Source organism: Photinus pyralis, unplaced genomic scaffold (assembly GCF_008802855.1).
Source record: "Photinus pyralis isolate 1611_PpyrPB1 unplaced genomic scaffold, Ppyr1.3 Ppyr1.4_unclustered_Scaffold3517, whole genome shotgun sequence".
NCBI classification, from domain to species: Eukaryota; Metazoa; Arthropoda; class Insecta; order Coleoptera; family Lampyridae; genus Photinus; species Photinus pyralis.
The window spans coordinates 1-52051 of record NW_022171415.1 but is presented as its reverse complement, the minus strand read 5'-3'; the positions used below and the strand labels follow the sequence as shown (position 1 = coordinate 52051).

General features: G+C 35.7%; 5 protein-coding genes across 5 annotated transcripts; 2 read left to right on the top strand and 3 right to left on the bottom strand.

Annotated features, from left to right (window-relative positions):
* Positions 1-4586: 4586 nt before the first annotated feature.
* LOC116182095 (uncharacterized protein F54H12.2-like) lies at positions 4587-5900 on the top strand. The gene has a single exon (XM_031502598.1). The coding sequence runs from the start codon at positions 4587-4589 to the stop codon at positions 5898-5900; it is 1314 nt and encodes a 437-aa protein (XP_031358458.1).
* Positions 5901-24246: 18346 nt separating this feature from the next.
* On the bottom strand, positions 24247-25007 carry LOC116182094. The gene is made up of 2 exons (XM_031502597.1): positions 24542-25007; positions 24247-24473 (listed from the first exon to the last, which is right to left on the bottom strand). Exons 1-2 carry the CDS (start codon positions 25005-25007, stop codon positions 24247-24249), a joined length of 693 nt encoding a protein of 230 aa, XP_031358457.1.
* A 405-nt stretch (positions 25008-25412) lies between these two features.
* On the top strand, positions 25413-27397 carry LOC116182092. The gene is made up of 3 exons (XM_031502595.1): positions 25413-25703; positions 25765-25851; positions 25913-27397. Exon 3 carries the CDS (start codon positions 26000-26002, stop codon positions 27395-27397), a length of 1398 nt encoding a protein of 465 aa, XP_031358455.1. The 5' UTR covers positions 25413-25703; positions 25765-25851; positions 25913-25999.
* An 800-nt stretch (positions 27398-28197) lies between these two features.
* On the bottom strand, positions 28198-30540 carry LOC116182096 (zinc finger MYM-type protein 1-like). The gene is made up of 2 exons (XM_031502599.1): positions 28620-30540; positions 28198-28572 (listed from the first exon to the last, which is right to left on the bottom strand). The coding sequence occupies exons 1-2, from the start codon at positions 29813-29815 to the stop codon at positions 28563-28565; spliced, it is 1206 nt and encodes a 401-aa protein (XP_031358459.1). The 5' UTR covers positions 29816-30540; the 3' UTR covers positions 28198-28562.
* Positions 30541-39943: 9403 nt separating this feature from the next.
* On the bottom strand, positions 39944-40782 carry LOC116182093. Its single transcript, XM_031502596.1, has 2 exons — positions 40404-40782; positions 39944-40270 (listed from the first exon to the last, which is right to left on the bottom strand). Exons 1-2 carry the CDS (start codon positions 40705-40707, stop codon positions 40254-40256), a joined length of 321 nt encoding a protein of 106 aa, XP_031358456.1. The 5' UTR covers positions 40708-40782; the 3' UTR covers positions 39944-40253.
* Positions 40783-52051: the final 11269 nt, after the last annotated feature.

Below are 52051 nucleotides of genomic sequence, written 5' to 3'. Positions count from 1 at the left end.
ATCGGAGCATATATTTTTCAAAGAGTGCCTTCGAGAGTTTTTTAACCGAATTAGAAGACATCGTCGGAGCAGTAAAGCGCGAGGAAGAAGATGAAACTTTCGATCTAGAAGATTTTCATGTACGGTGCTGCAGAAAATATAAAGCTTCGCGTATCATTTCGAAGAAAGAAATCCACTGTGAACTGTACTTGGGACTCGTCACCCTGGAAAAAGTGATCGCTATGGCAGACTACTTACGTCAGAAGCTTAATTATTTGGGTAATTATTTGGAAGGTAATGATTGTCCTTTCAAAAACTTTGTAGAAAAAGTTGTGGACATTCTGGATAGACGTCAGCAAAAAGATGTGAGTTATAACGATTTGCTAACAAATTTAACTACTGAACCTTTAGTTATACATGAGTTAGTCCATAAGTATCCGTATTTTGTGATTGATAAGATAGAGGATTATATGCAAACTTATGATGATAGGTTCTTGTACAAATAAATGTAAATAAATATAAATGTAAGTTCTACATTCTTTTAATCAGTTTGGTGTTATACTTCGAGGCATTAAAATGGAAAATAAATTTCTTCATCCATTTTCCGCTCTTGTAAGTGGCCCCAGTGGATCGGGAAAGAGTTATTTTATTGTAAACTTTCTAAAAAATATAACAAACATCTGCTCTGTAGTGTTTGAAAAAATAGTTTGGCATTACGGGGAATGGCAGTCATTGTACGAAGATCTAAAAGGTGTTGAATTCCATCAAGGCTTACCCGATATGTCCAGTTTCGACGGCTTAAAACCTGTACTGATAATTATTGATGATTTAATGCGTGAATCAAATGGAGCTATTGTTGACATTTTTACAAAAGGATGTCATCATCGTAACCTCAGTGTTTTCTTTCTAACCCAAAACATATTTCATCAAGGAAAAGGACAGAGAGATATATCTTTAAATGCACACTACATTATTTTATTCAAAAATCCCCGCGATCGGGCACAAATAAAACATTTAACGCGACAAATTTGTCCTGAAAATTCCAAATTTTTAGAAGAAGCGTATAATGATGCAACGTCTAAACCCCACGGATATCTGTTATTCGATTTAAAACAAAGTACACCGGATGTTTTCCGCTATAGAACATCGATATTTGAAGAAGATGGCGCTTGTGTGGTATATATACCGAAAAAGTGTATTAAAGGTTTGAATCTTGAGCAATTGGTACATTCATAATGGTTTCAAAGTTGACGAAACATTCCGAGTTGCTTCGTGCTCTCTCAAAATTGGGACCAAAGGAACCGTTAGCGTTGATAAAATGTTTGGACGACAATCAAATTGAATGCATATGTGAGTGTATTTACAACACTTTAAAAGGACAAGTCGATTTGACCGCTGATCAGAAGCGAAGTCTCGCTCGTCATAAAACCATCTTACGGCGTATGGTAACGCCCCGTGAAAAGATAAAAAAGAAGAAACAGATACTAATTCAAAACGGAGGTGCATTCTTGCCATTTGTGCTAGGGCCGTTACTTGGCGGCTTACTCGGAAGTCTTTTTCAATAATCATGGAACACGCAAAGAAAATGTTACTCGTACCGCAGGAATTTATGCAGCGAATTAAAGCAAATGAAACTAGGAAAGACGATGTTTTATCGCAAATTGATGACGAAATGTCACAAGTATTAAATTCTAAGTTGTCTTCATATGAAAAGTGGCAACAGTATTCTCAAGTTTTACAGAAATATTTACATTTTTCGGAACAAATGCGAAAACCTGTAAGCATAGCAATTGAATCGAAGCCTACAGGAATATCAGAAGATGAAATAATAGCCTCAATTCCACAAACTTTTAAGAAAAAAGCCGAAAGTTTTCTAATACTCAACGCTTCGGGTGATATTTTATGGGACAATAGAGGAATTGTCACAATAAAAGGCGAAGTAATCCCGTCATCGAATATTATTGACTTAATACACGACACAGTAAGACCGCGCCAATCAACGAATCCAGAGGGCGGTTTGAAGTTTGCAGAATTCGTCAAAGAAATTAATGTACCTCAAGAATTTATTGGTAGAAGACAAAGTGTTGTAAAATCCGAAGACATTATTTCGAAACGTCCAAAAATTACTGTGAACCCTGTTCAAGACGTTACCGCAAAACGGACGAGAAGTGCACTTAAGCAACCGGATACGAGAAAACGTTCCAAAAGTTCTGGTGGGCTACAGCGAGGTGGATGGAATACTTCTAAACGATTGCATATTCCCGGATGGAAAACCTTTAAACTTTAAGTAGATGGAAAGCATATATTATGATCCTCACATCCTGCCGGATTCGGTGGAGTTTCCTCCTTGTCTTCAGCGTTAAAAAATAGATATTCAACTGAGGATGTAAAAGCATGGTTACAAAAACAAGAAGCATATACTGTGCACAAGCCCGTTAAAAGAAAATTTCAACGCAACAAATACATAGTTAACAACATGTTTGAATTATGGCAAGCCGATCTTTGTGATATGAGAAGCCTAGCGAAAAACAACAGAGGCTATAATTACATATTAACGGTCATTGACGTATTCAGTAAGAAAGCATGGGCAAGACCTCTCAAGCAAAAAAGCGCAAATTCTATAATTGAGGCGTTTTCGTCCATTTTTGAAGAATGTGACAATACACCTGAAAATATACAAACTGATAAAGGAAAAGAGTTTGTGGCAGCAAGCGTACAACAATTTTTAAAAAAATACAATATAAATTATTATGTAACCCATAATCCCGACGTAAAAGCTTGCATAATCGAACGGCTGAATCGCACATTAAAGACGAAAATGCACCGCTACTTTACATATAAGAACACATTCAAATACGTGGACGTTCTACAAGATTTGGTGTCTGCATATAACAAATCCTATCATTCTTCGATCAAGATGGCGCCTGATGATGTGAACGAAGAAAACATTTTGAAAGTTTGGCAGAACCTCTACGCGAAGGGTTTTGGTAAAGAAACTCGACCTATATATAAAGTGGGACAACACGTGAGAATCACCAGAACCAAATATCATTTTGAAAAGGGATATGAGAGTAACTTTAGTCAAGAGGTGTTTAAAATTATTAAAGTTATAAAGAGACGTCCGCCTGTGTACAGAATAGTGGATTTAAGCGGTGAAGATATAGAAGGGACTTTTTATGAGGAAGAACTGCAGGCTGTTACGATAGACGAAGATACAGTATTTAAAATTGACGAGATTTTGGAAGAAAAAGGAAGAGGAAAAAACAAAAAATATTTAGTGAAGTGGCGAGGTTATAGTGACAAATTCAATTCTTGGATTTCTGCGGCAGAACTCAAAAACATATAAAAATGGAAGAAGAATTCTACATTACCCTGTTAAGCAATAGTTCGCTCGATTATTTTCCCAACAATACAACTTCACACTTTGTTACACAGTTGCCAAAGCGTATAAGATTAAGTGGTAATTGGTCCGTCGGGATAGCCGAAATACAATATCCTTGTGCGTTTGCGTCAATGAAACTGACAATTTAATTTACTACAGAGATGCGCCAATAACAGATTTTCCGTTAAATAAAGTTTTAGAAAGTGCAGCGACATTTTTCCGTAATAATCTCGGAACGTCTATGTATAAAAACGGCGGTTGGTACGTGATCAAACTTGATGCTGGTAATTATGAAAACATTGAAGATATTCTTAAAGAAATAAACAATCACGAAAATTTAGGAAAGTTAATCACAATCAAATATTACAAGATCACAAAACGTGTGGCGATCGCATTTAGGACGCCTCTCTCCGTACTGGGATTTTCCCAAAGGTTAGCTTTACAGCTTGGGTATCGTCCAGAACAGAATGTAGTACGCGATTCCATACCCCCGCATCCTGCAAGTATTTGGTCAGGCGTGCCCTCACAGATGTTCATTTATTGTGATATTGTGGAGCCGCAAATCGTAGGAGATGTGTTATCACCACTAATGAGAATAGTTAACATTACCGCCGAAAATTACATTTATGGAAGTCATAAAGATGTAGTGTTTTCACCGTCACACTATATGCCCGTGATGACGAAAGAGTTTGAAAATATCGAAATACATATAAGGACGGATACAGGCGCTCCTATGCCATTCGAGTTTGGAACATTGAGTTTAAAGCTTCATTTTAAGAAATGGACTACCCATATCAACAATAGTACGTAAATCAAGCGGGCTCGGGTATCGGTACGATTTATAGAGGTTCGCCGTACCAAAGAGGTCATGGAATAGGAAGCTGGCTGGGCGGAGTGTTTCGTTCCATATTACCTTTGTTTAAATCGGTAATGCGAGCTGTGGGAAAAGAAGCTTTAAGAACTGGTGCAAATGTACTAGGTGACATAATTGAGGAGAAACCAATTAAAGCAGCGTTTCAAGAACGAGTTCAGGAAGCAGGAAGAAACCTTAAACGAAAAGCCGATGACAAAATTGATACATTAATGCGCGGATCTGGTTATAAAAGACCACACATGATCGATTACGGTCAGTTCAAAAGTGCTACGGAGAAGAAAACTACACGTCCGAAAAAAGCTCCTAAACGCAAAGTTGTCAAACCAACATTCAGTGACATTTTCTCAAAGAATGGCATTCCTTCACGCACAGTCATGTGAATGCATCAAATCTGAGTTGGATCTGTTTGCACTTCCTGCAACACAAACCAGTATCGAAGGTGGGGAATGGATGTTTTACAAACCTTTATCCTCATTATCAGATGACGCACCGATTGAATTCGTAGTCCCCGGAAATGGAAATGATTACCTCGATCTAAGTCACACAATGCTCTACGTTACGGCGAAAATTGTAAAACAAGATGACACGCACTTGGGTGCTGACGATGTGGTAGCTCCTGTTAACAATTGGCTGCATACATTGTATAGTCAAGTGGAAGTATGCTTGAATCAGAAATTAGTGTCACCACCAAGCAATACTTATGCGTATCGTGCATACATTGAAACTCTGTTAAATTATGGCTCTGAAGCTAAAACAACTCATCTGGGGTGTTCCTTATGGCATAACGATACTCCAAAGCAAATGGATACATTAACAGCTGATAACAAAGGTTTCGCTATTCGTCAAAATACCACAAAGCTCGGTAAAATGGTGGAAATGGTTGGTCATGTGCACGCGGACTTATTTAATCAAGAAAAGTTTCTCATGAATGGAGTTGAAATGAAAGTAAAATTTGTTCGAACAAGAGACACCTTTAGTTTAATGGCTGCTACTGGTTCAACATACAAAGTGAAAATTGTGGATGCCAGTTTACTGGTTAGAAGAATGAAGATTAATCCTGTAGTTCTTCTTGCGCACACAAAAGCATTAGAAACCACTGCAGCCAAATACCCTATTACTAGATCGGATGTGAAGGTGCTAACGATTCCCGCAGGTGTGCAACGCAAATCATTGGATAATGTCTTCCTTGGACAACTACCAAAACGCTGCATAATTGGTTTTGTGTCCAATAAAGCGTTTAACGGAGAATACGCTTCCAATCCCTTCAACTTTCATCATTACAAGATTAATTATATGTCTCTGTACATTGATGGGCAGCAAATTCCATCAAAACCGTTACAACCAGATTTCACTCAAGAAGGATTATACGTAAGGGCCTACCACACTTTATTTTCTGGAACTGGAATACATTTTTTGAACGAAGGAAATAACGTATCACGTTTAGACTATCCGCACGGATACTGCCTAATGACTTTCGATTTAACGCCGGATTTATCCGCAAACGCCACAACTCATTGGAACTTGGTAAAGAACGGTTCTCTTCGTATCGAAGTTGGTTTCCAAGACGCTCTGACTGAGACGGTGAATTGTCTCGTGTACGCAGAATTTGACAACGTTATTGAAATTGATAAACATCGAAATGTCATCGCAGACTTTAACATTTAAAAAAGTTTCTTTTGACGAGTCCCGGAATACAGTGCGTCACATAATTGCATGGCCACATGCTCATCATCAAGCTAGAAAAGGACCTTGGATGCAGTACGCAAGAGATGCCGCACGTTTCCAAAGACGCATTCATCAACTTGATTACATCATTTCCCCTGTGTTGGAAAAAAAGCTACTGCGCAGCGCATGACAGAAGGGATAAAATTATAATACTTTATTACGGATCCTCAGTTTATTAGAAAATGTTTCATGTGATGGATGCCTACGTTGATTTTCAAGGATTCCGCGGAAGCTTAAAGGAATTCATTCCGAAAGAAATATCTATCGTTTCGTCGGAGGGGCCCAGTTGCACAACTTTACTTATGAAGCCGCCCGCCAATTATACTGTAACCTCATCGATGAAAAAAGAAATCAAATTCTTAGAAGACTGTTATCATGGCTTGAAATGGAATTCCGGGTACATTAGATACGAGGACCTTGAAGAAGAACTACGTACGTTACTTCAGCCCTTCAATAGAATATACGTAAAAGGAGTGGAGAAGCAATACCTACTGAATTTCCTTGACAAGTTTGTAATTAATTTAGAAGACGTGGGTTGCCCTTCGCTAAAGAAGTTAAAGAAAAGTCATAGCGGTGTAAGGTGCCTCAATCATGCGGAGAACACGCTTATGTGCGCTCAAGAAAATGCCTTAATATTACACGAGTGGGCACAAATTGATTCAACAAATGAATACCCTAGAACTTCAACGAGCGTTGAATCTGATTCAGAAGAAGGCTGCGCGTGCTGTTTTCGCATCAGATGAACTTATACGAGCAAGTGTACGTCGGCCATTTGCTGCAATTGTCAATACAGATGTTTCAACACGCACAGGGCAACACTGGAACGGAATTTACATAGATGAAGATGGAAATGGAGAATATTTCGATTCATTCGGACGACCACCTACCGGATTACATTTAAAATTTTTGAAAAAACACGCCCGGAAATTCACCTTTAATTCGCGAGTGCTGCAGCATCCTTTATCAACTTATTGTGGACAATATTGTTTAATGTATTTAGTTTTTAAGTTTAATAATTTATCACTTAAGGAATTTGTAGATATGTTTAATAATGATTTAGAATGTAACGATGATATAATTGATTTATTGTATAATATGACTTTTTATAAGGTGAATCTAATTGATTAATAAAAGTCTAAATGTATTTCCGCATTTTCATTTAACGGCATTAAAAATATGAGAAACAATTAAAAGAGACTGCGGTAAGTAAACAATACTGAACGGGCGCCGTTGTCATCTTTAACAAAAGGGTAGCAGAAACAATTAACCCAGAACCTGTACCGCATTCATAGAAAACAGGTAATCCTAGCGTCCCAAAATGGTTTGCTTATTTTTCATTAATTTTGTATTCAAAAATTGTACGATTTAAGAAAAAGTAAACAAACTGTACAATATAGGGCCGTTAATGTACATGACTCTCATTTGCATTTCCCGAAATTATGTCTGGCTAAACCCTTATAAACCACGAAAAATAAAAATTTGTTGCTTATTTTCGTGCGTTCGCCATGGAGGTTCTTCGTGACGCAATTGTACAGAATCTGTCCAGTATGTACCGCGAAATCGACGTGACGGGATGTTTAGTGTTCCTGGCTAAGTTGAGTGCTTTTAACCCCACACCGGAAGGCTCAACATTACGCAACTTGTGTGAGTTAGTGGTACTCCGTGACAATATAGCTCTAACGGAGCTACCACGCACAGTGGAAACCGTTATAGTGCAGAAAAGGCTTGTGTACCACGAGCTGAGGACGAGAATTTATACACTCTCGGAAGACCTGTGCAATTATATTAGGCTGTGCGAGACCGCTATGAGTTGTATAACGGACGCTATAAACGTCCTGAGTGAGCTGGACGTGTCCTCATCATCTACGGCGGAAGAATCGATTGACTTTATGCACAACAACTTAAACAATTCAGTGCAGCAGTTCACGGCAGTGATGGATATGTGGCCGGAGCTCAGTGGCTCACGCGTGGAGCACATAGTTCAATTATTTAATAAACTTTTTTAATTTAACCTTTATGTAAATATTTAGTTTTAGTTTGTAAATACGTTCCGTGGATTAGGCCTACATGGGAACACCACGTTAAAAAAAACGCACCTCAACTCTACCTCCTGGGTGGTGTGGAAACGGGTTTGTATTGTATATTTTAAATTGTAATTTGCGCTTAATTTTTGATTGTAATGTTTTTTGTTAATTGTTGCACCATAATAAACATAATTAAAACTTGTTCATTTTCTATCTTCTATTTCAGAATAGGTAAAAGATAAACGCAATGAGTAAGAGAGATAGACGCAGTGAGTAAGAGAGAAAGATAGAAAAAATTTCAAATTTCCGCCTTTGGCGGCCATTTTGTTTTCAATTAGAGTATAATTACCTGTGTGTAATTATTACATATGTGTAATTATTCTTGATTATACGATCAATTTAAATTAATCGATAAATTAATTAGATCAATCAAACCGCGAATTAAATTAATCGGACCGCGGATTAAATTAAATAAGCCGCGAATCAAATTAATTAGAGGAAATTCCGAGAAATCAAACCGCTAATTAAATTGATTAAGCCGCGAATCAAAGTAATCAAACAGAAATTCCGGGAAATCAAACCGCTAATTAAATTAATTAGATCAATCAAACCGCCGATTAAATTAATCAAGCCGCGAATTAAATTAATCGATGACGTCATCGCTCTTATCAAATGTCAATAAAGACCAAAATCGCAATTAATTAATCAAATCAAACTCCAAATTTCCCCCCTCCACCCTCGAAAACACCCCTCGTCCACGTGGGCGACCCCGCGAATCAATTTAATTGACCTTGATTGACCCCGCGAATAAAATCCAAGATGGCGGCAAAGTGTCGGGGTTCTACTCTCGTTGATTGTTGAGTGAGAAATAGCAAAGAGGCGCAACTATAATGTAAAATTGCGATACATATTCCCGAAGCTTCCCGTGCCCACAGTCCACAGTGGGAGGGGTGTGAGTGTGTTAGACGTGCGACTCTGATGCTTAAAGGCCACCCAACAACACAAACCGATTGAAAACCAATGAAAGAGCGTTGGACTATAATTCCGGAGGTCGGGTGTTCGAACCTGGATTGAGGTGAATTTTTCATCTGTGGCAGATACCTTAGACCAGTTGCGAGCATTCTGCCGGCTACTCTGAATGACGTTTTTCTGCAGTTTTCCTAATTCGTAAGGTAAATACCGGAGTAGTATAAAACAACTTAATACCTTCTCTGCAGAGGCACCTCTAAAAAGCACTATGCGGGTCACTCTGTAATTGGGCGTAAGCCTGTTGAGGGCCCAGAACAAGAGAGGAATAGTAAATAAATAAATAAACGCTGCTACATCTGCGGAAATCGATTATTCTTTACCAAATTGCCGATGTACTGAAGCATCTTGCAATAAGCCTCATCTAAATTAATCGAGTTGCACCTCTCTATATTTCTCACCCCATCTAGGTATTCCCTCTGTAAACCCGTTTAGTTTAGATGCCAGTCATTTCTATAGTATATTTGTTATTACCATAGTTCTTTGGTTCGCCACTAGAGGTCGTGATCTTCTTTTTTTTCTACATACGCATGTCCTATATTTCTCCCTTTCAGAGACGATCTGGATCTGGGTTAATTGCGTGCAAATTTTTCTCGATACGCCATTACTTTTTACTTGACTTTGTGTCAATCTGTTTTGGCTGTGAACATATTTCTATTGAGTGTTTTTTCTCTATTTCTGATGTGCTGTGGCTGTGCTCCATTGAATACGCTTTGCAAGTAATTAGTGTGAGGTATATACTTCAGCATTTTTCTTAATACGTTTTTTAGGGTTTTATCTTCCCTCAAGGTTCGCTCAAACTTCTCTCTTAACTTCTTATCATTTTCTCTTCTGGATTACTTTTACGTTATTCTCTACCTGGATATTTCTTACGCAGAACGTGGATGACATCGCAATTTTACCCATAGAACAACAATTTACCTGGACCCGCCATCTTAGCGAAATTGACATTGACAACGTCACGTGAGACGACATTGCATAACCTACTTCGAAAATTTACACCTGGAGATGTACCTAATTGTTCATTACTAACTGCAAGTATTTGCGAAACCTTTTGGAGAATATTAGCTTTCTATCTTTACACCATCATATTCTTTTTCTATGAATATCTTTACAATTCTTTCGGTGTCTAGAATATTATGGGTTTCCAACTTAGACAATACAGTACATGGACTGCTAATTAGCAGTACAAATTAGCACAAAATGAGCACAAAATTATAGTAAAAAAAATTTTTGAAAATATCGATGTTGACACTCAAGCGTGAAGTTGGAGTGTCGTCAGAGAAAGTTGAATTACTCATTAACCTGATGAGCACAAAATTTTAAATTAGAAGCACAAATTAGCACAAAATGAGCACAAAATTATAGTAAAAGACAATTTTGAAAATATCAATGTTGACACTCCAGCGTGAAGTTGGAGTGTCATCAGAAAAAGTTGAATTACTCATTAAGCTGACGAGCACAAAATTTTAAATTAGCAGCACAAATTAGCACAAAATGAGCACAAAATTATAGTAAAAGAAAATTTTGAAAATATCAATGTTGACACTCCAGCGTGAAGTTGGAGTGTCATCAGAAAAAGTTGAATTACTCATTAAGCTGATGAGCACAAAATTTTAAATTAGCAGCACAAATTAGCACAAAATGAGCACAAAATTATGAGATACATGGGACTTAATTCCTTTCAAGTCGACACTCCAACTTCACGGACCCGAAGTAGAAGGAGTTGAATATTCTGTGCTGGCTTTATCAGAATACAATGGTATTCCAAGAAGCTCGCGCCACTCTTCTAAGTAATGTTCAAACTTTATCTGTGTACCCATGTCAAATATTCTTAAAAGGCGTTCGATTTGATGCCTTTTTATAATTTTCAAAATAGGGATGAATACATTCTGATCTATAAAAATGAGAAAGTACCATGGTTAGAGATCGAACCTTCAATAGTACAATAATATTAATAATAATAGACCTACTTATTAAATGATCAGCAATGTTGTCAACCTGCCAAGTTGACATTAAACTTCTTAATTCAATTTCATCTTCATTAGCCGATGGTACAATGACATTAGTAGTGGCAGTAGATGATGGGCCTGCTATAGAGGCTGATGAGATGTCTTCTAAAGGTGTGTCCGTCATATTATCAGAATCTCCAAATGGATAAATATCCTTAAACACGCTGTCGAAGCCGGCGTCATACAGCGACATGACATGTGAAGAATGAAAATCCTACCAAAAGCAATACAAATAAATGTCACCTCCTGTTTAGTTTGATTTGTTTTCATTTTGAGCATTTTAAAAATTAAGCATATTTTGTTTTTCATGTCGCAGTTTTAGATAAATAACATTGAATACTGTCACTGATCAGTCGTTTTTTTACCAATTAGTTAATTTGACAAAAAATAGGACTAGGGAAGTTGCCACAGTTATCTATGTGTACTTATTAATGAAACTGTCTTTATATTAATTGTTTTGACTTTTAGAAAATGGACATTGTTAAAATTGGAGGAAGTAATCCGGGAGATTTCATTCGCCGTGTAATGCCACGCTTAATGGACGATGCTGTATATAAGGAATTTAATTGGGAAGGCCAAAAGAAAAAAAGGGCATTTAACTCCTTGCACTTAAGCAAGTTGCTTTTGAGTAAGTTACTATATTCTGTTCACAATGAATTTGTTGCCTTTTAATCTACCTGTATATATGCACCAAATGCACTATATTACAGATCATGAGCAATCGAACAGCTATACCTACAGATATATTTTTTATAGGTGGCCTAGCAGTAAGCCAAAAGTTAGAAGACGAAAAGATTGCCGCGGGTGTTATAAAATTTTTTTAAAAAAATGCGGCTGAGCGTATGAAACAAAAGGCCGTAAAAGACGCTAACAATTAACATCCATGAGTATTATTTTGTATTCAAGTACATATGTATTGTATTTCGGTATACATATGTATTATTATTAAAGTTAAAGTGCCTCTAACAATGTTTTTTTATCTTGTTATGCTATCACTGGGATGTCGCCGATTGCTATCCCTGGGATGTCTCCAATGCTATCCTTGGGATATCGATTTTTGTGACGTTTGTCCATCCAGAGGATATACAGCATAGGTATATCCAGAAGCTGAACTTTGACTTCCTCTGGATGTCTGAATATCTATGGGATTACTTTGTGTTGTGTGGGATATAAGCAATTATGTTTTTACCTATTACTTTATGCACTTAGGACCTACTTCTATTAATCTAATTCTTTCAGCTGCTGTAAAACGAAATAAATCTTTGGTTGGTGCTACAGAAAAAGATGTGATTGATTCAATTAAGAATTGGTTAAGACATGTTGCTGCAAGATATTCAAATCAATGGTATGTTATTGTTGCATGTATGTTTATTTATCAGGAAAATTTTTTTTCTAATTATAGCAAGAAGAATCCGAATCAAGAAATACAATGAAGTGTATAAGTTACAGATTCGTAAAATAAAGATTGCTATAATCTGAAATTTTTTATTTAAAAGGATATCTAATGGATATCTTTTTTCACCCCTTTCATAAAACCGGTAGATATCTAATGGAGATAATCATTTAACGTCTAATGGAGATCTGTATGGATATCCAGATTCTTGGATATAGTCGGACATCCACTATACGTCTATGTATATCTAATAGAGATCATGGATATCCATAAAAAACACATCTTAGACGTCTAATGGTTGTCTTTGTGCTGTGTGGGAAGCAGCTAGTTCACATTCCATGTTCAAAACAAGGAATACGCATAACATAACCTATAACAACACCACAATTCGATGCGGTTCCGACGTTTCTAGCTTGCGGTCCAGAGACAAAGTTTTTACAGCAGGAATGATGGAATCAAAAAATGGCGTATATTCATCTGGTAGTTGTTATTCTATTAGAGTTGGTGCCTGAACCTGTGGTTTACTCATGACATTTGTCTATGATTCGCGCCGTTTAGATGCTGGTAATTTCTCAAAGTTATCTGAAGGATCATCAGACGTCCGATCAATGAAGTTCTCAGAAGTGTTGTTTTGCGTAGAGGCGTTATCATTCTTGTGATTATCTTCATTTTCTCCCACCTCCTCGATGCTGTTTTACGTAGATGCCGCTTTTGTTGGATAACTTCCCGACCAGCTCCCTGTCCTGATTTATCTTTCTTTTCCTCAGTTTTCTTGTAGTTTCTACGATATTCTGTTACCACTTCAGCTTTTTCTTTAAAACAGACACAAATAATAATTAATAAAATGAAGAAATATATTTATGACACTCATATTAATCAAATCAATGATTGACCTTCATTACTAGTACAGGCTTGGACTGTATGCAAAACTGTCAGAAAAGTTTGTGAGGCAGTATGGAAAGTAATTTCTGAATTCCTCATCTCAAATTGGGTTGGAATATTAAGAACACACGATGTTGTCTTCCCCAATTAAATTTATATTTCTGCTATGGTATTACAGTTGTTGCAGATTAAGATGTACAATGGCTGACATATGTTTCGGTTTGATTATCAGCAGGGCATTATCAAAGCAAAAACTACAAGAATGTTACAATAATTAAACGGTTGTTACAAAATTGGAAAATAACTTACTTATTAACCGACGACAAATTAACAACATTAATTAAATTAAACGGCAAAAGCCGGAGTTACAGCCAAAACTAGGACGCTGAAGGCCATGTCTGCTAGTCCGCATTAGGAGAACCCATGTCCATAAGTTAACATGTGGTCAATGACGTTGAAACATAATTGAAGACACAAGTGTATAAAGGGTCTATGTAACATTTAGAAGATATTGAGAAAAACAAATTTTAGTTTGATTTCTTGGAACTTTTTTGTTATAATAAATAAAAAAACGAAGCTTGTAAGAATATATTCCTTTAATTTAGACAATTTTTTTATAATGTATAAAATTTTACAGGGAAGTGGTAAATTAGAAATATGTGCACTTAGACCCTTTATCATCCAGTAAACACAATGAAAAATTTTAACTTAAGTGCATAAAGGGTCTAAATACAAAAAAAAAATAAAACAGTAACTTTTAAAAGGTTTTCATTGCCTAAATAAAGAACAAAAGAACAAAGTAAAACTAAAAACAAAATGATAGGTAAGTAATTTACTATTTACTTTGTATATACAAGGTCAATACAAAATCATTTTTACACAGTCTTTCTTCGATTGGTCTGTTCTTCCTCCACATTCTCTTGCCAGAGCTTTGTATACAAATGACGAAAGGGTTCGTCTATATATTGTAGCTGCTGTTTTAGATTGTTAATTTTTTCATCTGACAACTTATTCTTTTTGTTTTGTACTGGCATGATAGAATAGTCTTTAACATTGTTTGTCTGCTGACCTTTATACTGTGTGGTATTAACTTGAAGAAATGGGGTATAAGGATCAAGAGAGTCTTTGTAAAAATATTCTCCGTATTTTTCGACACGTATCCATTTTATATTATCCCTCAAGCAGACTTTTTCGTTTGCGGAGTTCATTTTTCTATTGAATAGGTTCAGCTTCTTGGGAATTTCATTTAAATCTTTGAAATGATCATTCATGTTTATAACTTCACTGTTCTTTTTGCTTGCTGACTTTATTATGTCTCTATAATGATCTGCAGTAAAAATCTTTTCGTGTTTTCTCATTTGCTTTTCAATTCTTCCGAAATCCCTATCGGAATCTAAAAATGAATGTCCAACTTCGGGGAATTTGTGATCTATGACTTTTACGTAGCCTTTTAAGATTAGGTATTGATACAAACAAATAATATTAAAATTTTTATTTTGCCCCGAACAAGAATCTGACCAAATAACTAAATGGTTCAATTTTTTCCTTGGCACTAAGCAGTTGAACAAATGTATGTAGTGAGCTTCCAATTTCTAAGCTGCCTTTTGTCGCCACATCTTCTGTCCATGTAAAAAAATATGATTTGTCACCATCGGTTGATATAGTATGGATTCCAAAGTTATATAACCACATTTGCCTTAAGTAAAATGCCTTTGATGTTGTAAGTTTGGGCAACGGCATTGTTTGTTGTAGATCCATAGTTAGGTAGATCACATCTTTATGATCTCTTGCATATTGCCTATCCACTTTTTGTTGCTCAAAAGCAAAGTTAAATTTGTGTGTATGTTCTTCATTATTAAGGCCCGAGTCGCAGGTACTGCAGGTGTCGCTTTTGGGAGTCGAAAAAGATAAATTGAATTCCGTTGAAAAGATATGCACATAAAAACTTTTTTTTATCAAAAATGTGTTGCTCAATTTGTTTTCTTGCACATACTCCTTATAAAGCTCATACATTTTGGACATGTTTAAAAATGGCGATAAATACATTTTGTTGGCGTTTTTGTTTCGGGAATAATGGGATTGTTCAGCCGGAAAGGAGTTTATGTGTTTTTTAATAACATCAACGACTTCATCGGGTATTTTGTTTGGTCTAGAATCATGGTGGCCTCTTTTATCTGGGGATGGAGCTGTTATTCCAGAGTTTAACTGGTTCTGCAACAATTGTACTTTTTTATGAGAAATTTGATATAGAGACTGGAAGGCTGTTTTGCAGACAGTAACTACATTTTTATTGCATGATACTCTATATGAAAATGTGGAAGACTTGTCGCTTAACCTATCCTTGCGATGTCTTTTAACTGGTTCGATATGAATTGATTTGAATAGAAGCACATTTTTTGAATTTTGATCTAACTTGTAAAATTTTCTGAATATTTGTTCTCTGTCATTCTGACTGAATTTCTCATTGCATCTCTTTTTGCATGTGTGCTTGCATAATAATCACAATTCCGGTTTTTTTTTCTGCCATTTCTTTTTTGGATTTCTGTGAAATGTATGGTTTCCCTTGTTGCCTGGCTAATGCGGAGACATTTCTTGTCCATGTCTCTGGGCGACGTTTTCTTTTTCTTGATATTTTTTCTGGCAAATTGAAAACTTTTTTCTTACCAATCACTTTTGCATCAGACGTTGTAGCCTGTAAATCACGGAGTACTTCAGTTGAAAGTCCTGAAACGTCTCTTGTCTCTTGAGAAATAAAGTCGTCCTCGGCGGTAATGTGTCTACTTATTGAACTCCTTGGAGCCAAATTTTCTACTTCAGAATTGTCATCAGAATCATGTGAAGAATCGTTATCGGAACTGGGGTTATATTCGTCCGATAAACTTTCGGAAGAAAACGGGTCTTCAGCATCACAATACGCTAAAAGAACCTTATATATAAAATATTCGACTAATTTTTATTTATTCTTTTACCATCTAAATAATGTTCCTCGTCTGGCTCAGGTGTCTTTTCTCTTTCTAAATATCTTGCTCGTTCTTGTTCTAGCTTCAAACTTTCATCTTTGTGCAGCTGCTCCTCTTCCGATCCATGTTGATTTTCACCTATAATACAAATTTTAAACCAAAAACTACTGAATTTTAAACCTAACCTAAGATTTACTGGCAAATTTGAAATTAGTTTTGTATATTTTACTTACCTTCGTATTTCTTTAAGCCTAGTTGTACTAAATATCTACTCCTTGCCGACATCTTTCATTACATGGGTAGGTACCGATTGTTCTCACTAAAATTAGTTTTGTAACGCCACACTAGTTGTATTCACAAATCACATGTAGTTGTATTACCTAACCTTACCTTTAGGGTCTATGTGTAATTTAACATCCGTGTAGAGCGCATAAAGGATGTAAGTAACAGTTTTTTCAAGATATTGTGTTGCATAAAGGGTCTATGTTACACTTCCCGTACATAGACCCTTCATGCACTTTAAAAATGAACATTTAGTGTACATAGAACCTTTATCAACTACTAACTTTGTCAATATGAATCAAAAGCTGATTTTACCACGACGGACAAAATTGTATACCCCAAGAGCTCTCAAAAAGCAAAAAAAAAACCATTTCCATAAAAAATGTCACTTAGACCCGTTATGCACTTGTGTCTTCAATTAAGGACAAAAAGCTGGGATGAGCCAAACTATGGACGCTTAAGGCATGTCACACAGCCGCAGTTGTCTTGATCTAAAAGGTTTACATTAAAAATAAGTTTAATTAATTGGGCACGGTCCATCAGCCTACTTGACCAGGGAAGAGGGGAAAGGACGTTAGAAGAATGGATTGTTGACAGCCAACAAAAAGGATTTCCCAGAAGGAAATTTGATGTTCAAGCATCCGTGAAAACTTTTTTAGATAATCATCCCAGACACACCCTTTAAAAATAATACTCCAGGTAGGCACTGGTATAACGCGTTTTTAAGTAGACATCCAAATTTAACTGCTCGAACCCCGAAAGCTGTCACCAAAGCAAGCAGTAATGTGTCTGAGAATGACATCAGAAAATGGTTCCATATTGTAGAGGGATATTTAAAAGAGAAAAATTATTTTAGTATTCTGGAAGATGCTGATAGGATTTACAATGGGGATGAAACGTGTTTTTTGTTATGCCCGAAGGAAGATAAATTCATTGCTCCGCGTGGTACAAAAAATGTGTATCAGGTTGATCAGGGGCCTGCTAAGGCAAATCTTACTGTAATGTTTACTTTTTCCTCATCCGGTGCTATTACCCCGCCTATGGTTATATACCCTTATAAAAGGTTCCCTGCCTCAATCGTTGATAGTGTACCAAACGAGTGGGGAATCGGTACTAGTGATAACGGGTGGATGAAGGCCGAGTTATTTATTGATTATATTACCAATGTGTTTCATCCCCATCTTGTGAAACAGAAAATAAAATTTCCCGTAATCTTATTCGTTGACGGCCATAAAACACATATGACATACCAACTCAGTACACTGACTAATAAGGCGTTTTTAGATACTGACATATGTTTGATTTTATTGACAAGCTCTAGAGTTTTTTTTATAGAAAAACGAGATTGAAAATTAGTAATCTTATAAAAGGTCTTATTGAGGAATTGTGATAATCTGTATGTTGGAGAATTTATCTGAGAAAGCACAGGCCTAAGAGGGAAATCATTGAAACTCGCTGTGTTAACGTCTGCCTTGTGGAGCTTAGGTAGGCAGTATAGTAAAGGGGTCCTAGGGTTCTTAACTATTAGGCTATGGATGTTGCAATGTTTCTCAAGAGTACTTATACAATCTTTGACTTTAGTTCTAACCAACTTCTGATAATTGTTAGTAATGTTTTTGTTATTAATTTTTAAGTATTGTTGGGTGGCTATAAAGCTATTGACTCTGGAAATGTATTCCTCTTGAGCAACTATTGCATTACAATTGCCTTTATCTGCTTTTACAATGGTTAATTTATTCCTAGTGAACTTATTCCTAATGATCTTAGTGATGTCATATAATTTCGATTGACGCTGTCTCAAAAACAATTTGTTGTTATTGTAGTCTTTAGATATTTTTGTAAAAACATTAGCAAGCAGCAAAATTCATAAAAATTAGTATAGTATTAACATAAAAGAAAGTCTTATTAACTGTAACACCAACATACTCGTAATTAGTAAATTTAATGAAATTTGAACCTTGATCTGTAACAAAACCTAATACATTAAATCCAATTGCATTCAATTGGGTAATACAGCTAAAAACAATTCCTTTTATATCGGCCGCTGAGCGTGATTCGTTGACAAAAAAAGAAAGCGGTTGGCTGTATCCACCTTTCATGAACACCTCGAGCCATTAATAATACCAAAGCACAATTTGCGGGTAATTGTGTTTTATGTTCACCTACCTCATAAAATCCTATTATTCTATCTTGAGACACATTATAAAAAACATTATGCGTAAGTGACGTTTCATCTGCACATAAAATACAATATTTATATGTACCAGATTTTGTCCTCAAACTAGTCTGATGTAATATTCGATTTACTGGTGAGACGGCATAATGCAGATTTTGGAGACATATTAAATTTTCGTGATATTAAACTTATATACTTTGGGACCCAAAAAATACATTGTCAGAGCAAATTGTTTGAAACTCTTACTATAACGGTAACCCTGTGGTTTCTTTCGGCATAACTCCAACTGCATTTTTACGAAATGTCCAACATCTTTATTAAAATTATCGTTGCAAAATTGTTTAAAATCACCATCTGTGAATTTTTTATTCTGAAGTTGTTCTTCAAGTTTTGTCACATATTTTCAAAGGCGAGTATTTTCTCTTTGAAGCTTTCGTTTTCTTGGAGTGGATTGCGGTAAGAAGCTTCTCAGTTTGGCAGGCAACACCTTAGTTACATAATACAAATTAGAAGTGAATTTAGAGTAATTAATAGGTAGGTATGTACTGACCTGGTACTATTTTCGTAATTTAAATCTTTTTCGGAATATGGTTTAAAATATATGTTCATGCAATGCAAAAGCTGCAGCGCTTATTAAGACAAAGTTTAATTTTTGTTTAGTTTCATCATTTGTGGGAAAATTTAACTTATTATCTAATCATTTCTTGTATAACGAAGTCCATTCGAATGCTCCACCATCAGACATTCTACCTTGTTTACCGACGTCCACATATATAAATTCATAATTACTATTTACTAAAGAATCATGCTGCAGAATTTTTTGTAATTGTAATAGTGCGCCTGAGCCAAGAGGAGGTATGATTCTAACGTGCTTCCCGTCTAAAGCGCCTCCACAATTTATAATCTGCCAACGGTTTTCAAACCCTGCCGCTATGCTGGTCCATTCTTCTTTTGTCTTTGGAAACTGGAAAAAAAGGATATATATATATATATATATATATATATATATATATATACACAGTGTGTCCCAGATCGGGTGGGATTGCATGGGTAACTTTGCTAATCTAAAAATCCAATATGGCGCCCATTTAACTTTAGGAAGTTGGTAAATGTTCCTCAAAAGTGGCCATCTTAAATTTTTTTAACATCAATTCTAAATTAAGCGTATCAAAGACAGTCACTTTTATATAAAACTTTTTTTTATATCTCTTATACTTTCGATGATATAAGACATTCAAGGAAATGACCAATTTTAGTTTTTTTGAATTTACGTCGACCCTATGCGACATTTTGAATTTCCATAAGGAAATTTTAAACAAGCATCCAAAACTGCAAAACATTGCCCATTTAACCAATTCTCTATCTTTAATAATAACAAAGTTACCCATGCAATCCCACCCGATTTGGGACACACTGTATATATATATAATCTCATTTTCGCAAAAAATCGGATAGGAGATATGCTAGGATATAATATATATATATATATATATATATATATATATATATATTATATATATATATATATACTATATAATACGTTTCCTTCACAATGGAAAGTGGCTTATGTCAAGCCTATTCCTAAAATTAATAATCCTTCATGCTATAAAGACTTGAGACCGATTAGTATACTGTGCACTTTGTCGAAAATATTGGAGAAGGTTATGAAAGATCAAATAAATGAACACATTCTTAAGTATAATCTTTTAACACCTTACCAATCTGGGTTTCGAAAAAATTATAGTTGCACCACAGCATTACTTAGTATTACCGACGATATCATTAAAGCTACAGATGCAGGATATCTCAGTTTTGGTATTAGTAGATTTTTCTAAGGCATTTGATACTATAAATCATAAGCTTCTTTTATCAATACTGAATCATTACGGTTTCGATGTGTCTGCGGTACAACTTATTACCTCTTACCTTGAAAGTAGGCAGCATTGTGTGCTTATGGATAACATTAAATCTTCTTTACTTGATGTACATAGTGGAGTCCCACAAGGCTCCATTTTGGGGCCACTTTTATATGTCATATATTCAAATAATATCTGCAGGGACTTTAAAAGCTGTAAATTTCATCAGTATGCTGATGATACGCAGGTATATTGTTCATTCCCACCGTCTGATACATCTGATGCAATAAAATTAATAAATAAAGAACTTGAAGTGCTTGTCCGAACTGCTACAAACCATAATTTATTTATTAATGCAAAAAAGTCCACTGTGCTGCTTTTTGGACGAGATAAAGCTAGAATCCAGAACTTGGATCTCATTAGGATTAAAGTGCAAGGATCGGTATTGAAAGTGTCGCACGATGCAAGAAATCTTGGAGTTTTAATGGACTCTAACTTTAAGTATGTTAGCCATATTAATAATTGTTTGCGCAAGGCATATTCTACTCTAAAGCGTTTGTATCCGAATAGACATCTGTTATCTACTAAAACCAAAATAACCCTAACAGATACCCTTGTTTTGTCACATTTTAATTATTGTGATGTTTTGTTTCATGCATGCATTGACACAGCTACTGCCACCCGTATACAAAGAGTGCAGAATTCTTGTTTGAGATTTATTTATGGAGAATTCTTGTTTGAGATTTATTTATGGCATTGGGCGCAGAGATCACATTTCACATAAGATGATCGAGGTGGGATGGCTTAATATGTCTCAGCGTAGAATGTTGCATTCTCTAGTTCTTTACCATAAGGTTATTGTCACCCAAACACCAAGTTACCTAGCTGATCGTTTAGAATATAGAACTAGCTTACATAATCTAAATTTGCGCCATAGAGGTCTACTAAATATCCCTTTCCATCACACTGCTTACTTTGAAAAATCGTTCACATACAATATATGTAAGCTGTATAACATGATTCCGTCCCCTCTTAAAAATCTTCAACCTCTTGGCTTCAAAAATAAAATCAGACAATATCTGAAACTGGAGCTACCTAAATGAACTGGTGTGTCTTAAGATTATAGTACTTATACTTGTATTTTTATTTTCGTTGCTTTCCTCTCTTTGTATTCAAGTATTAATTTGTTCCTGAGTGCTAGCGTAATTTACAATTTATATTTTATTTTCCTATAACGAGTTGGGGTTACATGGAAGAACAGGGTTGTCAAAACACTGAATGTAGTCCCATTTCCCGTATACATTATGTGTTACTCATTTATATATATTTTATACTTATTTGGTTTTGGTATTACGTGGAAATAAATGTCATTATTATATATATATATATATATATATATATATATATATATATCTCGGGCGACCTAGCATATCTCCTATCCGATTTTTTGCGAAAATGAGATTATTATTTCATTTGTATTTTGGTATTATTCAGCAAAAGCTCCTAAGCCAAGAAAAATTATTTATGTTTTAAAAATGCCGCTGAAATTTCTCCTACTAGACACCGCTTGATATTGGTACGGCAACTTGTCCTGTAAGTATTATTTGTTTTACATTCTTGGTAGGTAGATACGAGTATTTATGCCTTTTTGTGTATAAAGTATTTAGTATTGTCTAATTCCATTATTTTTCAATTACTTTCAGATAGGATATTTTGCAGTCTAATATTCCCGGGATAGGAGATATTGCACCATGCTGTCCCGGAGAAGAAAAATTGTTTCAATGCTCCAAACCCGGAATAACAATTGGGATTTGTTTGATCTGGATAATGTACCTCTGGTATTTGAAGATGGCATAATGGTAAATGTAACTGATCCCCACGCGCATTGAATAATGCTCTAGCAGATGATTATGACTTTTTGTTACTGCAAACATATCCAAAGTTCCAACTAAAGTCCGAACCAAAGAAGAATCTAGAAGGAGTGATACTTTTGAGTATTTTTTAAGTGATGGTAACCAGAAATTGCAGGTATACCGAAAAATGTTTGTTAGTACTTTAGATGTACGTTATACATAGTAACTGTACAAGATTGGGTCAATAGTAGCTCTATGGTATATTATCAAACAGTACAAACAAATTAAACATGCGCGAATCTGTTGTATCTCGTCATAATAACGAACATACGATTTCTAAATACGTTTTTTGACAATTTACCCAAGCTTCCTACTCACTACTATCGACGGAACTCAAATAAATTATACCTTGAAAATTATTTTTGATGATGGATTTATACAGGGTGTACCTCGGGGTGTACAAAACTGAATAATATACGATTTATTGCCCAACATAATAAAATTCCAATTATAGGACAATTATTAATAATCTAAGAAAGCACAATAACTAAATATAGGTACTAATACCTTAACCGCTAACATACTAAAAACCAAATTAAATGATATTAAACTTAAACAAGATTAAAAATAAGATCACAGTTCTATCACAGTTACAAGATAGCGGTAGTTGTTGCAGGCAGGTAGAGGGCCTACTATGTCAATGTTCAACTGTCCAAAACGTCTTGTTGGTACTGGTATGTTTGTAGTTGTAGTAACAGTGTGTTTCGAAACCTTTGATCTCTGACATGGTACACAGCTTTTCGACCATAGGGAACAATCTGCCTTGAGTGATTTCCATATGTATCGTCGGCGGACCAAATCAACAGAACCACGTCTACCAGGATGGGACAAGTTGTGGAGTGACAGGAATAACTGATGACGGTATTGTGGAGGTACATATGGGCGGTTTACCCCAGTTGAGTTGTCACATAAGAGGTTGGAGCCATCCGGTAATAAGATTTCTGTCCAGCTCAACCCTGGAGATGATTCTTTTTCGTCTGCCAATATACGATCGGCAGCTTGTGCGTTTGCAAGCAACTCAGCGGTGAGTTGGATTGGTTGTCCATCAACTTGGTTGATACGGGAACAAGCATCAGCAACGATGTTGTCAGTTCCGGGAACATAAGGGAAATCTGTTGTGTACTGACCAATGAAGTCTAATTGGCGTCGTTGTCGTTCATTAGCTTTATCCAAGCGCCGTTGGAAAGCGTAGATGAGTGGGCGGTGATCGGTATATAATACAAACTCTCGACCTTCCAGGGAGTAACGGAAATGTTTAATTGCCAAGCCAGCATGAAGCTAAGTGCCCCATGATCTACACCGCCACCACAGTTCATCTGCTGTGTCAGTTTCCACGCATATTGGACATATGTCCTTTACCTTACCTCCTCCTTGTTGCCTTTTCGGCGCGGACTTCTTTTCTAATGGTGTTTTAGCTGCTGTTGTTTTGAGTCCTACGGATTTTCCCCTTTAAAATAAATTTCTTGTAGCTTCGTCAACTTTCTTCTTTTCCCTATTTATTTCATTCTCCTCCAAAGATGCCTGCAGCGGAGTGGAAGTTAGTATTTGAGATTTTTGTTTTCTTCTCTTAGAGTGTGGTTTTTCTGTTAATCGGGGTGTCGGTTGAAAGTTTTCAAAGGATCTGCTCTTTAACTGAATGGTCTTATCTTTATCATTGGTTGCGTTATCGTCGGAGACTTCTGTTATTGCTGATGAAAAACTATCACTGGAAGATGTTCTTCTTTGGCGCCTTTTTCTCGTTGAATGAGCAAGTGGCTTCTTGTTAAAGGTTTTTACTGGCGACGCCGCCGGTGACTTGACGCACATCTACTTCATCATGGCTTCCGCTTGATACATACGACGGATCTGGATCTCCACTAGTTCCGGGCCTTGGATCTAAAGAAACTGTTTCTTGGGGAGGCTCGCATAGTTCGTTGGTTTCTGCCCGAATAACGGAATTTGGTTCTTCTGGAATTTCAATAAACTCTTCTTCCCCAAACACGTTTCTGTCTAACGGAAAGATGCCCGTATTTTTAAATCCGTTCACGCCTTTTTCTTTGGAAGTGATGCGATTGTACGCCTTAGCTCTGCGATGTCAGTCACCTCAATTTTGTTGTATTCTAAATCAACTAAAACACGATTTTCCGTAGAAGCATTTACACATTGAGCAAAATGCTTTAACCACTCCACGAATAGCTCTTCTGTTATCCACCCTGATTTCGAGGAGCGGTAGATTGCATCTGTTGGTCCATTCTTTTCCAGCGCATTGTTCATGGGCTCGCGTTTAAAAATAAACATAGGAGGCACGAAATCTTCGGCTGCACTCATGCAACACACAACAGTGGTAGTCTGATTTCTTTCACCACTAGTTATCGCGCCCACTTGTTTTCTTCCCTTTTCCGCCAAAATTCGATGAGGTTTATGAACTCCACTAATTCCAGTCTCATCCACGTCAAAAATGCGCCTTGCGAGAAATTTATATTTTTCGAAGGCTAGTTCCAGATTATCGTAAAATAGATTCACATTCTTTCGATTAGATGCCATTACCCGGTTGAGACTCGTAGCTTCAGGTCGTCTTAAAGAAATTCGTGGATGTTGTGTGGAATTCAAGCATTCAAGCATTGGACGGAAAGCATATTTTAATCCAGTATATATATATATATATTATATTATTTAATATGATAAGATACCAGCGTGCATCGCTCCGGAGGTGATAAAGTACCTTTTGTAGTGTGTGTGGTATGTATGTATGTATGTTGTATGTATGTATGTGTATATATATATATATATTATATATATATATATATACCCAGATAGCACAGTTCGTTTTATGTACGTCCGTTATTAAGCTGTTATTAGTACATACGTCCTTGGACTAAATATGTACTTCCATCATACGTACAGCAGCACACGTTCCATGTACGTAAGGTACACGTATGTACCGTGTACGTCCATTTATGAGTTATTGTTGTTGCGTAAGACTTATTACCAAATTTGTACATCCATCGTACGTACGTGTTAAGACGTCCTATGTTGGTACAACACCGTTCGTTCAGTATACGCCATATCTTCGGTTTGTGTTACTATTCGCGTTTACAGTTTACACTGTTGGTAGCGGCGGCTAATTTTTTCGTAGTTGGTAGAACTCGACACTCGTCCCGTTACGTGTTTTACAGGTTCCATTTGTTTAATGCTTTGTTTTGTTGTAGTGTAGTTATTTTATGGATTACACTTTTACAGGTAAACAAATAATAATTGCAAGTAGTTAAAATGAGGAATGAATTTAAATAATTTGTTGTAGGCGTTGTATGAAGTATTTTCGCGGTTTATTTTGTACGTAACCTCAAATTTGTTGGCGGTAATTTTCAGGATTACAACACTTGTACAGGTAAATAAATAATAATTGCAAGTAGTTAAAATGAGGAATTAATTTAAATAATTTGTTGCAGGCGCTGTATGAAGTATTTTTGCGGTGTATTTTGTACGTAACCTCAAATTTGTTGGCGGTAAGTGCATAAGTACGATTTCTTTTTATAATGGCTTCTAAAAGAAAGAGAAATTCTGTTTGTGCATCTCGGAGCCAGTATCGAATTGCGAGAACACGAACCGATCTGGCCGACGAAATGATTTCTTATGATGTCCCGCAAGTGGCTGATAATATACCCAATTCCGATCTTGATGTACCCAATTCGTTAGCTATTATTGATGATATTAGCAATGTAGAACCCTTACATTCTGTAGTTGATGACAGTATTGACGTGGAAGTGCATAGTGATGAATTTTCGTTATTTAGTTCCGATACTGAATCTAATAATAACGTTCGTGATTCGTCTCCAGAGTCATCCACGTTTAATTTCCCTACCACTACTAATGATCATGCCAGTGAAAATTTTCAGTCTCATTTAGCTTGCTGGGCCATTAAATTTAATATACCTCATGTCGCATTAAATGCATTACTTCTATTGCTAAAAATGTTTTTTGATGCTACACTCCCAAGCAATGCACGAACATTACTTGACACACCTCGACAGTTGCATATCAAAACAATTGAACCAGGTCAGTACTTCCACATTGGAATTATTAAAGCAGTTACAAAATTGTTGGCTAAGAATAATTTAGCCCATTTAACACCTGCCAGTGGAATTAAGATATGTGTTAATATCGATGGTCTGCCTATTGAAAAAAGTAGCAGCAATCAGCTCTGGCTAATTTTGTGTAATTTACAAGGTAATGTTAACAATGTCGAATTAATTGGTGTTTATCAAGGTTTTGACAAACCTAAAGAACCAAATATATTTTTAAATGATTTTGTTCAAGAAGCAATTTTCTTAACAAACAACGGCTTTACTTTTAATGGTAAAATATTTCCATTTGAAATAGCAGCATTTGTTTGTGACGCTCCAGCAAAGGCGTTTATAAAAAAGACGAAAGGTCACGCTGGTTACAGTTCCTGTACAAAATGTTACACAGTAGGTAATTTTGTAGAAAATCGTGTGTGTTTTCCCCAAATAGCAAACCTTAAACATCGAACAAACCAAGAATTCCGAAACAAGGTAGATGAAGATCATCACACTGGAACTACAATACTAGAATCTATTCCTGGTCTTAATATGATAGCTGCTTTTCCATTGGATTATATGCACCTCATTTGTTTAGGTGTGATGAGAAAGCTTTTGTTAATGTGGGTTACTGGAAAACCACCGACAAAATTGCAGCACATAAAAGTTCAAAATATATCACAAGCATTAATTAAACAAAGACCATTTTCACCTTGTGAATTTGCTCGTAAACCGCGATCTTTATCTGAAGTAAATCGATTTAAAGCAACAGAATATCGGCAGTTTTTATTATATACAGGCCCAGTTATTCTGCGTTCAATATTATCGCTAGATATGTACACAAATTTTTTAAGCCTGCATATAGAAGCCGCATGATAGGGTAAAGAGGACAGTTTATCGACACTCATGCCAGTTTATTGGCACAACGTTGTCATCATTAATTTTAATAAGCGTTAGGGGACGTCTGCGAACTGATTTATGTTGAATATACCAATGCTTGGCACCTATGTCTTCTAGACACAGTAGAATTTTAGCCTCGTATTTGTAGTAGAACTAATAGATGCGCAAAGTTGAAATGCAGTGAGCTTCGAATTGATTACGTTCTCAAGAAGGTGATTTTTTTATATTCATAAAGAAGCCTGACGCATGTGAATTGCTTTTTAGTAATGAACCTTTTGCCATCCCTAAATTTATTTACATTAAGAAAAGCTGATTTTTGGACCTATTTTTTCCTACTTTAACCTCAAAACTGATCTTTATTAATTAATAATAAGTGGTGCCAACTACTGTCTTGAAATTGTACTGTAATAACAGTGTATTTGGCACAGGGGTGCAATCACTTGAAATTCTCCCATGGATTAAAAAGTTCAAAATCGTTTTCGTTTAGCTCTGTATAAAACAATTGATTTCAACGCATATAAAATAAGTCACTTTGTTATATTCTTTGTATAAATAGTAACTGGACAGTGCCAAGTAACTGTGGTTTGTAAGCAAGGGCGGAGCGTTGAGTGATGACGCGAGGGATAGTGAGGGGGGGGGTGGACAACCGCCAAATCGAAGGGGGGTTTTTGCAAAATTTGCCCTTGAAAATCGCATTTTAAAGCATTATAAGGTCCAGAATTGATAAACAAACGTACAATTTTTTTTTATTAAATTTAATACGAAAAAGCAGTAACAATAAAAAAAGGTAAGTATGTACTAATTTTTAAAATGAAGATCAATTCGTCGATTTTTGTTTTGTTTAGCGAAAACGTCTATAACTGTTTCTTCAAATGTGGGTACCGATCTCATATCTTCTAACAGTGCACCCTCAATGCTCATTAATGCTAAAGCGGAGAGTCTTTGTTGGTTTTGAGAATTTCGCAGATAAGTCTTTATTCTTTTTAAACAAGAAAACGATCTCTCTGCGGAACTGCTTGTGGCAGGAATAGTTAAAATTAATTTGCACAATTTAGATGACTCTGGGAAGACAGAAGATAATCCAAAAGACGTAATGTATTGATGTAGCTCAAACACACTGCTCTTTTTCATATCGGGATCTCTATAAATCACTGAAAGTTCACTTTTTAAACGATCTGCGTCAAAGAATTTTCCGTACGTGGTTAATAAAGAAGAAAAAAGTTCGTCAGGGAAGTTCTTTACAAATGAATCAAATAGTGTGGAATCCAGAAGACGTAAAAATTTCAACTTAGAAATTTCGCTAAACCGTTGAGTAATGTTCAAAATAATAACGTCTAAAATTTCATAAAACAAACGTGCGTATGTGCTTTTCTTATCTTCTTCGGGAATTGAATCCAAACGCATTCTCTTGTTTGGTGGCCGATAGTCCGACGTAAATCTCTCCATACGCTCCCAAATATCACTAAACTCTTCTCTCATTCGCTGGATATGTGATTTAAAATCGTCGATCTTTTTATTGCAGTAAGCGATATCTGAAATTTTTGATTGTAAAATTTTAAACAGGCTCTCAGAGTGTGGGAATATTGCAGAAAACACGTCCAAGAAAAAATTAAAATCAAAATCTCGCAATAAAGTTAAAAAGCCTCTAGCACAAATGGTCGTTTCGCGATCCCATTCTTGATTTTGATCTTCCACAATTGCTTGAAAAAGTCCTTCCAAATCTTCCTTATGTTCCTTCGCCGTTTGTACTATTCGGCTTTGAAAGTTCCACCTTGTAGGAGCGACAGTTGGAATTCTCTTTCTTACATGAGTAGCCAGTGCGCGTGTTCGTTTGGACGACTTGGCAAAAAAAACGGAAAAACTTAAAAGATTTGTAAAGAAAATTTTAACTGGTTTAATGAAACTAGCGGACTGAGATAAAACTAGGTTCAGTTTATGGGCATAACAATGAATAAATGTTGCGGTTTTACAATGTTCTCGAAGTCTCGTCTGCAATCCACTATGTTCGCCTGCCATTACAGCCGCACCGTCATAAGTTTGTGCCACTAATTTGTCAGCACAACCAAAGTCCTTCAAAATTTGCAAAGTGTGTTGCAAAAGAGAATCTGCTTTTCTATCAGAGCTGACATCTGTATAGTGCACAAACCTTTCTTGAACATTTCCATCCTCAGTTACATATCGGAAAGTAGCTGACAATTGTGATTTCATAGTGATATCAGAAGCTTCATCTAAAATTAGGGCTACAAAATCAGTTTTCGAGATCTCTGTTTTAATTTTTTCGATCATTACTTCGGCAACTGATTGGATTAAATCATTCTGAATGTCTGGGGAAAGACCGCGAAAAACAGTAGAATTATCTAAATGCGTTTTAAGCGTGTTATCATTTCTTGCCATTTCATTAATAAATTCTACGAAATTTCCCTTATTTTTTGATGAGTCGCTTTCATCATGACTTCTAAATGGAAGGCCAAGTTTACCTAGCAGACATGTCACCCTGACAAGAGATCCCACAATGTGTCTGTTTTGTTTAACAATTTAATTATGTTTTTCTATACTTAGTTTGTACTGAGTACTTAAAGCAAATTCAATTCTTTGACTTTTTCCAAACAATAACAACTTTTTTTCACAGGAAATATGATTCTCCGAATTAGTATGCCTCTTACCGGAACGATATATATTGTTTAAATCATTATATCCCGATGTATTCCACACACTTTTCTCTGAAGAGAACAATAAACAAGACCAGCAAAAAAGCTTATTTAGTTCCTTACACCCACAAAGCCAATGTTCATTTTTATATACGTTTTCATTAAAATGTCGAACGCACGATTTCAGTTTCGTGTTTATATTTAAAGTGGGTCGCGGTTGTCCATTTTCAATTATTTGTAATTTTTGTGTAAACGAACAAGTATTAAATGACGAACGTAACAGCTTTTCAATGACACAGTCACATTTCATTGGAGCAGGAGCAGCCATCGCGATCGCATACAAAAACAAACTCAACGCGCTTATTACGCTTAAACTGCAAGAACGAGATGCGGTCCTGAAATCGCATCACAGTGCACGTAAACGAGCATTTAGCAGCAGCAGAGTGATCCATGTGAGGTCATTGATTCATGTTGACTTCGAACGTTTGTCTTTATGTGGCATACACCATCGCATCAAACCTAGTCAGTCAGCAACTTCGCTCGCACGGCTCGAAATAAAATAATTTAAATTTGACAGAGGCGTACTAGTAATTAGTAAATAAATAATGTATGCTTCTGGTAGGGTTAAAAAATATTAATTACCTACAAATAAAAAATAAATAAACAAATACCGCCAATTTTTGAAGGGATGCGACGCATCACTCGCATCCATGGACGCCACGCCCCTTGCTGCCGACAACTTTACTACCTACTGTTAATTGTGATGGACATCTTTTGTTTTATCATGGCACACTTGAGTTCGGAAAAAACCTTTTTTTACAAATTGGCGTTTCAACTTGGTTTTCTTTAAAATGTTCTTATGGAATGTGTGGTGCCATTTGAAATTTTTAAAAAATATGACATTTAGCGAAGGTCAATCGAAAATTTTATTTTTTCGATAAAGTACCTAAACAAAATATGTGATTGTGGAAGAGGTCTTAACCTGTGCCTCAGTTAAAAAATTAGCCACCTGCGCGATTTAGTATATCTAAAAAAAATTCCGGAAAACTGTCAAATTTTGAAGAAAAAAGGGTATAACAGCGAAACCATTACAGTTAGGGGTATAACATGTTACATAAAAAAATAAGTACTTTAGATGCTTATAAAATTAGGAAAACTTGCTTAGAGCATATTATACAGGGTGTTAATTAAGTGCTTGTAGAAACTGTAAAGGGTAAATCTTTGACAAATTTTAAGATAAAAAGTTTATATGAACATGAATTCGCAACGGCCTGGTTTCTGAGATACAGGGCGCCAAAGAAAACTACTTTATACGGTTTTTTGCATATATTGTTGTTAACTAACATGGCAATTGGACGAAATTCGGAAAAATAACATTTTCTCGGCTTATTTCAATTTTAATACGGGCGAGAAAATACGAATGCGATACCTACACGGATTTGAAATCACCGAAACCGTTCCGTGTAATTAAGTAATTTCTACGACGGAATTTCCCCAACAAAGCCGATTTCTACATCGGGGAAATTTTTACGGCGCAATTAATAATTGTATATCCCCGGTATTCTTCATATGCCCGCGCGCGGCTTGAACAATTGAGCCTGTTGCATACAGCGGATCTGATCGTATGTATTCGTGCGTATTTGAATAATTTAAATTCATAACGAATCTCTGCAACTGTTTGATGAATTTATACTCATAAACTCTTCGCTACATTGAAAACTTTTCTGTAGCACTGAAACTCAGGAATGAATTTCAGAAGAATAGCAGTAGCATGGGCGATTTGAACTACGAAGTAAAATGATGTACCACACCTTTTGGTTTTCTATTTCGATTTGATTATACAGTGATATTTATTAAGAAGTAAACTAGGGATTTATGTATGTTCCCTATGTCTACTTTTAAAAGACAAAATCTCCTCTGAAGGGTTCCTAATTTTATGCATCTAAAATAACTTTTTAAAACAAATAAACATCTGGCTGTCATATTAATTATTTTGAATATTGTTGCTCGGGCTTAATAGAAAAAAAATCTTTTACGCTTCTTAATCTGTGTCCGGCATATACCAATTGACAATTACCAATTTTTTCTTCAGTTGAATACATCGTACACGAACCAAAATAAAAATACGGAACCCAAAACGACAATATTCAAATTAATTAATGTGACAGCCAGATCTTCATTTGTTTTGGTTGCATAAAATTAGACGCCCTTCGGCAAAGGTTTTGTCATTTAAAAGTAGACAGTGAAAAACAATACATGCAAATCCCTATGTCTGCTTCTTAATAAATACCACTGTATATGCAAAGATATTACGTTTCGAAAATTAGTCCTTTCAATTACTTATAACTTATGAAGCGTTACATAAGCAACCAAATGTGGAAAACTGGCATTCAATTATCATTGTTATTAATTAAAGGACAATAAAATAAGGAAAATGGTGAGTTCTAATAACAATTACTTAAATTTTAAGCGTATCACGCTTTAGTGCATTTGAATAAGGCTTTTTGAGAATTAATTTAAATATTAAATAAAACGATCGTAAACTAGTAAAAACAAGTGACGTTTAACAGCAATTACCGTATCTTTTGTTTTAAAGGCATTCGCTTAAAAATTAAATGATTCAGTACTTTAGCTACAGTAAGGTAAAAACCCGCTGTGGTTTTTTAAATGTGTGACCCATTTATTTGTGTGTGATTAAAAGAATTTTTTATACTCTTTTTAACTATGTAAGATATCATATCATTTAACAAAGAATAACTTTTTTTATCAATTTCATTTAGTCCATAATAGTCTATTGTCGTTAATTAAAGAATATAAAACACTTTTTAACCATTCAAAAATTCAACACTGCCTCAACTTTTTGTCATCAATTGACAAAATATTAACTTCTACATACAAAAAGTAAAAAAATTACTAATAAACCATAATAATATAAACAGTGTTTTTCATTCTTGATTTAATAATTAACATTAACCGACTTAACAAAAATTAATTATTAAATTGCGCAAATATCGTCCGTCTGTCTGAGGATTTAAGATACAGTAAACAAAAAAGACAAAATCTGTCGGTTCACTAACCGGCTGCCCCTAATTAGGGGATGTTATCTATTAGCCCAGTCAATCTACTACCAAAATGACAAATAAAAATAAAGCCTAAAATTTTCTTTGGATCTTCCTCTTGATGAACATATCCGAAAACCCCATATGTGGGGTGTGCGCAACATGTTGGATTTTACGTCACTTTTTTATCAATAGCATGAGGAAAGCAACAATATCATCTTTCTAAACTTTTACTCGGCGTCTCATGCTCGGTCGCCTGCTCGCAATCGAATGGGGTGTGCCTCAACTGTCCAGTGCCCCTCGTACGGGAATTGTGATATTACGAGCTTAATGGGTGAAGGAGAGTGTATTATTAAGCGGCAGAGCAAAGCGATGTAAGCTTTATAGGGGAGTCGATGGTGTCCGTCTGTCCGTAAAACGCTTGGACCGATTTGGTTCAAACTTTGCACAGGTGACCTATATGCCACATGTAATAAGCCTATTGAAAATGGGTCAAATCCAATGACCCCGTGGGGTCACGCTTCTCTGTTCCTGTTTTTAGATGCTCTTTAGGGGTTTAATATATTTCGGTTAGTTTTTATGTTTGTTACTTCAGTATGTTTATTTCTCTTTCTCCTCCCCCTTTACCCCTCTACGTACACAGCATACTATCGGCAATACTTAGTCATAAAGGTAATAGACACCGACGAAAACACTAGAACCAAGAACAATTTTTAGCGATTTTCTCCCCTCGGAAGGTTTACTTTTTCTGCATAAACATCTATGTATCTCCTAAAGGATTACAGGTAGAAAAAAACTTGTTATACCTACGTTTTTTGTAGGAAATTTGATGATCTTTACTTTTGTATATACAGGTGGTTATGAAAAAGTTGATAGTTTTCGAGATATTGAGGAAAAACCAAAGAAAGTGACATAAAATCCAAAATGGTAGCCTGTTGCGCACCTCCCACATAAGGAGTTTTCGAATATGTTCAAGAGGAAGGCCCAAAGACATTTTTGGTCAAATTTCCAAACTATATAAATTTCTTTATTTTTATTTAACTTGACTGGGCTCTATCTGATTTGCATTTAACTAACTTGAACTAACTTGATGTTTCAGTTTATTAATGTTTATTGTTGTTGGTTTTAATCTGCACAGGAATAAGTGAGTTGGATACAAGTGCGAATTACAGCAGTTTAATTACTAGGGTAATTTCTAAATGTGAGTTTAAGATCAAGCGAGAAGGACAAGTGTTATTGCCGGAATAAAATAAACACTTTCTTAGTTTCGGTCTTTTACGAGTCCAGTTTCTCATTTAAGAGACTGGCAATTACAGTTGATGATTCCGTGATTCACACAACTTTTTATTAGGTTCGGTCGTAATTAAACATATTATATTAGATTGCCCTCCTCGACTCGATTTTATGTGTTGCGAGCTTAGGGTTTTTATAGAGAACCGTAAAAGATGATAAATATAATTAAATTACTTTTTGATTTCGCTTGGCGAGCGTTTGTTGTTTGTTACGTGGTGTTAATGGAGTTGTTTTTCTTTTCAAATTTATCAATTTTACTTAGTTTACCGTACGTCGAAATGAATGCGCGGAATGTATTTGTCGAATTTGGGTTAAAATACTGAGGGTCAAGTGTAATAATAAATTATTGCAGGAAACAAAGCGCATATTCGTAATTGTTAATTGTGCGGTTATACGTTACCGTTTTATGCCAAAAATGTGTAGGTCCATGCGCGCTTGTTGTCACCTTAATTACCGATTGTGAAACAACAAAAGCTTTAATAACCGCATACCGACCCGACCACGAATTGTTGCGACAAAAGATATGGATAAATATTCGCATATTGCGGCTTTGATCGATTCGCCCTATACGCTTTCCAATTTTGAAATACTTCCACCGCGCGTCCAGGCGAATTCCGCAAGTGTCAACAAACGTATTTAAGTGAAAAAATTATTTACGCCCGGCGATCCTTAAGCGCATTAAACGGCAGACAGATGGACAGACCGCATTTCAAATAGTGACAACCTGTAATTAGGGTTTAAGCATTAGGAGTCAAGATCTGCAGTAGGCGGCTCGCGTTTCCAAAAAACTGGCCGCCTACGAGGGACCCTTGGAAAGTTTACGCAGAGCCGCATTACACACGCGGGCGTAGGCGTAACGCCGCGAAAGATTAATGAAAAAATTGCATGCAGAAATACGTTAAAATATGTAAATGGAGGCTCGCTTTTCCAAACTGGAAACCGCTCAATAAGCATACGCGCACGAATTTAAGAAACACAAACTTGTATCTGTCAGAGCAAGGAAGATACGTTAAGCCGATTCGGTCGGACTGTTAAAATCTCATCTCCTCTTTTCTTTATTTCATTTTATTTAATTTCTCGTTTTTATTTATTAAGGGTTATAGATTATCCGCCGACGTTTGTTTTAACGATCAGGTTTAATTATTATTGGACCTCAGTTTTACAGTTTCGTTTTACTACCACATATTCGGTGTCATCGTTTTATTTTATCCCTCTTATTTATTGTGCCATAAATGACCGGTAAATCGGAAAATATTTGAAAATTTCACCGCCCTCTTGACGCGTTCGTGTACTAATCAAGCAAACAAAAGCCAAAACAAAAAAAACCGAATATGTGTATTCAATTTCGATCTGAATTTAACAGGTATATCAAACAAGAGCCCACCCATAACTACATCCCCCTTACAATAGTAACATGATATCATACTTCGACTGCATATCACTGTTTACTTTTCATATTCGACTGCACAATGCGTGCAGTTGCACAAATTATTACTGCAGAAACTAGGGGCGATCCGACGCCTGAAACGAGAGCCGTTTCGACGCGGGAAGTGCGGTTCGTTTTCTTCGACGTCTCGCGCTTTCCCGACGAAAAGAGAGATCGCAAAAAATTGGGGGCAACGCGATATTTGCGGCGGTTTGATGCTTGGCCAACTGTAACACTCACCGTTTGTAACAATGACGCCATGTCAAATCATCATCATGGGAGAAATACAATGTAGCCCCATTCGGACACCCTGTATCTCTCCACTGCATGCACGAGCATAATGAGAAGCCATAATAGATTGTGTTTAGTCGCCGGTAAAATATTAAAAATTAAAAAAAAAAAGGAAGAATCTCATAATGCACTCAAATGGTTGCGAGTTACAAGTGTTCATGCCTGAATTGCGGGGATCGAATTACGAATTCTTCGACGACTTTGTTTTGTATAATTGAAATTATATACGTTAACGGTCGTTAATTAACGGAGCAGAATTAACGCACTTTTTACGGTCGATATCGGTTTTGAGACGACCCTTGAACGGAAATTAAATCGCTTTCCTCAACCTTGCCCGTATTGGTTAAGGGAAAATTTAATTTACTATAAGCAGCAGATAGATACGTCAAAGAGGTTGAATGGAATGAAGAACGGATTCCTATTTTAAAATATTGTGCCAAAAACAGATTTTGCACTATACATTTGACATTAGCATAACTCTGCATATTACCTCCAATAATCATAACTTAACCGAAATTTTCCAATTACGATTGTCCATTACACTCTTAATAATTAGATAATAAATTAATAATATATAATTTATTCTCCATAAAACAAAATCAAAACTCTACAAATAACACGAATAAAAACAGGAAAAGGGACTGCATTCAGTGCCGAGAGACCCTGTTCTTCCATACAGCCCCAATCCAACGTATTATTACATTTCAAAAAATTATTCTAATAAATAAATGCACGATCACTAATAACACTAAATTATTTCCAACCTCAAAAGTTTCATCTACTGTCTCGCACTTTATTGTAGCTTACTCAGCTGCAGTAGTAATCTTACTTGCACTTTGGAGCCATGAACCGAAAGAGTTTTAATGGACGGTGGTAACGAATTATAAACTTTACAAGCATTATGTGAAAAAGATCTGCGGAAATAAACTGTTTTGTGTATAGGGACCGTCAACAAGCCCCTATGACGTAAGTTTAAACTATGTACATTAGTGCGGAACAGTAATCGTTCAGCCAGGTAGGGTGGCGTCGCAGTAGTGATGACTTTATGATAAGAACTGATGAGTGCAATGTCCTCCGCTTTGACATATTAAGCCAACCAGCTTCCTTAATTTTAGGAGAAACATGTTCACTGCGTCTGATTCCGTATATAAACCGTAAACATGAGTTTTGCACCTTTTGTATTCTTGAAGCTGTATGTGAATCAATACACGCTCCATATACGACATCTCCAAAGTTAAAATGAGATAACACGAGGGAATCACACAAATGTATTTTAGTTGCAGTTGTCAGAACATGCCTACTGGGATATAATTGCTTTAATACAGAAAAGGATTTTCGTACGCACCCGTTAATGTGGGCAGTGAACCTCAAGTTAGTATCCAGGCACATCCCCAAGTTTCTGGCCTCGCAACTTATAGGTAGTTCCAAATTATTAATTTTAACCTTAACAGTGGATAATGCATTGCTTCTCATTAATTTTCGACCAAACAACATCACAGTAGACTTATCTGCATTTAAATGTAAATTATGTTTCATAGCGGTAGCTGCTAATTTGCTAAGTTCATTATTTATTATTTTAGTAGCAGAATCAATATGCTCCGGAGGGAACGAATAATAAACTTGGGTGTCATCAGCATACAACAGGTATTTACATTTTTCTAGAACTAGACAAATATTAGTAGAGTAAATAACATACAACAATGGGCCCAATATGGAGCCCTGAGGAACACCATAGCGAACGTCAGCCCAGAATGACTTTATACCGTTTACAACAACGCGTTGCCTTCTACCATGCAGATAAGATGTAATAAGTTGACATGCGGAAAGATCAAATCCGAGATGGAACAAAATGGTAACTAAAAGAGTGTGGTCAATCGTATCGAATGCCTTTGAAAAGTCTAACATAACAAGAACAGTAAGCAGGCCGTCATCGGTTGCTCGAATAATGTCATCAGTTAATTTAAGAATTGCTGTGGCGCAACTATGATTTTTCCTAAACCCTGATTGAAAACGTGATATTAACTGGAATTTCTCGATATGATTACACATTTGAGCTTTCATTACCTTCTCAAGTACTTTGGAAAGAGCCGGAAGAATACTAATAGGCCTCAAGTCTTTAAAACACTGAGCATTCTTGTTTTTCGGAAGAGGGAGGATATGCGCATCCTTCCACTGAATAGGGAATGTATCAGTAAGAATACATTGGTTAATAATATGCGTAACGTGAGGGACTATAAACGGCCAACACAACTTTATCATTTCAATTCCAACATCATCTGCTCCTATAGATTTAGATTTTATTTCATTTATAAATTTATGGACGACAGTTTCATTTACTGGCACAAATTTGAGTTGGTCAGAAACTTTTGGATGGACGCCCGAGTATTCTGTAAATGATGTTGTGTGCAGCGGTTGTGTAGCTTGAGGAATGGAGTTGACGAAAAAGTTATTAAGGTCATTTGGTTTATTGAGATGTTGAGGTATACTAGAGTTACTTCTTTTATAAATATCTAGATCTTTAACAGCCTTCCATAACGCAGTGCTGTTATTATTGCTCAAAACATGATTTAAGTATGCCCTTTTTTCGTGTTTGATGGCTTGATTCAGGAGATTTCTCATTGTTTTATAATACTCCCAATGTGAAGCTCTTTTCGAAGATTTATAGCGAATGTATGCCTTGTCACGCAACCGCATCATAAGTCTGATGTTATCCGTAAGCCACGGTGCCTTAGGTTTCCTAAATGTTACAGTCTTGAGAAGAAAGTATTGATCAAATAAATTAAGAAGATTCTGAGTTAGGAACGTAACTTTATCATTGACGTCCGTTAGAGTGTACAAATCACCCCATGGAAACTCTTTTAAAGCAATATCAAAATAAATAAATTTTGTATCAATGTCAAAGTAATCTCGAAATGTGATAGTACGGGGTAGAATGGATTGTAGTTCAGTCAATATGGAGCATGTAATGAACTCATGATCTGAGAAGTTATGCGAAGGTTTAGTTTCACAAGACAAAACTTTGGACGAATCAGACACAAGAATATGATCAATTAAGGTTGAAGCTTTAGCAGAAATACGGGTTGGTTCCTTAACCATTTGCTCAAATCCTAGAGATTCCAACATAGAACAGTATAATGTTGTATCATAGCTATCATATTTAAACATATCTATGTTGAAATCTCCAAGGCAAAAAATTACATTATGCATTGGTACTATTACACTCATCATCTCTTCAAATTCGTTTAAAAAATTGGTAACGACGGTATGAGGAGGCCTGTAGACGGTGCCGATAACACATATTACCTTCCTGCCATCCAGTACACGGATCCAGAGACATTCGAAATTAACGGACATTTCTAGATTAATAATACTGTAACTAAAACGATTTTTGAGATAAATTCCCACACCACCTCCTCTACTCTCTCGATCCTTCCTTAAAAATATATAATTATCAATTTCAATAATCTCAGTGGTTATACTGCTCTGCAACCAGGTTTCACTAACTGCTACTACATCATAATTATTACCTTTGACATGATTGGCAAAATCCACAAAATTGTTGGTGAGAGATCGTGCATTTACATGCGCCAATATAATTCCGGACATAATTCGGTTGAATGACGCAACGTTGTAACTAAATCATAAAAAAGACTACATCACACAGAAAAAGTAGTACACAGACACATATAAGACAAAAATCCAGTAGCAGGTACTAAGGGTAAGCGAAGTGGGATCACAAAATACTATTGCAATAAGTATAAGGAATTATTCAGATTACTTTGTAAATATTATTATGCATATCCACAACACAAACAATTCACAATACAGGTACAGCTATGTTATCATTGCAGGCCGGTTATTATCAATAGAGCAACAAATATGTACATACAATAACATGCCTAATGGTAGAAGGAAAAATTACCTACTTTAAACTATCAAACTACGCAGATCATTATAATTTACAAATTTTGCAACTTTGTTGTTAATTTTCGCGAATATCTTCCCATTGCTGGTCCATATATCTCTGGCGCTTAGCTCAAACTTGGTTTTAATTTCTTTGAACAACTGCTGCCTTATCTTGGTCAAGTCCTCCCTTATGACATATTGGGTGCCTTTTAATTCCTTTTTGTTGCTAGAAACGAGTATTTTAGTAGATCTTCGTACAAATTTGACGATAATGGGACGTGGTTTATTGGGAACACCAGGTAATCGATGTGCACAATCAATATCTACAACACTTAGATCAAGTTTAAGATTTTGCTTACAAAGGTTGATTATAACGTTGCCGGTGTTTTCACCCTCACTTTCAGGAACGCCAAATATGCGAAGATTGTTAATCCTTGAGTACTGCTCATTCCCTTCAGTCTTGACCTCCAAAGCGTGTTCCAGTTGAATCACCTTGTCACTTAACACCTTGATTTGCTGCTCAAATTCTTGTTTAACAATTTGGGTTACGGAGGATAATATTTCCTGCATTAAATCCTTGTTTTTTAAGGTTTTTTCAATGACGCGTTGGATCAGTTGGTCCTCCCTATCCTCACCCTTAAGAGCACTACGCGTATCCGGCATTTTTAATAGATATTTAAGCACTTTATGAGAGAAATTTAAACGCTGCGGCACTGAACGTGTTTACTCCGTCAAGCTCATACGTCGAATTCGAATATGACAGAGAGAGTCAAATCTTCGGCACGTAATAGCTAAAAGATCATTTAAATAAAGTTGTTTTATGAATTGGGATTGAGATGAACATTCTACTTCTACTATTTAAATTATGAATATTAGTATTAAAGATACCCAGGAGTTTTGTTTCAAATGATTTCTATGAATAAAATAAGCTGTATGATAATTACACAATAGTACTGTTGCTATAAAGGAGCCAGTACAGGGCAATCATTAAAAACGATTAAAAAAATTCACTGCACAGCAATTAACGCTTTAAAGGAATTGCTAGCAAAAGCAATACTAGTCAACAATATTATGTATCAGCTAGATAAAAGCATATGTTATTTGACAGAGCACATTTTTGATTCTCAAAAATGACCTTATTGTTTCACTAACTGTCGGCTGTTCGGAAGCATTTTATAAATCGACCGAGATCAAGACAACGGAATATCGTAGAACTTTCGGGTTTTCAGCATTATATTCGTACTATCGTGCTATTTCTGCATCCCTTAGTTTGAAAACTAAGCCTTTCCTGAAGTCGATAATTTATGAATTTCCTTTAAATGTCTCCTGTTATAAATCGATTGGGACCTTCACAACGAGTACCACAGATTCTTGGGAGTTTGGGCAAAAAGTTCGTCTAATCGCGTTATTTCTGCATCGAACGCCATTGCGGAAGTCCATAATTTACGAATTTGGTTCAAAGCGCTACCTTTATAAATCGATGGAGATTTCTGGAACGGAACATCTTGTAGCTCTCTGGGTTACAAAGTAGGTTTGTACCATTGAGTTATTTCTGCACCGCTTAGTTTGAACACTGAAGGCGCAGAACCTACTTTCTTATTTGTGATGACATTTTTCTGACATTTTAAGAGCAAATTGAACGCCCGCCAGTGCGAAAAATAACTGTGCATATGTTATTATTGCTTGACTTAACCTGCAGTGATCTGAGCTGAAGTCTAGTTATAGCACATACAACTATAAAAAGATAATACCGTGCCCTTTATCTTCAATTTTTGTTTTTAAGTGTTAGTTTCATTAGTTTACGATATATTATTATATAGTTATTTGGACGGGACATCCTGTATATGAGAGTATTTCAGTTTATTAACTAAATCCGCTCCACTCGGTTTTTACGAATAAGCACAGTGTTGGTTCGTTTCATTTGATGTTGTATTTTAGTGTTTGTTTTGCCTTATAGAATTCTTTATAACTGCGTATTTTTTTTCGTTTTAATATTTTCGCTTTGGAAATTGTTAAACTTATATAGGATGCTTTAACTAAGACTTTGAGTACTTTATAAAAAGGTTTTTATTTAGGAAAAAACTTAATTCATTTCAAGGTAATGCACATCTGGTGCTGATAACGAAGATCCAGGTGTTTCGAAGAAATGCGCGTTTTACATTGGAGAATTGGGGACGTTTGGTGCGTTCTGTCGTGATTGGTCATTTATTTAAAAATGTAGTAAGTTTATTTTAGGTAGAATATATAGTGAAATCAATCAACTAATTTTGTGTTAATTCGAATCCATTGTGCGACCTGGATAAAGTTTCCCATGTCAGATTTTTTGTATGGTGAAAAAATGTGTTGTTCATTCTTTGGAATTATCGTGGCACTTTAGGTTAGCGCTATAGATTTTGGCTCGTTCCGCCATACCACATCTTCCTTTACATAAAATGAAAGGGTGAAAACGTACATTCATTTGTGTCAAAAAAATTCCTGTCTGTGTCATTTTCTGTTACTGGGGTGTGAGGTATAAAAATTAAAGCACCTTGTCTGGTCACAGATACCCGTATTTATTGTATAATCAATACTATAGCTAAACTTGGTAAGTAACCGATTAGAAACTTTCATGTTTTCGTAAATGATCTACTTGCATAGAATATGCTTCAACATTTTCTATGGCATGCACGGCAAAAACTTACGTGTTAAGGTGTATCACTGCAGATCGAAATATCTGCACTTATACATTCCGCCCTTAATTAAATATTCCTTGCCGATTCAAGTCTTCCCTTCTTATAAATCTTGTTGTCAAAAAATTTCATTGCACAATTATCATTATTTAATCTATTTAAGTGTGAAGGTTTACCATGATTGTCATAACGTTAACGGCTATGAATTTCAATGAGGTTACTTACTGAAGCCCTCGGAGTTAAACGAATTATGTTCTATAAATGTTTTAGTAACGCGAGTCTCTTGCTAACAGTATGAGGGTGTTTTATAGTGATTCGAAAATGGGTGCACAAAAAGTGTGTGAAGGGCTATTTAGCCGCATTTCATGAAATCTGGTAATTACATAATTTACGTTAACAGTAACTTAGTTTGAAGGCACGGTACCGTAGTTAATTAACACAAGAGAGTTGTGTTGTATGATTGACCTAAGTGCCTTTTATTGTTAGTAAGCTGTGGCAATTACTTTTGTTTTAATTTTAATATTATGGAGGTGGCGTATCTGTGAATTATAGTGGAAGCACTCTACAAAATCTTTTAAACCTTATAAGGGCATATTGCTTTCGCTAATTAAATTAAGGTACACAATACACAAAGTTTAAATTCTAAACTTGGAATATGCTTACGTACCCTGCATAAGTTAGTTAAAGTAAAGATGGTAACATTTTCTAACAAATAATTACGATTAAATTACGTCAAATGTTTGATATTACAAAACTATAACGTAATTTAGAAACTGTTTGCAGTTTCAAATTAACTCTAACTATTTCACCGGGGAAATTTCTAATTAGACTAATAATTCCCTTAATGAACCTTTTAGAGAGAACTTCATGATCAATCAATACAAAGGTGATCGGAAAGCACACAACTCATTAACTGCAGATGGAAGAATTTTTAGCCATTAGATTGGTAACTAACTACTACACGTAATTTTTATGTTCTCGCGTATAAAATGGTCTGAAATCGTGGCATAAATCACCCTTAGGTAATAATAAGCAATGTGCTATACCTGATAACAACTCTGTCCTCATCCATCATATTTAAGTTGCCTGCACTAATGGGCAATTTTTGTTTTTATGCAACAATATAATGAGAGTAATGGGCTTAGTAGCCGTAATCGTCCTCAATTTGTTGGTTAGTGCGTTGCTGAAAATACCTACATTGCAAATCACTTTTCTCAACCTTCCGGTAATGTTCACGTATTGGGACGAGATTTAAATTTATTGTTTCTCCACTGCAGCGTCAAAAATAGGATTATCTCAACTAAAAGTTCCATCCCCTAATAAATTACTTTTGAGAAAATTAACTGAAAAATCATCAAACTGATAAGGATAACCATATGATCTTATATTAAAATAAATATTAACCTGTTTTAAGCTGATTTATAGGATTTTTGAGGCCGCATACTAGGTCACTCCAAAAAATCAGTATATGGGAAATTTATGAAATTGCTAAATTGATAGGCTAAAAATAAGCACAAATTATGATCTTTTTTATCCAACCACCTGAATAAGAGGCTATTTTATCGCAGATTTAGGTACATAAATGGACGATTTCACGTTATCACCATTGTAAATTTTATCAATGGTCACCATGACAACTGTACAAAACTTTTCGGACTAGTTTTTAACCAATTGTAATAGCCCTACTATTACCGTCTCACGTTTCTGATTGATAAAAATAAATCTACATAAATAAACCGATTATATTGAAAAAAATAAAATAAATCCAAATTCCACTGCACTCACAATTGATTTTTTTTATATTATATCTTAATTACTCAATTACTTACATCTATCCTGAATCTGAATAATATTTAAATTTACTTAATATAACACTTAATTAAATTCCTACAGCAATGAATATTCTTCTAACTTCTAACTTATATTTATCCTATCTATATAAAACCATTCGGCAAAAAACAATTATAAAATGACAAAATGAAAATTTAATATAAATAAATTTTCTAGGTAAATAACTTTTCATAAAAATAACTTACAATTTAGACAGTAGTATTCTTCCCCTTTTTAGATGGTGGGTATTGTAGTGGAGGATGATTTAGATTATTCTCAATCTTCGCCTATTAAATCCAATCGCGTAATCCCAATTGAACAACAATTTCCTAGCGCGCTTTTCGTACTTTATATAATTTCTGAACGGAAGTCTTTCAATCGCACGTTAAACTAAACTGCAGTTACTCAATGATTAATACTTTCCGAACAATTCACTATTCCTGGTTAAACAATACGATTTTAAATTAATACGCGCAACAAATTTTATTTGGTTTGGACCTTTTTACCCTTAGCCGCATTTTCCGCGACGACACTCGCCCGTGCGAATATCTACGAAAAAACTTTATAAGTGGTGGCCGCGTTTTCCGCGACGGTATCCACGCTTAGCGTGAATATCTACGCAAAAAGCCCCCCAAATTTCTGTTCATTTTGGTTTTAATATCGCGAGTAAACCAACGCCCGTAATTAACGCTCCCATCGAGTTTCCGGAAATAAACAAACTCATAATTTTTTTGTCTCGCTGTTTTATTACATATTGTTCTTTGAATCTATTGCGTCTTTTAACCGGTGACCTTTTTTAAATCACGTACTAATCGTTAACTCGCCCAAAATAGGAAGTTCAAAACCAATAACTCATCTTATATTATACGATATTTGAAACTTAATTACATCAGAAAAAAGATGTTTGTTAATTTTAATGAAAACTACAACTTCCCAAAAATCTGAATCATCGATACGCACTTCTTCCCGAATATAATTTTGTAATCCACAAAACTTGAAAAATTTAACAAGCTTCCGTTACACAATGTCTCTATACGCAACAGTAATTCCAACTGTAATACAAATCAATCCCAACAAATTTATACATCTAGGATCAAATGGAACAAAATGAGGTTAGAACTTAATTCGTGCCGATGCGTCCTTTGATTAGTTCTGTACAGGACCGTAGCCAGATTTGTTACTAAGAGCGGACAAATAAATCCACAGAGTGGGCGTGCAAAATGTTAATAATTTTCTGTATCTCGCGCAGATACTACCCGCTGAGGAAATTCGTTTTTAGAACAACCCGCACGAAAATAGAGCGCATGGTCACATTTCCGCCCGTCTGTCTGTCGTTCCGTGCTATAGCTCAGTCTCTAGAACTCATATCGGATTCGGGTTTTCGCCATATGAAACCTTATGGGTTCCAGGTGTGCAACTATCAAAAATTTACTTTCTCATTTATAGCGTTGTTGCTCTAAATGGGGCGAAATCGTTAATTAGAGACCAATTTTCTTGGGAAACAACGGGGAAAAAGGTCGAATTCGATTGCTCAATTACCAAGGAATTTTTTGCGACAAAAATGTTTTTGGACAAAAAGTGTCACAGTCGTTAACATATATCGATTTTCTTGATAAGAAGACCTCGTATCGACTTCGAATTTTCAGTATATGAAAGCTTATGAGTTCTAAAATGTGCAACTATCGAAAATTAATTTTGGTATCCATCACTTTATTGCCTTAAATCGATCTAAATCTTCATTTATGTCATTTTCCATTTTCTTCCAGTTTCCTAATTCTCCCCTTCTTAAATTCATGCCCCGATGGTTTTTTAGCAGTTCTCCTTGATATATTTTTCTTTGATAGGTAGATATATTCTGCCAACAGATGGATTATATGTAACCGTACAGAAGTTTAAGGCCAATTAGACCAATCTTGTGGATTTATACGGGGTGGGTATATAAACTATAAAGTATAGAACCAAGTAAATACATAAACTTTTCTTTAGATTTTACTTCAACCGAAATTGAACATGTATTCGAGTATAACGTCATTATGATTTCATTGTATTGCCCTTATTTTTAAATTATATTGCGGTATAATAAAAAATATTATAAGAAACACGTGTATAATTGGCCTTTAAAGCACTTGCCTCTAATGGCTGTATGCACCGACCATATGGCTTACTATTAAAACAAAAAGGACGATATTTATGAAACTTTGCAGTCAAGTACAATAGCGCCTAACGCATCTGATTACATATTGTTGTTACTACTTTACGTCCGGTTTCACCGGAAATATATTTAGCTTTTTTAATTTAAATGGAACAACCTGTATATTAAATTTTGTTTACAAATTACGTTTACTTCCGCGTCGCCGTCGTCGGCCAAAAAGCCACCCAAATTGCATCAATTTCGTGCAGAGTCGAGATGGCAATGACTAATTCATATAACTGAAATAATTGATTGATGTGTTTTAATTGTTTGATTAATCCAAATGATATTTTTGTTCCGATTAAACACAAACTAATCAATTATTTTGATTCCACGCCCAATTATTTTTCATCATAACAATTTTTGCGCCCTTCCGGCGCGGTATCCGGGGCCCGTTCGCCCCGCCCTAATTACACCACTAACTTGAGTACGAATAATCCCTAATTACGTTCCAAAGATAATCATATTCCTTTTCCAAGAAAGCCTTAATACAGATTAAGGTCATTTGTAATAACAGCAAGCTCATTAACTTGTGTACAAATAATCCATAATTACCAATTTCAATTATAGTCACATGCTCTTTCCAAGAAAACATTACTGTAGAAAATATCCATCTTTATTCATAGTATAGGAATGAGAAATGTGGCGAAGGGAAAAACAGGTGTACCTATTAAATAATTGTATGTGATCTGAGCTATAATGTCCATCAAGTATATGAATTTCCGTAATTACGTTGTTTAAGACTACATTAATTCGAGAAATACGTTTTCGAGAAATTGCCGCTCGAGGAACTTGTATTTCTACAAAAGATATATTCGAGCAATTGATTTCGAGCAATTGCTTTCGAGGAATTCGTCGGATACGAAGATAAAAGTGGGTATACTTAAAACCTTCCTTCACAGTTCACGTTTATGGACCGATCTCCAAAGTGACGTGTTTAACAAAGGACGAGGTTAGTTTGCATACTTCTGTATTGCCGTGTCAATGAAATGCATCATGTATTTCTATTAGTAATTTCTATATTATTTATAAGCCCCTAATGGAGATTTTTACATATCCTTACAGTGATCGATTAGATAATTGTAGGTACACATGTTGCTTAACCTCCGCTTATGGATTCTTCGTGCCTGCTAATCTCTTTAGTGATTAATTTTAGCTTCTACTTGCAATGTACCTACCTAATATAGATTAAAACCAATTCCTTCGAGGAGTTTTATTATAAGCTATAAAATGTTATTTTGCCAACTCTTTTCTGGTTGATTTTACATTGTCCTAACATTAACCTGAGGATTACTTAGTTTTTACGTTTATCACAAAGATTGTATAAAATGAAAGGGGAAAAGAAATAGGTGGAATTAAGTTGCAGTTTTAAAGAATACTGTCGTGTCCACCCTCGTGTCCACCAAACTACCTGTTTTAATAAAACTACAACTGGTTAAAAAATAAAGCGCTTTAAATATTCCTTTTTTAATTACATATACGCTTGACAATGTTGCCAAGTTTTTCTTTTTTACTACTCTATCTTGATTCTTACAAATAATATGTACATTAAACTGAATTACAATCATGTCTATTTATACATGCATGTTGTAATTGTTCTAGTTTGTAAATACCTATAAATATATCAGACATTAACTTAAGTAACCAAACATAAAAATAGATTATACAATGGCGCACAAAATATATCATACAATGGAACTGTCGAGGTTTAAAGAATAGGCATTACGATATGAAACTCTTGCAACAAAAGTACAACTCTTTCTGTTTTTGCATCCAAGAGACGCATTTAAAACACAACCAAACTTACGCTTTAGCGGGCTATAAGATTATCAGAAAAGATTGTGATAACAGAGAGAGAGCAGCTGGTGGTGTCGCTGTAGCGATTCAGGATTGTACATTTGTACGCACTTTGAGCAGGTGGTATTGAATACGACTCTTCAAGCGGTAGCTATTAAAATCGACCATCCAATGAAACTGTCAATATGTAACATATACCTACTTACGTGATACCAACTGGCAAATTGAAGAACTTGAAGAAACAAATAGTACTATTGAACACAGGAGCAGCCACATACCATAACTCTCGATCTATGTCCTTTGATGTCTGGATTTGTCTTTCGTATCCCCAGGGTTAGCACCACACCTGGAGTGGAGCGTTGCTGACGAACTGCACAACAGCGACCATTGCCCTATTGTCATTGAAACGGACTTGCCTGTAAATAAAAAACTCACTATAGTAGATGGTTACAACACAAAGGAAACTGGGTTAATTTTACGCAAAATCTAGTAGTCCCTGATGATATCAATGTTAGTTCAATAAGTAATGCTAAATAAAAGCCGCCAACATTAGCATTCCAAAATCCGGCACTAAAACAATATAAAGACCACTGCCTTGGTGGAATGAATAAGTCAAAGATGCAATAATAAAGAAAAAGTCAGCCTTTAGGAAGTATCAAGCACAACCCACAATAGAAAACCATATTGCAGTTAAAAAAAGCCCGTGCAATAAGCAGAAAAGTAACAGTAAACGTACAAGCTGGAACGAATATACGTCGACAATAACATCAGATAGCGATATCAAAGACCAATCGATACATTGCATTCAAACGTATAATGGAAATGATCTAACGGACAAACCCGAAGATATTGCGAACATCATGTCCAACCATTTCGCAAAAATGAGCAGTTCTGAAAACTACGACCCTGAATTCCTCGAATCAAAAGCAGAAAGGGAAAAAAATGTTCCGTTTCAATCAGAAACTAAACAAGACTATAATGCTGTGTTCATCATGACAGAATTTCATGCCGCACTGAAAAAGACAACAAAATCTAGTCCCGACCCAGACGGAATAACCAATGAGATGCTAAGAAATCTTACTACTGAAATGGAAAGGGCCGTGCTCGACCTATTTAATAAAATATGGGCAGAACATAAATGCGAGTGATCCCAATACTAAAACCGGGAAAGGATAAATTGAAACCAACAAGCTACCGCCCGATAAATTTAACAAACTGCCTTGGTAAGTTTATGGAAAGAATAGTGAATAGTAGACTACAGTGGACGCTGGAAAAGAAGGGAATATTGGCTCCGTACCAAGCAGGTTTTAAAAAGAATAGATCCACAACCGACCATCTGGCAGTAATGGAAAATGCAATACAGGAAGCTTTAATGAGACGACAACACCTGGTAGCAGTGCTGTTCGATATTAAAGGAGCTTACGATATGACATGGAGACACGTTATCGTAAAAAAGCTACATGAAGAAGGAATAACTGGAACTTTACCATTATTTATCCAATCCTTCCTAATCAATAGAACGTTCCGCGTAAGAATTGGGGATAAACTGTCATGCAAAAATAGGGTAGATGACAAATTTTTTTAAACCACTTATAACTGTTCGTATACCTCTACTATAACTTTAAAATATGATATTTCAGCAAAATAAATCATATTATTGCAAATTTATGCAATTTAAATTGTAGATTTTTATTGTAGCGCCAAAACGCTGTTTTGTGTCATGGCGGTGGCGGTGTCTGTGACGTCACAGTCCTGACAATTATAAACACATAACCCCAGCGTAAATAGTTTAAAAGATTTCGTGATGAATCATAACTACTATAAGTGGTGCCCTACCATGGGGTACACCTTGTCGTGGTGGTAGGGCTCTCTAGTCACATTTTTCTATGGCACAGCTAAGTATACCAGGCGGGTAAATCTGGTTACAAGGATGCTGTATCATTCAAATGCTTCATGGAGTAGAGAAATCCAAAAGGGTTCTCGACGACTGCTCATTAAACGTAATATAGAAACCTATATTGACATGAGCAGCACATGTTTCACGTACATTAACTCCCGAGGCGTGCGGTAGACGACAATTTGGACAACTTCCGAATCCGATTCAGCCATTTGCCGATAGGGTTTCGAATAATCGGACTAGATGGGTAAGAAGGAAGCATGGGGAAACCAACTATTTTGTCACGCAATTTCTAACAGGGCATGGAGAAAATGGGGTGTATCTGAAAAGAATAAGAAAGATGGACAGTGATGCCTGCACAGACTGTGGTGCTGTGGATGATGCAGGACACGGAGTGTTAAAGTGCCCAAGGTGGGAAGCCGAGAGATACCGCGTCGCTATTAGAGTAGGAGAAGTAATAGAAAAGGGTAACATAATCGAAACAATGCTGGAAAGTGCAGAGGAATGGAGACCCCTCTGGAAGAATGCTTGAGCGATGCCCGGAGGCGGATATTTTGGAGATTAAGGGATAAGGGGTTTTAGTGGGTGTGAGCCCCACACTACCGTTGCGAACAGACGGTGTGTGGTAAAAAAAAGATCATGACTTGTTAAACGTGATAAAAGAGACTTGATGGTAGGGCAAAGAAAATAATTGTTTTCTTCGTCGACAACTAAGGAAACTGCATACAGCTTTGCGTGAACCGTATGTTGCGGGCAAATTTTGACTTAACTGTGAATAAGTTGCCATCACGCTTAAGAGTCTTCTGTTCGACTGCACCCAATGTAAGGTTCCATAAGAACGCCCGCTATAGGAACTGTTTTTCCAAAAAAAGGTGTTTTAAGAACTACTTTAAAATTTAGATCTTTATCTACAAAATGTTCGTAATGTAAAAAAGTTGCGCTTACGTAGACGTACAGAAAACTCTTAAAGTGGACATAGCTTACTAAATCATCTCCATATGATAGCTTCGATGACCTAAAAACAAAGCATCTTATATCACAGTTTTGATACGGTTCTGTGCAACGTCTCCCTGTCTACACTGATACGATACGGGGATACGATACGAGGATACGCAACAAATCTGGACCGGTCTTGTACACATTCTTCTAAATAACTCATTTCTTGTAATAAGCTTAACTTAAAAACCTACAAGACTTATATGGCAGTTTTCTGATGAGCAAAAATCTTTCTGTTTGATGCAAGAAATATTCCCAACATCATTACATCATTTTTTGGCAGATTTGATGCTATCAGCTTTCGTATACCCACTTTCCATTCCTATCTGGTTTTAAAAACTAAACTTTAGGATAATATGATCACCATAAAATGGAACAAGCACTAAATTAAAAAACGTGGACAAACTATATCAACGCACAGAGGATTAGGATAATGACGTCACGCGCTCTGATTGGCGTTTGATATCACGTGACAAATGTCGTTATTTTCTAATTTTATTTTTACTAAAATATAATAGTTTCTCTTGTACATTACCAAAGAAAGTTATTTTGCGATACCCTGGTACCTTACTCTATCTTATGAAACAAACATTTATTTATTCTTTTTCCACTGTCATGTAGCCTATT

What these genes read in the sequence shown, in the direction of transcription:
- LOC116182094 (XM_031502597.1), bottom strand. Translation starts at nt 25,007, where the DNA reads ATGGCATCTAATCGAAAGAATGTGAATCTATTTTACGATAATCTGGAA. An exon ending in TGACATCGCAGAGCTAAGGC is followed by an intron (nt 24,474 to 24,541) that starts GTACAATCGCAT and finishes TCTTTCCGTTAG; the next exon opens with ACAGAAACGTGTTTGGGGAA.
- LOC116182096 (XM_031502599.1), bottom strand. Translation starts at nt 29,815, where the DNA reads ATGGCAAGAAATGATAACACGCTTAAAACGCATTTAGATAATTCTACT.
- LOC116182092 (XM_031502595.1), top strand. Translation starts at nt 26,000, where the DNA reads ATGGCTTCTAAAAGAAAGAGAAATTCTGTTTGTGCATCTCGGAGCCAG.
- LOC116182093 (XM_031502596.1), bottom strand. Translation starts at nt 40,707, where the DNA reads ATGCCGGATACGCGTAGTGCTCTTAAGGGTGAGGATAGGGAGGACCAA.
- LOC116182095 (XM_031502598.1), top strand. Translation starts at nt 4,587, where the DNA reads ATGGCATTCCTTCACGCACAGTCATGTGAATGCATCAAATCTGAGTTG.